Below are 72,089 nucleotides of genomic sequence, written 5' to 3' on the forward strand. Positions count from 1 at the left end.
ATTTGCATGTTTATACAGATTCTGTGTAAATATTTACATGTTTATACAGATTCTGTGTAAATATTTACATTTTTGTATAGATTCTGTGTAAATATTTACATGTTTATACAGATTCTGTGTAAATATTTACATGTTGATGCAGATTCTGTGTAAATATGTACCTGTTCATACAGATTCTGTGGAAATATGTACCTGTTCATACAGATTCTGCGTAAATATTTACATGTTCATACACATTCTGTGTAACTATTTACATGTTTATGCAGATTCTGTGTAAATATTTACATGTTTATGCAGATTCTGTGTAAATATTTTCATGTTTTTACAGATTCTGTGTAAATATTAACATGTTCATACAGATTCTGTGTAAATATTGACATGTTTATAGAGATTCTGTGTGAATATTTACATGTTTGTACAGATTCTGTGTAAATATTTACATGTTTATACAGATTCTCTGTAAATATTTACATGTTTATACAGATTCTGTGTAAATATTTACATGTTTATACAGATTCTGTGTAAATATTTACATGTTTATACAGATTCTGTGTAAATATTTACATGTTTATACAGATTCTGTGTAAATATTTACATTTTTGTACAGATTCTTTGTAAATATTTACATGTTTATACAGATTCTGTGTAAATATTTACATGTTGATGCAGATTCTGTGTAAATATGTACCTGTTCATACAGATTCTGTGTAAATATGTACCTGTTCATACAGATTCTGTGTAAATATTTACATGTTCATACACATTCTGTGTAACTATTTACATGTTTATGCAGGTTCTGTGTAAATATTTACATGTTTATACAGATTCTGTGTAAATATTTTCATGTTTTTACAGATTCTGTGTAAATATTAACATGTTCATACAGATTCTGTGTAAATATTTACATGTTTATACAGATTCTGTGTAAATATTGACATGCTCATACAGATTCTGTGTAAATATTTACATGTTTATACAGATTCTGTGTAAATATTGACATGTTTATACAGATTCTGTGTAAACATTTACATGTTTATACAGATTCTGTGTAAATATTGACATGTTTATACAGATTCTGTGTAAATATTGACATGTTTATACATATTCTGTGTGAATATTTACATGTTTATACAGATTCTGTGTAAATATTGACATGCTCATACAGATTCTGTGTAAATATTTACGTGTTTATACAGATTCTGTGTAAATATTGACATGTTTATACAGATTCTGTGTAAACATTTACATGTTTATACAGATTCTGTGTAAATATTGACATGTTTATACAGATGCTGTGTAAATATTTACATGTTTATACACATGCTGTGTAAATATTGACATGTTTATACAGATTCTTGGTAAATATTTAAATGATTATACAGATTCTGTGTAAATATTTACATGTTTATATAGATTATGTGTAAATATTTAAATGTTTTTACAGATTCTGTGTAAATATTTACATATTTATAACGATTCGGAGTTAACATTTACATGCTCGTACAGATTCTGTGTAAATTTTTACATGTTTATACAGATGCTGTGTAAATATTTACATGTTTATAGAGATTCTGTGTAAATATTGACATGTTTATAGAGATTCTGTGTGAATATTTACATGTTTGTACAGATTCTGTGTAAATATTTACATGTTTATACAGATTCTGTGTAAATATTTACATGTTTATACAGATTCTGTGTAAATATTTACATTTTTGTACAGATTCTGTGTAAATATTTACATGTTTATACAGATTCTGTGTAAATATTTACATGTTGATGCAGATTCTGTGTAAATATGTACCTGTTCATACAGATTCTGTGTAAATATGTACCTGTTCATACAGATTCTGCGTAAATATTTACATGTTCATACACATTCTGTGTAACTATTTACATGTTTATGCAGATTCTGTGTAAATATTTACATGTTTATGCAGATTCTGTGTAAATATTTTCATGTTTTTACAGATTCTGTGTAAATATTAACATGTTCATACAGATTCTGTGTAAATATTGACATGTTTATAGAGATTCTGTGTGAATATTTACATGTTTGTACAGATTCTGTGTAAATATTTACATGTTTATACAGATTCTCTGTAAATATTTACATGTTTATACAGATTCTGTGTAAATATTTACATGTTTATACAGATTCTGTGTAAATATTTACATGTTTATACAGATTCTGTGTAAATATTTACATTTTTGTACAGATTCTGTGTAAATATTTACATGTTTATACAGATTCTGTGTAAATATTTACAAGTTGATGCAGATTCTGTGTAAATATGTACCTGTTCATACAGATTCTGTGTAAATATGTACCTGTTCATACAGATTCTGTGTAAATATTTACATGTTTATACACATTCTGTGTAACTATTTACATGTTTATGCAGGTTCTGTGTAAATATTTACATGTTTATACAGATTCTGTGTAAATATTTTCATGTTTTTACAGGTTCTGTGTAAATATTAACATGTTCATACAGATTCTGTGTAAATATTTACATGTTTATACAGATTCTGTGTAAATATTGACATGCTCATACAGATTCTGTGTAAATATTTACATGTTTACACAGATTCTGTGTAAATATTGACATGTTTATACAGATTCTGTGTAAACATTTACATGTTTATACAGATTCTGTGTAAATATTGACATGTTTATACAGATTCTGTGTAAATATTGACATGTTTATACATATTCTGTGTGAATATTTACATGTTTATACAGATTCTGTGTAAATATTGACATGCTCATACAGATTCTGTGTAAATATTTACGTGTTTATACAGATTCTGTGTAAATATTGACATGTTTATACAGATTCTGTGTAAACATTTACATGCTTATACAGATTCTGTGTAAATATTGACATGTTTATACAGATTCTGTGTAAATATTGACATGTTCATACAGATTCTGTGTAAATATTTACGAGTTTGTACAGATTTTGTGTAAATATTGACATGTTTATACAGATTCTGTGTAAACATTTACATGTTTATACAGATTCTGTGTAAATATTGACATGTTTATACAGATTCTGTGTAAATATTGACATGTTTATACACATGCTGTGTAAATATTGACATGTTTATACAGATTCTTGGTAAATATTTAAATGATTATACAGATTCTGTGTAAATATTTACATGTTTATACAGATTATGTGTAAATATTTAAATGTTTATACAGATTCTGTGTAAATATTTACATATTTATAACGATTCGGAGTTAACATTTACATGCTCGTACAGATTCTGTCTAAATTTTTACATGTTTATACAGATGCTGTGTAAATATTTACATGTTTATACAGATTCTGTGTAAATATTGACATGTTTATAGAGATTCTGTGTGAATATTTACATGTTTGTACAGATTCTGTGTAAATATTTGCATGTTTATACAGATTCTGTGTAAATATTTACATGTTTATACAGATTCTGTGTAAATATTTACATTTTTGTATAGATTCTGTGTAAATATTTACATGTTTATACAGATTCTGTGTAAATATTTACATGTTGATGCAGATTCTGTGTAAATATGTACCTGTTCATACAGATTCTGTGTAAATATGTACCTGTTCATACAGATTCTGCGTAAATATTTACATGTTCATACACATTCTGTGTAACTATTTACATGTTTATGCAGATTCTGTGTAAATATTTACATGTTTATGCAGATTCTGTGTAAATATTTTCATGTTTTTACAGATTCTGTGTAAATATTAACATGTTCATACAGATTCTGTGTAAATATTGACATGTTTATAGAGATTCTGTGTGAATATTTACATGTTTGTACAGATTCTGTGTAAATATTTACATGTTTATACAGATTCTCTGTAAATATTTACATGTTTATACAGATTCTGTGTAAATATTTACATGTTTATACAGATTCTGTGTAAATATTTACATGTTTATACAGATTCTGTGTAAATATTTACATGTTTATACAGATTCTGTGTAAATATTTACATTTTTGTACAGATTCTTTGTAAATATTTACATGTTTATACAGATTCTGTGTAAATATTTACATGTTGATGCAGATTCTGTGTAAATATGTACCTGTTCATACAGATTCTGTGTAAATATGTACCTGTTCATACAGATTCTGTGTAAATATTTACATGTTCATACACATTCTGTGTAACTATTTACATGTTTATGCAGGTTCTGTGTAAATATTTACATGTTTATACAGATTCTGTGTAAATATTTTCATGTTTTTACAGATTCTGTGTAAATATTAACATGTTCATACAGATTCTGTGTAAATATTTACATGTTTATACAGATTCTGTGTAAATATTGACATGCTCATACAGATTCTGTGTAAATATTTACATGTTTATACAGATTCTGTGTAAATATTGACATGTTTATACAGATTCTGTGTAAACATTTACATGTTTATACAGATTCTGTGTAAATATTGACATGTTTATACAGATTCTGTGTAAATATTGACATGTTTATACATATTCTGTGTGAATATTTACATGTTTATACAGATTCTGTGTAAATATTGACATGCTCATACAGATTCTGTGTAAATATTTACGTGTTTATACAGATTCTGTGTAAATATTGACATGTTTATACAGATTCTGTGTAAACATTTACATGTTTATACAGATTCTGTGTAAATATTGACATGTTTATACAGATTCTGTGTAAATATTGACATGTTCATACAGATTCTGTGTAAATATTTTCGAGTTTGTACAGATTTTATGTAAATATTGACATGTTTATACAGATTCTGTGTAAACATTTACATGTTTATTCAGATTCTGTGTAAATATTGAGATGTTTATACAGATTCTGTGTAAATATTGACATGTTTACACAGATTATGTGTAAATATTTAAATGTTTATACAGATTCTGTGTAAATATTTATATATTTATGAGGATTCGGTGTTAACATTTACATGCTCGTACAGATTCTGTGTAAATATTTACATGTTTATACAGATGCTGTGTAAATATTGACATGTTTATACAGATTCTGTGTAAACATTTACAGGTTTTTAAAGATTCTGCGTAAATATTTACATGTTTATACAGATTCTGTGTAAATATGTACCAGTTCATAAAGATTCTGTGTAAATATGTACCTGTTCATACAGATTCTGTGTAAATATTTACATGTTCATACACATTCTGTGTAAATATATACATGTTCATACGTATTCTGTGTAATTATTTACATGTTTATATAGATTCTGTGTAAATATTGACAGGTTTATACAGATTCTTGGTAAATATTTAAATGATTATACAGATTCTGTGTAAATATTTACATGTTTATACAGATTGTGTGTAAATATCTAAATGTTTATACAATTTTGTGTAAATATTTACATATTTATAACGATTTGGAGTTAACATTTACATGCTCGTACAGATTCTGTGTAAATGTTTACATGTTTATACAGATTCTGTGTAAATATTTACATGTTTATACAGATTCTGTGTAAATATTTACATGTTTATACAGATTCTGTGTAAATATGTACCTGTTCATACAAATTCTGTGTAAATATTTACATGTTCATACAGATTCTGTGTAGATATTTACATGTTTATACAGATTCTGTGTAAATATTTACATGTTTATACAGATTCTGTGTAAATATTTACGTGTTTATACAGATTCTGTGTAAATATGTACCTGTTCATACAAATTCTGTGTAAATATGTACCTGTTCATACAGATTCTGTGTAAATATTTACATGTTCATACACATTCTGTGTAACTATTTACATGTTTATGCAGGTTCTGTGTAAATATTTACATGTTTATACAGATTCTGTGTAAATATTTTCATGTTTTTACAGATTCTTTGTAAATATTAACATGTTCATACAGATTCTGTGTAAATATTTACATGTTTATACAGATTCTGTGTAAATATTGACATGCTCATACAGATTCTGTGTAAATATTTACATGTTTATACAGATTCTGTGTAAATATTGACATGTTAATACTGATTCTGTGTAAACATTTACATGTTTATACAGATTCTGTGTAAATATTGATATGTTTATACAGATTCTGTGTAAATATTGACATGTTTATACATATTCTGTGTGAATATTTACATGTTTATACAGATTCTGTGTAAATATTGACATGCTCATACAGATTCTGTGTAAATATTTATGTGTTTATACAGATTCTGTGTAAATATTGACATGTTTATACAGATTCTGTGTAAACATTTACATGTTTATACAGATTCTGTGTAAATATTGACATGTTTATACAGATTCTGTGTAAATATTGACATGTTCATACAGATTCTGTGTAAATATTTACGTGTTTGTACAGATTTTGTGTAAATATTGACATGTTTATACAGATTCTGTGTAAACATTTACATGTTTATACAGATTCTGTGTAAATATTGACATGTTTATACAGATTCTGTGTAAATATTGACATGTTTACACAGATTATGTGTAAATATTTAAATGTTTATACAGATTCTGTGTAAATATTTATATATTTATGAGGATTCGGTGTTAACATTTACATGCTCGTACAGATTCTGTGTAAATATTTACATGTTTATACAGATGCTGTGTAAATATTTACATGTTTATACACATGCTGTGTAAATATTTGCATGTTTATACAGATTCTGTGTAAATATTTACATGTTGATGCAGATTCTGTGTAAATATGTACCTGTTCATACAGATTCTGTGTAAATATGTACCTGTTCATACAGATTCTGTGTAAATATTTACATGTTCATACACATTCTGTGTAACTATTTACATGTTTATGCAGGTTCTGTGTAAATATTTACATGTTTATACAGATTCTGTGTAAATATTTTCATATTTTTACAGATTCTGTGTAAATATTAACATGTTCATACAGATTCTGTCTAAATATTTACATGTTTATACAGATTCTGTGTAAATATTGACATGCTCATACAGATTCTGTGTAAATATTTACATGTTTATACAGATTCTGTGTAAATATTGACATGTTTATACAGATTCTGTGTAAACATTTACATGTTTATACAGATTCTGTGTAAATATTGACATGTTTATACAGATTCTGTGTAAATATTGACATGTTTATACATATTCTGTGTGAATATTGACATGTTTATACAGATTCTGTGTAAATATTGACATGCTCATACAGATTCTGTGTAAATATTTACGTGTTTATACACATTCTGTGTAAATATTGACATGTTTATACAGATTCTGTGTAAACATTGACATGTTTATACAGATTCTGTGTAAATATTGACATGTTTATACACATTCTGTGTAAATATTGACATGTTCATACAGATTCTGTGTAAATATTTACGAGTTTGTACAGATTTTGTGTAAATATTGACATGTTTATACAGATTCTGTGTAAACATTTACATGTTTATACAGATTCTGTGTAAATATTGACATGTTTATACAGATTATGTGTAAATATTGACATGTTTACACAGATTATGTGTAAATATTTAAATGTTTATACAGATTCTGTGTAAATATTTATATATTTATGAGGATTCGGTGTTAACATTTACATGCTCGTACAGATTCTGTGTAAATATTTACATGTTTATACAGATTCTGTGTAAATATGTACCAGTTCATAAAGATTCTGTGTAAATATGTACCTGTTCATACAGATTCTGTGTAAATATTTACATGTTCATACACATTCTGTGTAAATATATACATGTTCATATGTATTCTGTGTAATTATTTACATGTTTATATAGATTCTGTGTAAATATTGACATGTTTATACAGATTCTGTGTAAATATTGACATGTTTACACAGATTATGTGTAAATATTTAAATGTTTATACAGATTCTGTGTAAATATTTATATATTTATGAGGATTCGTTGTTAACATTTACATGCTCGTACAGATTCTGTGTAAATATTTACATGTTTATACAGATGCTGTGTAAATATTTACATGTTTATACACATGCTGTGTAAATATTGACATGTTTATACAGATTCTTGGTAAATATTTAAATGATTATACAGATTCTGTGTAAATATTTACATGTTTATATAGATTATGTGTAAATATTTAAATGTTTATACAGATTCTGTGTAAATATTTACATATTTATAACGATTCGGAGTTAACATTTACATGCTCGTACAGATTCTGTGTAAATTTTTACATGTTTATACAGATGCTGTGTAAATATTTACATGTTTATAGAGATTCTGTGTAAATATTGACATGTTTATAGAGATTCTGTGTGAATATTTACATGTTTGTACAGATTCTGTGTAAATATTTACATGTTTATACAGATTCTGTGTAAATATTTACATGTTTATACAGATTCTGTGTAAATATTTACATTTTTGTACAGATTCTGTGTAAATATTTACATGTTTATACAGATTCTGTGTAAATATTTACATGTTGATGCAGATTCTGTGTAAATATGTACCTGTTCATACAGATTCTGTGTAAATATGTACCTGTTCATACAGATTCTGCGTAAATATTTACATGTTCATACACATTCTGTGTAACTATTTACATGTTTATGCAGATTCTGTGTAAATATTTACATGTTTATGCAGATTCTGTGTAAATATTTTCATGTTTTTACAGATTCTGTGTAAATATTAACATGTTCATACAGATTCTGTGTAAATATTGACATGTTTATAGAGATTCTGTGTGAATATTTACATGTTTGTACAGATTCTGTGTAAATATTTACATGTTTATACAGATTCTCTGTAAATATTTACATGTTTATACAGATTCTATGTAAATATTTACATGTTTATACAGATTCTGTGTAAATATTTACATGTTTATAAAGATTCTGTGTAAATATTTACATTTTTGTACAGATTCTGTGTAAATATTTACATGTTTATACAGATTCTGTGTAAATATTTACAAGTTGATGCAGATTCTGTGTAAATATGTACCTGTTCATACAGATTCTGTGTAAATATGTACCTGTTCATACAGATTCTGTGTAAATATTTACATGTTTATACACATTCTGTGTAACTATTTACATGTTTATGCAGGTTCTGTGTAAATATTTACATGTTTATACAGATTCTGTGTAAATATTTTCATGTTTTTACAGGTTCTGTGTAAATATTAACATGTTCATACAGATTCTGTGTAAATATTTACATGTTTATACAGATTCTGTGTAAATATTGACATGCTCATACAGATTCTGTGTAAATATTTACATGTTTACACAGATTCTGTGTAAATATTGACATGTTTATACAGATTCTGTGTAAACATTTACATGTTTATACAGATTCTGTGTAAATATTGACATGTTTATACAGATTCTGTGTAAATATTGACATGTTTATACATATTCTGTGTGAATATTTACATGTTTATACAGATTCTGTGTAAATATTGACATGCTCATACAGATTCTGTGTAAATATTTACGTGTTTATACAGATTCTGTGTAAATATTGACATGTTTATACAGATTCTGTGTAAACATTTACATGTTTATACAGATTCTGTGTAAATATTGACATGTTTATACAGATTCTGTGTAAATATTGACATGTTCATACAGATTCTGTGTAAATATTTACGAGTTTGTACAGATTTTGTGTAAATATTGACATGTTTATACAGATTCTGTGTAAACATTTACATGTTTATACAGATTCTGTGTAAATATTGACATGTTTATACAGATTCTGTGTAAATATTGACATGTTTATACACATGCTGTGTAAATATTGACATGTTTATACAGATTCTTGGTAAATATTTAAATGATTATACAGATTCTGTGTAAATATTTACATGTTTATACAGATTATGTGTAAATATTTAAATGTTTATACAGATTCTGTGTAAATATTTACATATTTATAACGATTCGGAGTTAACATTTACATGCTCGTACAGATTCTGTCTAAATTTTTACATGTTTATACAGATGCTGTGTAAATATTTACATGTTTATACAGATTCTGTGTAAATATTGACATGTTTATAGAGATTCTGTGTGAATATTTACATGTTTGTACAGATTCTGTGTAAATATTTGCATGTTTATACAGATTCTGTGTAAATATTTACATGTTTATACAGATTCTGTGTAAATATTTACATTTTTGTACAGATTCTGTGTAAATATTTACATGTTTATACAGATTCTGTGTAAATATTTACATGTTGATGCAGATTCTGTGTAAATATGTACCTGTTCATACAGATTCTGTGTAAATATGTACCTGTTCATACAGATTCTGCGTAAATATTTACATGTTCATACACATTCTGTGTAACTATTTACATGTTTATGCAGATTCTGTGTAAATATTTACATGTTTATGCAGATTCTGTGTAAATATTTTCATGTTTTTACAGATTCTGTGTAAATATTAACATGTTCATACAGATTCTGTGTAAATATTGACATGTTTATAGAGATTCTGTGTGAATATTTACATGTTTGTACAGATTCTGTGTAAATATTTACATGTTTATACAGATTCTCTGTAAATATTTACATGTTTATACAGATTCTGTGTAAATATTTACATGTTTATACAGATTCTGTGTAAATATTTACATGTTTATACAGATTCTGTGTAAATATTTACATGTTTATACAGATTCTGTGTAAATATTTACATTTTTGTACAGATTCTTTGTAAATATTTACATGTTTATACAGATTCTGTGTAAATATTTACATGTTGATGCAGATTCTGTGTAAATATGTACCTGTTCATACAGATTCTGTGTAAATATGTACCTGTTCATACAGATTCTGTGTAAATATTTACATGTTCATACACATTCTGTGTAACTATTTACATGTTTATGCAGGTTCTGTGTAAATATTTACATGTTTATACAGATTCTGTGTAAATATTTTCATGTTTTTACAGATTCTGTGTAAATATTAACATGTTCATACAGATTCTGTGTAAATATTTACATGTTTATACAGATTCTGTGTAAATATTGACATGCTCATACAGATTCTGTGTAAATATTTACATGTTTATACAGATTCTGTGTAAATATTGACATGTTTATACAGATTCTGTGTAAACATTTACATGTTTATACAGATTCTGTGTAAATATTGACATGTTTATACAGATTCTGTGTAAATATTGACATGTTTATACATATTCTGTGTGAATATTTACATGTTTATACAGATTCTGTGTAAATATTGATATGTTTATACAGATTCTGTGTAAATATTGACATGTTTATACATATTCTGTGTGAATATTTACATGTTTATACAGATTCTGTGTAAATATTGACATGCTCATACAGATTCTGTGTAAATATTTATGTGTTTATACAGATTCTGTGTAAATATTGACATGTTTATACAGATTCTGTGTAAACATTTACATGTTTATACAGATTCTGTGTAAATATTGACATGTTTATACAGATTCTGTGTAAATATTGACATGTTCATACAGATTCTGTGTAAATATTTACGTGTTTGTACAGATTTTTTGTAAATATTGACATGTTTATACAGATTCTGTGTAAACATTTACATGTTTATACAGATTCTGTGTAAATATTGACATGTTTATACAGATTCTGTGTAAATATTGACATGTTTACACAGATTATGTGTAAATATTTAAATGTTTATACAGATTCTGTGTAAATATTTATATATTTATGAGGATTCGGTGTTAACATTTACATGCTCGTACAGATTCTGTGTAAATATTTACATGTTTATACAGATGCTGTGTAAATATTTACATGTTTATACACATGCTGTGTAAATATTTGCATGTTTATACAGATTCTGTGTAAATATTTACATGTTGATGCAGATTCTGTGTAAATATGTACCTGTTCATACAGATTCTGTGTAAATATGTACCTGTTCATACAGATTCTGTGTAAATATTTACATGTTCATACACATTCTGTGTAACTATTTACATGTTTATGCAGGTTCTGTGTAAATATTTACATGTTTATACAGATTCTGTGTAAATATTTTCATATTTTTACAGATTCTGTGTAAATATTAACATGTTCATACAGATTCTGTCTAAATATTTACATGTTTATACAGATTCTGTGTAAATATTGACATGCTCATACAGATTCTGTGTAAATATTTACATGTTTATACAGATTCTGTGTAAATATTGACATGTTTATACAGATTCTGTGTAAACATTTACATGTTTATACAGATTCTGTGTAAATATTGACATGTTTATACAGATTCTGTGTAAATATTGACATGTTTATACATATTCTGTGTGAATATTGACATGTTTATACAGATTCTGTGTAAATATTGACATGCTCATACAGATTCTGTGTAAATATTTACGTGTTTATACACATTCTGTGTAAATATTGACATGTTTATACAGATTCTGTGTAAACATTGACATGTTTATACAGATTCTGTGTAAATATTGACATGTTTATACACATTCTGTGTAAATATTGACATGTTCATACAGATTCTGTGTAAATATTTACGAGTTTGTACAGATTTTGTGTAAATATTGACATGTTTATACAGATTCTGTGTAAACATTTACATGTTTATACAGATTCTGTGTAAATATTGACATGTTTATACAGATTATGTGTAAATATTGACATGTTTACACAGATTATGTGTAAATATTTAAATGTTTATACAGATTCTGTGTAAATATTTATATATTTATGAGGTTTCGGTGTTAACATTTACATGCTCGTACAGATTCTGTGTAAATATTTACATGTTTATACAGATTCTGTGTAAATATGTACCAGTTCATAAAGATTCTGTGTAAATATGTACCTGTTCATACAGATTCTGTGTAAATATTTACATGTTCATACACATTCTGTGTAAATATATACATGTTCATATGTATTCTGTGTAATTATTTACATGTTTATATAGATTCTGTGTAAATATTGACATGTTTATACAGATTCTGTGTAAATATTGACATGTTTACACAGATTATGTGTAAATATTTAAATGTTTATACAGATTCTGTGTAAATATTTATATATTTATGAGGATTCGTTGTTAACATTTACATGCTCGTACAGATTCTGTGTAAATATTTACATGTTTATACAGATGCTGTGTAAATATTTACATGTTTATACACATGCTGTGTAAATATTGACATGTTTATACAGATTCTTGGTAAATATTTAAATGATTATACAGATTCTGTGTAAATATTTACATGTTTATATAGATTATGTGTAAATATTTAAATGTTTATACAGATTCTGTGTAAATATTTACATATTTATAACGATTCGGAGTTAACATTTACATGCTCGTACAGATTCTGTGTAAATTTTTACATGTTTATACAGATGCTGTGTAAATATTTACATGTTTATAGAGATTCTGTGTAAATATTGACATGTTTATAGAGATTCTGTGTGAATATTTACATGTTTGTACAGATTCTGTGTAAATATTTACATGTTTATACAGATTCTGTGTAAATATTTACATGTTTATACAGATTCTGTGTAAATATTTACATTTTTGTACAGATTCTGTGTAAATATTTACATGTTTATACAGATTCTGTGTAAATATTTACATGTTGATGCAGATTCTGTGTAAATATGTACCTGTTCATACAGATTCTGTGTAAATATGTACCTGTTCATACAGATTCTGCGTAAATATTTACATGTTCATACACATTCTGTGTAACTATTTACATGTTTATGCAGATTCTGTGTAAATATTTACATGTTTATGCAGATTCTGTGTAAATATTTTCATGTTTTTACAGATTCTGTGTAAATATTAACATGTTCATACAGATTCTGTGTAAATATTGACATGTTTATAGAGATTCTGTGTGAATATTTACATGTTTGTACAGATTCTGTGTAAATATTTACATGTTTATACAGATTCTCTGTAAATATTTACATGTTTATACAGATTCTATGTAAATATTTACATGTTTATACAGATTCTGTGTAAATATTTACATGTTTATACAGATTCTGTGTAAATATTTACATTTTTGTACAGATTCTGTGTAAATATTTACATGTTTATACAGATTCTGTGTAAATATTTACAAGTTGATGCAGATTCTGTGTAAATATGTACCTGTTCATACAGATTCTGTGTAAATATGTACCTGTTCATACAGATTCTGTGTAAATATTTACATGTTTATACACATTCTGTGTAACTATTTACATGTTTATGCAGGTTCTGTGTAAATATTTACATGTTTATACAGATTCTGTGTAAATATTTTCATGTTTTTACAGGTTCTGTGTAAATATTAACATGTTCATACAGATTCTGTGTAAATATTTACATGTTTATACAGATTCTGTGTAAATATTGACATGCTCATACAGATTCTGTGTAAATATTTACATGTTTACACAGATTCTGTGTAAATATTGACATGTTTATACAGATTCTGTGTAAACATTTACATGTTTATACAGATTCTGTGTAAATATTGACATGTTTATACAGATTCTGTGTAAATATTGACATGTTTATACATATTCTGTGTGAATATTTACATGTTTATACAGATTCTGTGTAAATATTGACATGCTCATACAGATTCTGTGTAAATATTTACGTGTTTATACAGATTCTGTGTAAATATTGACATGTTTATACAGATTCTGTGTAAACATTTACATGTTTATACAGATTCTGTGTAAATATTGACATGTTTATACAGATTCTGTGTAAATATTGACATGTTCATACAGATTCTGTGTAAATATTTACGAGTTTGTACAGATTTTGTGTAAATATTGACATGTTTATACAGATTCTGTGTAAACATTTACATGTTTATACAGATTCTGTGTAAATATTGACATGTTTATACAGATTCTGTGTAAATATTGACATGTTTATACACATGCTGTGTAAATATTGACATGTTTATACAGATTCTTGGTAAATATTTAAATGATTATACAGATTCTGTGTAAATATTTACATGTTTATACAGATTATGTGTAAATATTTAAATGTTTATACAGATTCTGTGTAAATATTTACATATTTATAACGATTCGGAGTTAACATTTACATGCTCGTACAGATTCTGTCTAAATTTTTACATGTTTATACAGATGCTGTGTAAATATTTACATGTTTATACAGATTCTGTGTAAATATTGACATGTTTATAGAGATTCTGTGTAAATATTTACATGTTTATACACATGCTGTGTAAATATTTGCATGTTTATACAGATTCTGTGTAAATATTTACATGTTGATGCAGATTCTGTGTAAATATGTACCTGTTCATACAGATTCTGTGTAAATATGTACCTGTTCATACAGATTCTGTGTAAATATTTACATGTTCACACACATTCTGTGTAACTATTTACATGTTTATGCAGGTTCTGTGTAAATATTTACATGTTTATACAGATTCTGTGTAAATATTTTCATATTTTTACAGATTCTGTGTAAATATTAACATGTTCATACAGATTCTGTCTAAATATTTACATGTTTATACAGATTCTGTGTAAATATTGACATGCTCATACAGATTCTGTGTAAATATTTACATGTTTATACAGATTCTGTGTAAATATTGACATGTTTATACAGATTCTGTGTAAACATTTACATGTTTATACAGATTCTGTGTAAATATTGACATGTTTATACAGATTCTGTGTAAATATTGACATGTTTATACATATTCTGTGTGAATATTGACATGTTTATACAGATTCTGTGTAAATATTGACATGCTCATACAGATTCTGTGTAAATATTTACGTGTTTATACACATTCTGTGTAAATATTGACATGTTTATACAGATTCTGTGTAAACATTGACATGTTTATACAGATTCTGTGTAAATATTGACATGTTTATACACATTCTGTGTAAATATTGACATGTTCATACAGATTCTGTGTAAATATTTACGAGTTTGTACAGATTTTGTGTAAATATTGACATGTTTATACAGATTCTGTGTAAACATTTACATGTTTATACAGATTCTGTGTAAATATTGACATGTTTATACAGATTATGTGTAAATATTGACATGTTTACACAGATTATGTGTAAATATTTAAATGTTTATACAGATTCTGTGTAAATATTTATATATTTATGAGGTTTCGGTGTTAACATTTACATGCTCGTACAGATTCTGTGTAAATATTTACATGTTTATACAGATTCTGTGTAAATATGTACCAGTTCATAAAGATTCTGTGTAAATATGTACCTGTTCATACAGATTCTGTGTAAATATTTACATGTTCATACACATTCTGTGTAAATATATACATGTTCATATGTATTCTGTGTAATTATTTACATGTTTATATAGATTCTGTGTAAATATTGACATGTTTATACAGATTCTGTGTAAATATTGACATGTTTACACAGATTATGTGTAAATATTTAAATGTTTATACAGATTCTGTGTAAATATTTATATATTTATGAGGATTCGTTGTTAACATTTACATGCTCGTACAGATTCTGTGTAAATATTTACATGTTTATACAGATGCTGTGTAAATATTTACATGTTTATACACATGCTGTGTAAATATTGACATGTTTATACAGATTCTTGGTAAATATTTAAATGATTATACAGATTCTGTGTAAATATTTACATGTTTATATAGATTATGTGTAAATATTTAAATGTTTATACAGATTCTGTGTAAATATTTACATATTTATAACGATTCGGAGTTAACATTTACATGCTCGTACAGATTCTGTGTAAATTTTTACATGTTTATACAGATGCTGTGTAAATATTTACATGTTTATAGAGATTCTGTGTAAATATTGACATGTTTATAGAGATTCTGTGTGAATATTTACATGTTTGTACAGATTCTGTGTAAATATTTACATGTTTATACAGATTCTGTGTAAATATTTACATGTTTATACAGATTCTGTGTAAATATTTACATTTTTGTACAGATTCTGTGTAAATATTTACATGTTTATACAGATTCTGTGTAAATATTTACATGTTGATGCAGATTCTGTGTAAATATGTACCTGTTCATACAGATTCTGTGTAAATATGTACCTGTTCATACAGATTCTGCGTAAATATTTACATGTTCATACACATTCTGTGTAACTATTTACATGTTTATGCAGATTCTGTGTAAATATTTACATGTTTATGCAGATTCTGTGTAAATATTTTCATGTTTTTACAGATTCTGTGTAAATATTAACATGTTCATACAGATTCTGTGTAAATATTGACATGTTTATAGAGATTCTGTGTGAATATTTACATGTTTGTACAGATTCTGTGTAAATATTTACATGTTTATACAGATTCTCTGTAAATATTTACATGTTTATACAGATTCTATGTAAATATTTACATGTTTATACAGATTCTGTGTAAATATTTACATGTTTATACAGATTCTGTGTAAATATTTACATTTTTGTACAGATTCTGTGTAAATATTTACATGTTTATACAGATTCTGTGTAAATATTTACAAGTTGATGCAGATTCTGTGTAAATATGTACCTGTTCATACAGATTCTGTGTAAATATGTACCTGTTCATACAGATTCTGTGTAAATATTTACATGTTTATACACATTCTGTGTAACTATTTACATGTTTATGCAGGTTCTGTGTAAATATTTACATGTTTATACAGATTCTGTGTAAATATTTTCATGTTTTTACAGGTTCTGTGTAAATATTAACATGTTCATACAGATTCTGTGTAAATATTTACATGTTTATACAGATTCTGTGTAAATATTGACATGCTCATACAGATTCTGTGTAAATATTTACATGTTTACACAGATTCTGTGTAAATATTGACATGTTTATACAGATTCTGTGTAAACATTTACATGTTTATACAGATTCTGTGTAAATATTGACATGTTTATACAGATTCTGTGTAAATATTGACATGTTTATACATATTCTGTGTGAATATTTACATGTTTATACAGATTCTGTGTAAATATTGACATGCTCATACAGATTCTGTGTAAATATTTACGTGTTTATACAGATTCTGTGTAAATATTGACATGTTTATACAGATTCTGTGTAAACATTTACATGTTTATACAGATTCTGTGTAAATATTGACATGTTTATACAGATTCTGTGTAAATATTGACATGTTCATACAGATTCTGTGTAAATATTTACGAGTTTGTACAGATTTTGTGTAAATATTGACATGTTTATACAGATTCTGTGTAAACATTTACATGTTTATACAGATTCTGTGTAAATATTGACATGTTTATACAGATTCTGTGTAAATATTGACATGTTTATACACATGCTGTGTAAATATTGACATGTTTATACAGATTCTTGGTAAATATTTAAATGATTATACAGATTCTGTGTAAATATTTACATGTTTATACAGATTATGTGTAAATATTTAAATGTTTATACAGATTCTGTGTAAATATTTACATATTTATAACGATTCGGAGTTAACATTTACATGCTCGTACAGATTCTGTCTAAATTTTTACATGTTTATACAGATGCTGTGTAAATATTTACATGTTTATACAGATTCTGTGTAAATATTGACATGTTTATAGAGATTCTGTGTGAATATTTACATGTTTGTACAGATTCTGTGTAAATATTTGCATGTTTATACAGATTCTGTGTAAATATTTACATGTTTATACAGATTCTGTGTAAATATTTACATTTTTGTACAGATTCTGTGTAAATATTTACATGTTTATACAGATTCTGTGTAAATATTTACATGTTGATGCAGATTCTGTGTAAATATGTACCTGTTCATACAGATTCTGTGTAAATATGTACCTGTTCATACAGATTCTGCGTAAATATTTACATGTTCATACACATTCTGTGTAACTATTTACATGTTTATGCAGATTCTGTGTAAATATTTACATGTTTATGCAGATTCTGTGTAAATATTTTCATGTTTTTACAGATTCTGTGTAAATATTAACATGTTCATACAGATTCTGTGTAAATATTGACATGTTTATAGAGATTCTGTGTGAATATTTACATGTTTGTACAGATTCTGTGTAAATATTTACATGTTTATACAGATTCTCTGTAAATATTTACATGTTTATACAGAGTCTGTGTAAATATTTACATGTTTATACAGATTCTGTGTAAATATTTACATGTTTATACAGATTCTGTGTAAATATTTACATGTTTATACAGATTCTGTGTAAATATTTACATTTTTGTACAGATTCTTTGTAAATATTTACATGTTTATACAGATTCTGTGTAAATATTTACATGTTGATGCAGATTCTGTGTAAATATGTACCTGTTCATACAGATTCTGTGTAAATATGTACCTGTTCATACAGATTCTGTGTAAATATTTACATGTTCATACACATTCTGTGTAACTATTTACATGTTTATGCAGGTTCTGTGTAAATATTTACATGTTTATACAGATTCTGTGTAAATATTTTCATGTTTTTACAGATTCTGTGTAAATATTAACATGTTCATACAGATTCTGTGTAAATATTTACATGTTTATACAGATTCTGTGTAAATATTGACATGCTCATACAGATTCTGTGTAAATATTTACATGTTTATACAGATTCTGTGTAAATATTGACATGTTTATACAGATTCTGTGTAAACATTTACATGTTTATACAGATTCTGTGTAAATATTGACATGTTTATACAGATTCTGTGTAAATATTGACATGTTTATACATATTCTGTGTGAATATTTACATGTTTATACAGATTCTGTGTAAATATTGACATGCTCATACAGATTCTGTGTAAATATTTACGTGTTTATACAGATTCTGTGTAAATATTGACATGTTTATACAGATTCTGTGTAACCATTTACATGTTTATACAGATTCTGTGTTAATATTGACATGTTTATACAGATTCTGTGTAAATATTGACATGTTCATACAGATTCTGTGTAAATATTTTCGAGTTTGTACAGATTTTGTGTAAATATTGACATGTTTATACAGATTCTTTGTAAACATTTACATGTTTATTCAGATTCTGTGTAAATATTGACATGTTTATACAGATTCTGTGTAAATATTGACATGTTTACACAGATTATGTGTAAATATTTAAATGTTTATACAGATTCTGTGTAAATATTTATATATTTATGAGGATTCGGTGTTAACATTTACATGCTCGTACAGATTCTGTGTAAATATTTACATGTTTATACAGATGCTGTGTAAATATTGACATGTTTATACAGATTCTGTGTAAACATTTACAGGTTTTTAAAGATTCTGCGTAAATATTTACATGTTTATACAGATTCTGTGTAAATATGTACCAGTTCATAAAGATTCTGTGTAAATATGTACCTGTTCATACAGATTCTGTGTAAATATTTACATGTTCATACACATTCTGTGTAAATATATACATGTTCATATGTATTCTGTGTAATTATTTACATGTTTATATAGATTCTGTGTAAATATTGACAGGTTTATACAGATTCTTGGTAAATATTTAAATGATTATACAGATTCTGTGTAAATATTTACATGTTTATACAGATTGTGTGTAAATATCTAAATGTTTATACAGATTCTGTGTAAATATTTACATATTTATAACGATTTGGAGTTAACATTTACATGCTCGTACAGATTCTGTGTAAATGTTTACATGTTTATACAGATTCTGTGTAAATATTTACATGCTTATACAGATTCTGTGTAAATATTTACATGTTTTTACAGATTCTGTGTAAATATTTTCATGTTTATGCAGATTCTGTGTAAATATTGACATGTTTATACAGATTCTGTGTAAATATTTACATGTTCATACAGATTCTGTGTAGATATTTACATGTTTATACAGATTCTGTGTAAATATTTACATGTTTATACAGATTCTGTGTAAATATTTACATGTTTATACAGATTCTGTGTAAATATGTACCTGTTCATACAAATTCTGTGTAAATATGTACCTGTTCATACAGATTCTGTGTAAATATTTACATGTTCATACACATTCTGTGTAACTATTTACATGTTTATGCAGGTTCTGTGTAAATATTTACATGTTTATACAGATTCTGTGTAAATATTTTCATGTTTTTACAGATTCTTTGTAAATATTAACATGTTCATACAGATTCTGTGTAAATATTTACATGTTTATACAGATTCTGTGTAAATATTGACATGCTCATACAGATTCTGTGTAAATATTTACATGTTTATACAGATTCTGTGTAAATATTGACATGTTAATACTGATTCTGTGTAAACATTTACATGTTCATACAGATTCTGTGTAAATATTGATATGTTTATACAGATTCTGTGTAAATATTGACATGTTTATACATATTCTGTGTGAATATTTACATGTTTATACAGATTCTGTGTAAATATTGACATGCTCATACAGATTCTGTGTAAATATTTATGTGTTTATACAGATTCTGTGTAAATATTGACATGTTTATACAGATTCTGTGTAAACATTTACATGTTTATACAGATTCTGTGTAAATATTGACATGTTTATACAGATTCTGTGTAAATATTGACATGTTCATACAGATTCTGTGTAAATATTTACGTGTTTGTACAGATTTTGTGTAAATATTGACATGTTTATACAGATTCTGTGTAAACATTTACATGTTTATACAGATTCTGTGTAAATATTGACATGTTTATACAGATTCTGTGTAAATATTTACATGTTTACACAGATTATGTGTAAATATTTACATGTTTATACAGATTCTGTGTAAATATTTATATATTTATGAGGATTCGGTGTTAACATTTACATGCTCGTACAGATTCTGTGTAAATATTTACATGTTTATACAGATGCTGTGTAAATATTTACATGTTTATACACATGCTGTGTAAATATTTGCATGTTTATACAGATTCTGTGTAAATATTTACATGTTGATGCAGATTCTGTGTAAATATGTACCTGTTCATACAGATTCTGTGTAAATATGTACCTGTTCATACAGATTCTGTGTAAATATTTACATGTTCATACACATTCTGTGTAACTATTTACATGTTTATGCAGGTTCTGTGTAAATATTTACATGTTTATACAGATTCTGTGTAAATATTTTCATATTTTTACAGATTCTGTGTAAATATTAACATGTTCATACAGATTCTGTGTAAATATTTACATGTTTATACAGATTCTGTGTAAATATTGACATGCTCATACAGATTATGTGTAAATATTGACATGTTTACACAGATTATGTGTAAATATTTAAATGTTTATACAGATTCTGTGTAAATATTTATATATTTATGAGGATTCGGTGTTAACATTTACATGCTCGTACAGATTCTGTGTAAATATTTACATGTTTATACAGATTCTGTGTAAATATGTACCAGTTCATAAAGATTCTGTGTAAATATGTACCTGTTCATACAGATTCTGTGTAAATATTTACATGTTCATACACATTCTGTGTAAATATATACATGTTCATATGTATTCTGTGTAATTATTTACATGTTTATATAGATTCTGTGTAAATATTGACATGTTTATACAGATTCTGTGTAAATATTGACATGTTTACACAGATTATGTGTAAATATTTAAATGTTTATACAGATTCTTTGTAAATATTTATATATTTATGAGGATTCGGTGTTAACATTTACATGCTCGTACAGATTCTGTGTAAATATTTACATGTTTATACAGATGCTGTGTAAATATTTACATGTTTATACACATGCTGTGTAAATATTGACATGTTTATACAGATTCTTGGTAAATATTTAAATGATTATACAGATTCTGTGTAAATATTTACATGTTTATATAGATTATGTGTAAATATTTAAATGTTTATACAGATTCTGTGTAAATATTTACATATTTATAACGATTCGGAGTTAACATTTACATGCTCGTACAGATTCTGTGTAAATTTTTACATGTTTATACAGATGCTGTGTAAATATTTACATGTTTATACAGATTCTGTGTAAATATTGACATGTTTATAGAGATTCTGTGTGAATATTTACATGTTTGTACAGATTGTGTGTAAATATTTACATGTTTATACAGATTCTGTGTAAATATTTACATGTTTATACAGATTCTGTGTAAATATTTACATTTTTGTACAGATTCTGTGTAAATATTTACATGTTTATACAGATTCTGTGTAAATATTTACATGTTGATGCAGATTCTGTGTAAATATGTACCTGTTCATACAGATTCTGTGTAAATATGTACCTGTTCATACAGATTCTGCGTAAATATTTACATGTTCATACACATTCTGTGTAACTATTTACATGTTTATGCAGATTCTGTGTAAATATTTACATGTTTATGCAGATTCTGTGTAAATATTTTCATGTTTTTACAGATTCTGTGTAAATATTAACATGTTCATACAGATTCTGTGTAAATATTGACATGTTTATAGAGATTCTGTGTGAATATTTACATGTTTGTACAGATTCTGTGTAAATATTTACATGTTTATACAGATTCTCTGTAAATATTTACATGTTTATACAGATTCTCTGTAAATATTTACATTTTTGTACAGATTCTGTGTAAATATTTACATGTTTATACAGATTCTGTGTAAATATTTACATGTTTATACAGATTCTGTGTAAATATTGACATGTTTATACAGATTCTGTGTAAATGTTTTCATGTTTATGCAGATTCTGTGTAAATATTAACATGTTCATACAGATTCTGTGTAAATATTTACATGTTCATACAGATTCTGTGTAAATATTTACATGTTTATACAGATTCTGTGTAAATATTGACATGCTCATACAGATTCTGTGTAAATATTTACATGTTTACACAGATTCTCTGTAAATATTGACATGTTTATACAGATTCTGTGTAAACATTTACATGTTTATACAGATTCTGTGTAAATATTGACATGTTTATACAGATTCTGTGTAAATATTGACATGTTTATACATATTCTGTGTGAATATTTACATGTTTATACAGATTCTGTGTAAATATTGACATGCTCATACAGATTCTGTGTAAATATTTACGTGTTTATACAGATTCTGTGTAAATATTGACATGTTTATACAGATTCTGTGTAAACATTTGCATGTTTATACAGATTCTGTGTAAATATTGACATGTTTATACAGATTCTGTGTAAATATTGACATGTTCATACAGATTCTGTGTAAATATTTCCGAGTTTGTACAGATTTTGTGTAAATATTGACATGTTTATACAGATTCTGTGTAAACATTTACATGTTTATACAGATTCTGTGTAAATATTGACATGTTTATACAGATTCTGTGTAAATATTGACATGTTTATACACATGCTGTGTAAATATTGACATGTTTATACAGATTCTTGGTAAATATTTAAATGATTATACAGATTCTGTGTAAATATTTACATGTTTATACAGATTATGTGTAAATATTTAAATGTTTATACAGATTCTGTGTAAATATTTACATATTTATAACGATTCGGAGTTAACATTTACATGCTCGTACAGATTCTGTGTAAATTTTTACATGTTTATACAGATGCTGTGTAAATATTTACATGTTTATACAGATTCTGTGTAAATATTGACATGTTTATAGAGATTCTGTGTGAATATTTACATGTTTGTACAGATTCTGTGTAAATATTTACATGTTTATACAGATTCTGTGTAAATATTTACATGTTTATACAGATTCTGTGTAAATATTTACATTTTTGTACAGATTCTGTGTAAATATTTACATGTTTATACAGATTCTGTGTAAATATTTACATGTTGATGCAGATTCTGTGTAAATATGTACCTGTTCATACAGATTCTGTGTAAATATGTACCTGTTCATACAGATTCTGCGTAAATATTTACATGTTCATACACATTCTGTGTAACTATTTACATGTTTATGCAGATTCTGTGTAAATATTTACATTTTTATGCAGATTCTGTGTAAATATTTTCATGTTTTTACAGATTCTGTGTAAATATTAACATGTTCATACAGATTCTGTGTAAATATTGACATGTTTATAGAGATTCTGTGTGAATATTTACATGTTTGTACAGATTCTGTGTAAATATTTACATGTTTATACAGATTCTCTGTAAATATTTACATGTTTATACAGATTCTGTGTAAATATTTACATGTTTATACAGATTCTGTGTAAATATTTACATGTTTATACAGATTCTGTGTAAATATTTACATTTTTGTACAGATTCTTTGTAAATATTTACATGTTTATACAGATTCTGTGTAAATATTTACATGTTGATGCAGATTCTGTGTAAATATGTACCTGTTCATACAGATTCTGTGTAAATATGTACCTGTTCATACAGATTCTGTGTAAATATTTACATGTTCATACACATTCTGTGTAACTATTTACATGTTTATGCAGGTTCTGTGTAAATATTTACATGTTTATACAGATTCTGTGTAAATATTGACATGTTTATACAGATTCTGTGTAAACATTTACATGTTTATACAGATTCTGTGTAAATATTGACATGTTTATACAGATTCTGTGTAAATATTGACATGTTTATACATATTCTGTGTGAATATTTACATGTTTATACAGATTCTGTGTAAATATTGACATGCTCATACAGATTCTGTGTAAATATTTACGTGTTTATACAGATTCTGTGTAAATATTGACATGTTTATACAGATTCTGTGTAACCATTTACATGTTTATACAGATTCTGTGTTAATATTGACATGTTTATACAGATTCTGTGTAAATATTGACATGTTCATACAGATTCTGTGTAAATATTTTCGAGTTTGTACAGATTTTGTGTAAATATTGACATGTTTATACAGATTCTTTGTAAACATTTACATGTTTATTCAGATTCTGTGTAAATATTGACATGTTTATACAGATTCTGTGTAAATATTGACATGTTTACACAGATTATGTGTAAATATTTAAATGTTTATACAGATTCTGTGTAAATATTTATATATTTATGAGGATTCGGTGTTAACATTTACATGCTCGTACAGATTCTGTGTAAATATTTACATGTTTATACAGATGCTGTGTAAATATTGACATGTTTATACAGATTCTGTGTAAACATTTACAGGTTTTTAAAGATTCTGCGTAAATATTTACATGTTTATACAGATTCTGTGTAAATATGTACCAGTTCATAAAGATTCTGTGTAAATATGTACCTGTTCATACAGATTCTGTGTAAATATTTACATGTTCATACACATTCTGTGTAAATATATACATGTTCATATGTATTCTGTGTAATTATTTACATGTTTATATAGATTCTGTGTAAATATTGACAGGTTTATACAGATTCTTGGTAAATATTTAAATGATTATACAGATTCTGTGTAAATATTTACATGTTTATACAGATTGTGTGTAAATATCTAAATGTTTATACAGATTCTGTGTAAATATTTACATATTTATAACGATTTGGAGTTAACATTTACATGCTCGTACAGATTCTGTGTAAATGTTTACATGTTTATACAGATTCTGTGTAAATATTTACATGCTTATACAGATTCTGTGTAAATATTTACATGTTTTTACAGATTCTGTGTAAATATTTTCATGTTTATGCAGATTCTGTGTAAATATTGACATGTTTATACAGATTCTGTGTAAATATTTACATGTTCATACAGATTCTGTGTAGATATTTACATGTTTATACAGATTCTGTGTAAATATTTACATGTTTATACAGATTCTGTGTAAATATTTACATGTTTATACAGATTCTGTGTAAATATGTACCTGTTCATACAAATTCTGTGTAAATATGTACCTGTTCATACAGATTCTGTGTAAATATTTACATGTTCATACACATTCTGTGTAACTATTTACATGTTTATGCAGGTTCTGTGTAAATATTTACATGTTTATACAGATTCTGTGTAAATATTTTCATGTTTTTACAGATTCTTTGTAAATATTAACATGTTCATACAGATTCTGTGTAAATATTTACATGTTTATACAGATTCTGTGTAAATATTGACATGCTCATACAGATTCTGTGTAAATATTTACATGTTTATACAGATTCTGTGTAAATATTGACATGTTAATACTGATTCTGTGTAAACATTTACATGTTCATACAGATTCTGTGTAAATATTGATATGTTTATACAGATTCTGTGTAAATATTGACATGTTTATACATATTCTGTGTGAATATTTACATGTTTATACAGATTCTGTGTAAATATTGACATGCTCATACAGATTCTGTGTAAATATTTATGTGTTTATACAGATTCTGTGTAAATATTGACATGTTTATACAGATTCTGTGTAAACATTTACATGTTTATACAGATTCTGTGTAAATATTGACATGTTTATACAGATTCTGTGTAAATATTGACATGTTCATACAGATTCTGTGTAAATATTTACGTGTTTGTACAGATTTTGTGTAAATATTGACATGTTTATACAGATTCTGTGTAAACATTTACATGTTTATACAGATTCTGTGTAAATATTGACATGTTTATACAGATTCTGTGTAAATATTTACATGTTTACACAGATTATGTGTAAATATTTACATGTTTATACAGATTCTGTGTAAATATTTATATATTTATGAGGATTCGGTGTTAACATTTACATGCTCGTACAGATTCTGTGTAAATATTTACATGTTTATACAGATGCTGTGTAAATATTTACATGTTTATACACATGCTGTGTAAATATTTGCATGTTTATACAGATTCTGTGTAAATATTTACATGTTGATGCAGATTCTGTGTAAATATGTACCTGTTCATACAGATTCTGTGTAAATATGTACCTGTTCATACAGATTCTGTGTAAATATTTACATGTTCATACACATTCTGTGTAACTATTTACATGTTTATGCAGGTTCTGTGTAAATATTTACATGTTTATACAGATTCTGTGTAAATATTTTCATATTTTTACAGATTCTGTGTAAATATTAACATGTTCATACAGATTCTGTGTAAATATTTACATGTTTATACAGATTCTGTGTAAATATTGACATGCTCATACAGATTATGTGTAAATATTGACATGTTTACACAGATTATGTGTAAATATTTAAATGTTTATACAGATTCTGTGTAAATATTTATATATTTATGAGGATTCGGTGTTAACATTTACATGCTCGTACAGATTCTGTGTAAATATTTACATGTTTATACAGATTCTGTGTAAATATGTACCAGTTCATAAAGATTCTGTGTAAATATGTACCTGTTCATACAGATTCTGTGTAAATATTTACATGTTCATACACATTCTGTGTAAATATATACATGTTCATATGTATTCTGTGTAATTATTTACATGTTTATATAGATTCTGTGTAAATATTGACATGTTTATACAGATTCTGTGTAAATATTGACATGTTTACACAGATTATGTGTAAATATTTAAATGTTTATACAGATTCTTTGTAAATATTTATATATTTATGAGGATTCGGTGTTAACATTTACATGCTCGTACAGATTCTGTGTAAATATTTACATGTTTATACAGATGCTGTGTAAATATTTACATGTTTATACACATGCTGTGTAAATATTGACATGTTTATACAGATTCTTGGTAAATATTTAAATGATTATACAGATTCTGTGTAAATATTTACATGTTTATATAGATTATGTGTAAATATTTAAATGTTTATACAGATTCTGTGTAAATATTTACATATTTATAACGATTCGGAGTTAACATTTACATGCTCGTACAGATTCTGTGTAAATTTTTACATGTTTATACAGATGCTGTGTAAATATTTACATGTTTATACAGATTCTGTGTAAATATTGACATGTTTATAGAGATTCTGTGTGAATATTTACATGTTTGTACAGATTGTGTGTAAATATTTACATGTTTATACAGATTCTGTGTAAATATTTACATGTTTATACAGATTCTGTGTAAATATTTACATTTTTGTACAGATTCTGTGTAAATATTTACATGTTTATACAGATTCTGTGTAAATATTTACATGTTGATGCAGATTCTGTGTAAATATGTACCTGTTCATACAGATTCTGTGTAAATATGTACCTGTTCATACAGATTCTGCGTAAATATTTACATGTTCATACACATTCTGTGTAACTATTTACATGTTTATGCAGATTCTGTGTAAATATTTACATGTTTATGCAGATTCTGTGTAAATATTTTCATGTTTTTACAGATTCTGTGTAAATATTAACATGTTCATACAGATTCTGTGTAAATATTGACATGTTTATAGAGATTCTGTGTGAATATTTACATGTTTGTACAGATTCTGTGTAAATATTTACATGTTTATACAGATTCTCTGTAAATATTTACATGTTTATACAGATTCTCTGTAAATATTTACATTTTTGTACAGATTCTGTGTAAATATTTACATGTTTATACAGATTCTGTGTAAATATTTACATGTTTATACAGATTCTGTGTAAATATTGACATGTTTATACAGATTCTGTGTAAATGTTTTCATGTTTATGCAGATTCTGTGTAAATATTAACATGTTCATACAGATTCTGTGTAAATATTTACATGTTCATACAGATTCTGTGTAAATATTTACATGTTTATACAGATTCTGTGTAAATATTGACATGCTCATACAGATTCTGTGTAAATATTTACATGTTTACACAGATTCTCTGTAAATATTGACATGTTTATACAGATTCTGTGTAAACATTTACATGTTTATACAGATTCTGTGTAAATATTGACATGTTTATACAGATTCTGTGTAAATATTGACATGTTTATACATATTCTGTGTGAATATTTACATGTTTATACAGATTCTGTGTAAATATTGACATGCTCATACAGATTCTGTGTAAATATTTACGTGTTTATACAGATTCTGTGTAAATATTGACATGTTTATACAGATTCTGTGTAAACATTTGCATGTTTATACAGATTCTGTGTAAATATTGACATGTTTATACAGATTCTGTGTAAATATTGACATGTTCATACAGATTCTGTGTAAATATTTCCGAGTTTGTACAGATTTTGTGTAAATATTGACATGTTTATACAGATTCTGTGTAAACATTTACATGTTTATACAGATTCTGTGTAAATATTGACATGTTTATACAGATTCTGTGTAAATATTGACATGTTTATACACATGCTGTGTAAATATTGACATGTTTATACAGATTCTTGGTAAATATTTAAATGATTATACAGATTCTGTGTAAATATTTACATGTTTATACAGATTATGTGTAAATATTTAAATGTTTATACAGATTCTGTGTAAATATTTACATATTTATAACGATTCGGAGTTAACATTTACATGCTCGTACAGATTCTGTGTAAATTTTTACATGTTTATACAGATGCTGTGTAAATATTTACATGTTTATACAGATTCTGTGTAAATATTGACATGTTTATAGAGATTCTGTGTGAATATTTACATGTTTGTACAGATTCTGTGTAAATATTTACATGTTTATACAGATTCTGTGTAAATATTTACATGTTTATACAGATTCTGTGTAAATATTTACATTTTTGTACAGATTCTGTGTAAATATTTACATGTTTATACAGATTCTGTGTAAATATTTACATGTTGATGCAGATTCTGTGTAAATATGTACCTGTTCATACAGATTCTGTGTAAATATGTACCTGTTCATACAGATTCTGCGTAAATATTTACATGTTCATACACATTCTGTGTAACTATTTACATGTTTATGCAGATTCTGTGTAAATATTTACATTTTTATGCAGATTCTGTGTAAATATTTTCATGTTTTTACAGATTCTGTGTAAATATTAACATGTTCATACAGATTCTGTGTAAATATTGACATGTTTATAGAGATTCTGTGTGAATATTTACATGTTTGTACAGATTCTGTGTAAATATTTACATGTTTATACAGATTCTCTGTAAATATTTACATGTTTATACAGATTCTGTGTAAATATTTACATGTTTATACAGATTCTGTGTAAATATTTACATGTTTATACAGATTCTGTGTAAATATTTACATTTTTGTACAGATTCTTTGTAAATATTTACATGTTTATACAGATTCTGTGTAAATATTTACATGTTGATGCAGATTCTGTGTAAATATGTACCTGTTCATACAGATTCTGTGTAAATATGTACCTGTTCATACAGATTCTGTGTAAATATTTACATGTTCATACACATTCTGTGTAACTATTTACATGTTTATGCAGGTTCTGTGTAAATATTTACATGTTTATACAGATTCTGTGTAAATATTGACATGTTTATACAGATTCTGTGTAAACATTTACATGTTTATACAGATTCTGTGTAAATATTGACATGTTTATACAGATTCTGTGTAAATATTGACATGTTTATACATATTCTGTGTGAATATTTACATGTTTATACAGATTCTGTGTAAATATTGACATGCTCATACAGATTCTGTGTAAATATTTACGTGTTTATACAGATTCTGTGTAAATATTGACATGTTTATACAGATTCTGTGTAAACATTTACATGTTTATACAGATTCTGTGTAAATATTGACATGTTTATACAGATTCTGTGTAAATATTGACATGTTCATACAGATTCTGTGTAAATATTTTCGAGTTTGTACAGATTTTGTGTAAATATTGACATGTTTATACAGATTCTGTGTAAACATTTACATGTTTATTCAGATTCTGTGTAAATATTGACATGTTTATACAGATTCTGTGTAAATATTGACATGTTTACACAGATTATGTGTAAATATTTAAATGTTTATACAGATTCTGTGTAAATATTTATATATTTATGAGGATTCGGTGTTAACATTTACATGCTCGTACAGATTCTGTGTAAATATTTACATGTTTATACAGATGCTGTGTAAATATTGACATGTTTATACAGATTCTGTGTAAACATTTACAGGTTTTTAAAGATTCTGCGTAAATATTTACATGTTTATACAGATTCTGTGTAAATATGTACCAGTTCATAAAGATTCTGTGTAAATATGTACCTGTTCATACAGATTCTGTGTAAATATTTACATGTTCATACACATTCTGTGTAAATATATACATGTTCATATGTATTCTGTGTAATTATTTACATGTTTATATAGATTCTGTGTAAATATTGACAGGTTTATACAGATTCTTGGTAAATATTTAAATGATTATACAGATTCTGTGTAAATATTTACATGTTTATACAGATTGTGTGTAAATATCTAAATGTTTATACAGATTCTGTGTAAATATTTACATATTTATAACGATTTGGAGTTAACATTTACATGCTCGTACAGATTCTGTGTAAATGTTTACATGTTTATACAGATTCTGTGTAAATATTTACATGTTTATACAGATTCTGTGTAAATATTTACATGTTTATACAGATTCTGTGTAAATATGTACCTGTTCATACAAATTCTGTGTAAATATGTACCTGTTCATACAGATTCTGTGTAAATATTTACATGTTCATACACATTCTGTGTAACTATTTACATGTTTATGCAGGTTCTGTGTAAATATTTACATGTTTATACAGATTCTGTGTAAATATTTTCATGTTTTTACAGATTCTTTGTAAATATTAACATGTTCATACAGATTCTGTGTAAATATTTACATGTTTATACAGATTCTGTGTAAATATTGACATGCTCATACAGATTCTGTGTAAATATTTACATGTTTATACAGATTCTGTGTAAATATTGACATGTTAATACTGATTCTGTGTAAACATTTACATGTTTATACAGATTCTGTGTAAATATTGACATGTTTATACAGATTCTGTGTAAATATTGACATGTTTATACATATTCTGTGTGAACATTTACATGTTTATACAGATTCTGTGTAAATATTGACATGCTCATACAGATTCTGTGTAAATATTTATGTGTTTATACAGATTCTGTGTAAATATTGACATGTTTATACAGATTCTGTGTAAACATTTACATGTTTATACAGATTCTGTGTAAATATTGACATGTTTATACAGATTCTGTGTAAATATTGACATGTTCATACAGATTCTGTGTAAATATTTACGTGTTTGTACAGATTTTGTGTAAATATTGACATGTTTATACAGATTCTGTGTAAACATTTACATGTTTATACAGATTCTGTGTAAATATTGACATGTTTATACAGATTCTGTGTAAATATTGACATGTTTACACAGATTATGTGTAAATATTTAAATGTTTATACAGATTCTGTGTAAATATTTATATATTTATGAGGATTCGGTGTTAACATTTACATGCTCGTACAGATTCTGTGTAAATATTTACATGTTTATACAGATGCTGTGTAAATATTTACATGTTTATACACATGCTGTGTAAATATTTGCATGTTTATACAGATTCTGTGTAAATATTTACATGTTTATACAGATTCTGTGTAAATATTTTCATGTTTTTACAGATTCTGTGTAAATATTAACATGTTCATACAGATTCTGTGTAAATATTTACATGTTCATACCGATTCTGTGTAGATATACACATATTCATACAGATTCTGTGTAAATATTTACATGTTCATACCGATTCTGTGTAAATATTTACATGTTCATACAGAATCTGTGAAAATATCTACATGTTCATACAGATTCTGAGTAAATATTTTCATGTTCATACAGATTCTGTGTAAATACATACATGTTCCTACAGATTCTGTGTAAATATATACATACTCCTACGGATTCTGTGTAAATATTTACATGTTTATACACATTCTGTGTAAATATTTACATGTTCATATACATTCTATGTAAATATTTAAATTTTCATACAGATTCTGTGTAAATATTTACATGTTTATACTGATTCTGTGTATATATTTACATGTTTACACAGATTCTGGTAAATATTTACAAGTTTATTCAGTTTCTGTGTAAATATTTACATGTTCATACAGATTCTGTGTAAATATTTAAATGTTCATGCAGATTCTGTGTAAATATTTACAGGTATATACATATTGTGTGTAAATATTTACTAGTTTTTACAGATTCTGTGTAAATATTTACATGTTTAAACACATTCTGTGTAAATATTTACATGTTCATATATATTCTGTGTAAATATTTACATGTTCATATATATTCTGTGTAAATATTTACATGTTTATACAGATTCTCTGTAAATATATTCATGTTTTTATATATTCTGTGTAAATATTAACATGTTCATAGAGATTCTGTGTAAATATTTACAAGTTTGTACAGAATCTGTGTAAATATTTACATGTTCATACAGATTCTGTGTAAATATTTACATGTTTATTCAGATTCTGTGTAAATATTGACATGTTTACACAGATTCTGGTAAATATTTACATTTTTATACAGTTTCTGTGTAAATATTTACATGTTCATGCAGATTCTGTGTAAATATTTAAAAGTTCATACATATTCTGTGTAAATATTTACAGGTATATACAGATTCTGTGTAAATATTTACTGGTTTTTACAGATTCTGTGTAAATATTTACATGTTTATACAAATTCTGTGTAAATATTTACATGTTTATTCATATTCTGTGTAAATATTTTCATGTTTATACAGATTCTGTGTAAATATTAACATGTTCATACAGATACTGTGTAAATATTTATATGTTTATACAGATTCTCTGTAAATATTTTCATTTTTATACTGATTCTGTGTAAATATTGACATGTTTATACAGATTCTGTGTAAATATTGACATGTGTATACAGATTCTGTGTAAATATTTACAGGTTTTTAAAGATTCTGCGTAAATATTTACATGTTTATACAGATTCTGTGTAAATATTTACATGTTTATACAGATTCTGTGTAAATATTTACATGTTTACACAGATTCTGTGTAAATATTTACATGTTGATGCAGATTCTGTGTAAATATGTACCTGTTCATACAGATTCTTTGTAAATATGTACCTGTTCATACAGATTCTGTGTAAATATTTACATGTTCATACACATTCTGTGTAAATATATACATGTTCATACGGATTCTGTGTAATTATTTACATGTCTATACAGATTCTGTGTAAATATTGACATGTTTATACAGATTCTTGGTAAATATTTAAATGATTAGACAGATTCTGTGTAAATATTTACAGGTTTATACAGATTATGTGTAAATATTTAAATGTTTATACAGATTCTTTGTAAATATTTACATATTTATAAGGATTCGGTGTTAACATATACATGCTTGTACAGATTCTGTGTAAATATTTACATGTTTATACAGATGCTGTGTAAATATTTACATGTTTATACAGTTTCTTTGTAAATATTTACATGTTCATGCAGATTCTGTGTAAATATTTAAATGTTCATACATATTCTGCGTAAATATTTACAGGTATATACAGATTCTGTGTAAGTATTTACTGGTTTTTACAGATTCTGTGTAAATATTTACATGTTTATACAAATTCTGTGTAAATATTTACATGTTCATGTATATTCTGTGTAAATATTTACATGTTTATTCATATTCTGTGTAAATATTTTCATGTTTATACAGATTCTGTGTAAATATTAACATGTTCATACAGATCCTGTGTAAATATTTATATGTTTATACAGATTCTGTGTAAATATTGACATGTTCATACAGATTCTGTGTAAATATTTACGTGTTTGTACAGATTTTGTGTAAATATTGACATGTTTATACAGATTCTGTGTAAACATTTACATGTTTATACAGATTCTGTGTAAATATTGACATGTTTATACAGATTCTGTGTAAATATTGACATGTTTACACAGATTATGTGTAAATATTTAAATGTTTATACAGATTCTGTGTAAATATTTATATATTTATGAGGATTCGGTGTTAACATTTACACGCTCGTACAGATTCTGTGTAAATATTTACATGTTTATACAGATGCTGTGTAAATATTTACATGTTTATACAGATGCTGTGTAAATATTGACATGTTTATAGAGATTCTGTGTGAATATTTACATGTTTGTGCAGATTCTGTGTAAATATTTACATGTTTATACAGATTCTGTGTAAATATTTACATGTTTATACAGATTCTGTATAAACATTTACATGTTTATACAGATTCTGTGTAAATATTTACATGTTTATACAGATTCTGTGTAAATATTTACATGTTAATGCAGATTCTGTGTAAATATGTACCTGTTCATACAGATTCTGTGTAAATATTTACATGTTCATACACATTCTGTGTAACTATATACATGTTTATGCAGATTCTGTGTAAATATTTACATGTTTATACAGATTCTGTGTAAATATTTTCATGTTTTCACAGATTCTGTGTAAATATTTAAATGTTCATACAGATTCTGTGTAAATATTTACAGGTATATACATATTCTGTGTAAATATTTACTGGTTTTTACAGATTCTCTGTAAATATTTACATGTTTATACACATTCTGTGTAAATATTTACATGTTCATATATATTCTGTGAAAATATTTACATGTTCATATATATTCTGTGTAAATATTTACATGTTTATAGAGATTCTGTGTAAATATATTCATGTTTATATATATTCTGTGTAAATATTAACATGTTCATACAGATTCTGTGTAAATATTTACAACTTTGTACAGAATCTGTGTAAATATTTACATGTTCATACAGATTCTGTGTAAAAATTTACATGTTTATACAGATTCTGTGTAAATATTGACATGTTTACACAGATTCTGGTAAATATTTACATTTTTATACAGTTTCTGTGTAAATATTTACATGTTCATACAGATTCTGTGTAAATATTTACGTGTTTGTACAGATTTTGTGTAAATATTGACATGTTTATACAGATTCTGGGTAAACATTTACATGTTTACACAGATTCTGTGTAAATATTGACATGTTTATACAGATTCTGTGTAAATATTGACATGTTTACACAGATTATGTGTAAATATTTAAATGTTTATACAGATTCTGTGTAAATATTTATATATTTATGAGGATTCGGTGTTAACATTTACATGCTCCTACAGATTCAGTGTAAATATTTACATGTTTATACAGATGCTGTGTAAATATTTACATGTTTATACAGATTCTGTGTAAATATTGACATGTTTATACAGATTCTGTGTAAATATTTACATGTTGATGCAGATTCTGTGTAAATATTTACCTGTTCATACAGATTCTGTGTAAATATGTACCTGTTCATACAGATTCTGTGTAAATATTTACATGTTCATACACATTCTGTGTAACTATATACATGTTTATGCAGATTCTGTGTAAATATTTACATGTTTATACAGATTCTGTGTAAATATTTTCATGTTTTTACAGATTCTGTGTAAATATTAACATGTTAATACAGATTCTGTGTAAATATTTACATGTTCATACCGATTCTGTGTAGATATATACATATTCATACAGATTCTGTGTAAATATTTACATGTTCATACAGATTCTGTGTAAATATTTACATGTTCATACAGAATCTGTGAAAATATCTACATGTTCATACAGATTCTGAGTAAATATTTTCATGTTCATACAGATTCTTTGTAAATACATACATGTTCCTACAAATTCTGTGTAAATATATACATGTTCCTACGGATTCTGTGTAAATATTTACATGTTTATACACATTCTGTGTAAATATTTACATGTTCATACACATTCTATGTAAATATTTACATGTTCATACAGATTCTGTGTAAATATTTACATGTTTATACAGATTCTGCGTAATTATTTACATGTTGATGCAGATTCTGTGTAAATATGTACCTGTTCATACAGATTCTGTGTAAATATGTACCTGTTCATACAGATTCTGTGTAAATATTTACATGTTCATACACATTCTGTGTAACTATATACATGTTTATGCAGATTCTGTGTAAATATTTACATGTTTATACAGATTCTGTGTAAATATTTTCATGTTTTTACAGATTCTGTGTAAATATTAACATGTTCATACAGATTCTGTGTAAATATTTACATGTTTATACAGATTCTGTGTAAATATATTCATGTTTATATATATTCTGTGTAAATATTAACATGTTCATAGAGATTCTGTGTAAACATTTACAACTTCGTACAGAATCTGTGTAAATATTTACATGTTCATACAGATTCTGTGTAAATATTTACATGTTTATACAGATTCTGTTTAAATATTGACATGTTTACACAGATTCTGGTAAATATTTACATTTTTATACAGTTTCTGTGTAAATATTTACATGTTCATGCAGATTCTGTGTAAATATTTAAATGTTCATACATATTCTGTGTAAATATTTACAGGTATATACAGATTCTGTGTAAATATTTACTGGTTTTTACAGATTCTGTGTAAATATTTACATGTTTATACAAATTCTGTGTAAATATTTACATGTTTATTCATATTCTGGGTAAATATTTTCATGTTTATACAGATTCTGTGTAAATATTAACATGTTCATACAGATCCTGTGTAAATATTTATATGTTTATACAGATTCTGTGTAAATATTTTCATTTTTATACTGATTCTGTGTAAATATTGACATGTTTATACAGATTCTGTGTAAATATTGACATGTTTATACAGATTCTGTGTAAATATTTTCATGTTTATGCAGATTCTGTGTAAATAGTGACATGTTTATACAGATTCTGTGTAAATATTTACATGTTCATACAGATTCTGTGTAAATATTAACATGTTTATACAGATTCTGTGTAAATACTTACATGTTTATACAGATTCTTTTTAAATATTTACATGTTTTTACAGATTCTGTGTAAATATTTAAATGTTTACACAGATTCTGTGTAAATATTTACATGTTTATAAAGATTCTGTGTAAATATTTACATGTTTATACAGATTCTGTGTAAATATTTACATGTTTATACAGATTCTGTGTAAATATTGACATGTTCATACAGATTCTGTGTAAATATTTACGTGTTTGTACAGATTTTGTGTAAATATTGACATGTTTATACAGATTCTGTGTAAACATTTACAGGTTTTTAAAGATTCTGCGTAAATATTTACATGTTTATACAGATTCTGTGTAAATATGTACCAGTTCATAAAGATTCTGTGTAAATATGTACCTGTTCATACAGATTCTGTGTAAATATTTACATGTTCATACACATTCTGTGTAAATATATACATGTTCATATGTATTCTGTGTAATTATTTACATGTTTATATAGATTCTGTGTAAATATTGACAGGTTTATACAGATTCTTGGTAAATATTTAAATGATTATACAGATTCTGTGTAAATATTTACATGTTTATACAGATTGTGTGTAAATATCTAAATGTTTATACAGATTCTGTGTAAATATTTACATATTTATAACGATCTGGAGTTAACATTTACATGCTCGTACAGATTCTGTGTAAATGTTTACATGTTTATACAGATTCTGTGTAAATATTTACATGTTTATACAGATTCTGTGTAAATATTTACATGTTTATACAGATTCTGTGTAAATATTTTAATGTTTATGCAGATTCTGTGTAAATATTGACATGTTTATACAGATTCTGTGTAAATATTTACATGTTCATACAGATTCTGTGTAGATATTTACATGTTTATACAGATTCTGTGTAAATATTTACATGTTTATACAGATTCTGTGTAAATATTTACATGTTGATGCAGATTCTGTGTAAATATGTACCTGTTAATACAGATTCTGTGTAAATATGTACCTGTTCATACAGATTCTGTGTAAATATTTACATGTTCATACACATTCTGTGTAACTATTTACATGTTTATGCAGGTTCTGTGTAAATATTTACATGTTTATACAGATTCTGTGTAAATATTTTCATGTTTTTGCATATTCTTTGTAAATATTAACATGTTCATACAGATTCTGTGTAAATATTTACATGTTTATACAGATTCTGTGTAAATATTGACATGCTCATACAGATTCTGTGTAAATATTTACATGTTTATACAGATTCTGTGTAAATATTGACATGTTAATACAGATTCTGTGTAAACATTTACATGTTTATACAGATTCTGTGTAAATATTGACATGTTTATACAGATTCTGTGTAAATATTGACATGTTTATACATATTCTGTGTGAATATTTACATGTTTATACAGATTCTGTGTAAATATTGACATGCTCATACAGATTCTGTGTAAATATTTACGTGTTTATACAGATTCTGTGTAAATATTGACATGTTTATACAGATTCTGTGTAAACATTTACATGTTTATACAGATTCTGTGTAAATATTGACATGTTTATACAGATTCTGTGTAAATATTGACATGTTCATACAGATTCTGTGTAAATATTTACGTGTTTGTACAGATTTTGTGTAAATATTGACATGTTTATACAGATTCTGTGTAAACATTTACATGTTTATACAGATTCTGTGTAAATATTGACATGTTTATACAGATTCTGTGTAAATATTGACATGTTTATACATATTCTGTGTGAATATTTACATGTTTATACAGATTCTGTGTAAATATTGACATGCTCATACAGATTCTGTGTAAATATTTACGTGTTTATACAGATTCTGTGTAAATATTGACATGTTTATACAGATTCTGTGTAAACATTTACATGTTTATACAGATTCTGTGTAAATATTGACATGTTTATACAGATTCTGTGTAAATATTGACATGTTCATACAGATTCTGTGTAAATATTTACGTGTTTGTACAGATTTTGTGTAAATATTGACATGTTTATACAGATACTGTGTAAACATTTACATGTTTATACAGATTCTGTGTAAATATTGACATGTTTATACAGATTCTATGTAAATATTGACATGTTTACACAGATTATGTGTAAATATTTAAATGTTTATACAGATTCTGTGTAAATATTTATATATTTATGAGGATTCGGTGTTAACATTTACATGCTCGTACAGATTCTGTGTAAATATTTACATGTTTATACAGATGCTGTGTAAATATTTACATGTTTATACACATGCTGTGTAAATATTGACATGTTTATACAGATTCTTGGTAAATATTTAAATGATTATACAGATTCTGTGTAAATATTTACATGTTTATACAGATTATGTGTAAATATTTAAATGTTTATACAGATTCTGTGTAAATATTTACATATTTATGACGATTCGGAGTTAACATTTACATGCTCGTACAGATTCTGTGTAAATTTTTACATGTTTATACAGATGCTGTGTAAATATTTACATGTTTATACAGATTCTGTGTAAATATTGACATGTTTATAGAGATTCTGTGTGAATATTTACATGTTTGTACAGATTCTGTGTAAATATTTACATGTTTATACAGATTCTGTGTAAATATTTACATGTTTATACAGATTCTGTGTAAATATTTACATTTTTGTACAGATTCTGTGTAAATATTTACATGTTTATACAGATTCTGTGTAAATATTTACATGTTGATGCAGATTCTGTGTAAATATGTACCTGTTCATACAGATTCTGTGTAAATATGTACCTGTTCATACAGATTCTGCGTAAATATTTACATGTTCATACACATTCTGTGTAACTATTTACATGTTTATGCAGATTCTGTGTAAATATTTACATGTTTATGCAGATTCTGTGTAAATATTTTCATGTTTTTACAGATTCTGTGTAAATATTAACATGTTCATACAGATTCTGTGTAAATATTGACATGTTTATAGAGATTCTGTGTGAATATTTACATGTTTGTACAGATTCTGTGTAAATATTTACATGTTTATACAGATTCTGTGTAAATATTTACATGTTTATACAGATTCTGTGTAAATATTTACATTTTTGTACAGATTCTGTGTAAATATTTACATGTTTATACAGATTCTGTGTAAATATTTACATGTTGATGCAGATTCTGTGTAAATATGTACCTGTTCATACAGATTCTGTGTAAATATGTACCTGTTCATACAGATTCTGTGTAAATATGTACCTGTTCATACAGATTCTGTGTAAATATTTACATGTTCATACACATTCTGTGTAACTATTTACATGTTTATGCAGGTTCTGTGTAAATATTTACATGTTTATACAGATTCTGTGTAAATATTTTCATGTTTTTACAGATTCTGTGTAAATATTAACATGTTCATACAGATTATGTGTAAATATTTACATGTTTATACAGATTCTGTGTAAATATTTTCATGTTTTTACAGATTCTGTGTAAATATTAACATGTTCATACAGATTCTGTGTAAATATTTACATGTTTATACAGATTCTGTGTAAATATATTCATGTTTATATATATTCTGTGTAAATATTAACATGTTCATAGAGATTCTGTGTAAACATTTACAACTTCGTACAGAATCTGTGTAAATATTTACATGTTCATACAGATTCTGTGTAAATATTTACATGTTTATACAGATTCTGTTTAAATATTGACATGTTTACACAGATTCTGGTAAATATTTACATTTTTATACAGTTTCTGTGTAAATATTTACATGTTCATGCAGATTCTGTGTAAATATTTAAATGTTCATACATATTCTGTGTAAATATTTACAGGTATATACAGATTCTGTGTAAATATTTACTGGTTTTTACAGATTCTGTGTAAATATTTACATGTTTATACAAATTCTGTGTAAATATTTACATGTTTATTCATATTCTGGGTAAATATTTTCATGTTTATACAGATTCTGTGTAAATATTAACATGTTCATACAGATCCTGTGTAAATATTTATATGTTTATACAGATTCTGTGTAAATATTTTCATTTTTATACTGATTCTGTGTAAATATTGACATGTTTATACAGATTCTGTGTAAATATTGACATGTTTATACAGATTCTGTGTAAATATTTTCATGTTTATGCAGATTCTGTGTAAATAGTGACATGTTTATACAGATTCTGTGTAAATATTTACATGTTCATACAGATTCTGTGTAAATATTAACATGTTTATACAGATTCTGTGTAAATACTTACATGTTTATACAGATTCTTTTTAAATATTTACATGTTTTTACAGATTCTGTGTAAATATTTAAATGTTTACACAGATTCTGTGTAAATATTTACATGTTTATAAAGATTCTGTGTAAATATTTACATGTTTATACAGATTCTGTGTAAATATTTACATGTTTATACAGATTCTGTGTAAATATTGACATGTTCATACAGATTCTGTGTAAATATTTACGTGTTTGTACAGATTTTGTGTAAATATTGACATGTTTATACAGATTCTGTGTAAACATTTACAGGTTTTTAAAGATTCTGCGTAAATATTTACATGTTTATACAGATTCTGTGTAAATATGTACCAGTTCATAAAGATTCTGTGTAAATATGTACCTGTTCATACAGATTCTGTGTAAATATTTACATGTTCATACACATTCTGTGTAAATATATACATGTTCATATGTATTCTGTGTAATTATTTACATGTTTATATAGATTCTGTGTAAATATTGACAGGTTTATACAGATTCTTGGTAAATATTTAAATGATTATACAGATTCTGTGTAAATATTTACATGTTTATACAGATTGTGTGTAAATATCTAAATGTTTATACAGATTCTGTGTAAATATTTACATATTTATAACGATCTGGAGTTAACATTTACATGCTCGTACAGATTCTGTGTAAATGTTTACATGTTTATACAGATTCTGTGTAAATATTTACATGTTTATACAGATTCTGTGTAAATATTTACATGTTTATACAGATTCTGTGTAAATATTTTAATGTTTATGCAGATTCTGTGTAAATATTGACATGTTTATACAGATTCTGTGTAAATATTTACATGTTCATACAGATTCTGTGTAGATATTTACATGTTTATACAGATTCTGTGTAAATATTTACATGTTTATACAGATTCTGTGTAAATATTTACATGTTGATGCAGATTCTGTGTAAATATGTACCTGTTAATACAGATTCTGTGTAAATATGTACCTGTTCATACAGATTCTGTGTAAATATTTACATGTTCATACACATTCTGTGTAACTATTTACATGTTTATGCAGGTTCTGTGTAAATATTTACATGTTTATACAGATTCTGTGTAAATATTTTCATGTTTTTGCATATTCTTTGTAAATATTAACATGTTCATACAGATTCTGTGTAAATATTTACATGTTTATACAGATTCTGTGTAAATATTGACATGCTCATACAGATTCTGTGTAAATATTTACATGTTTATACAGATTCTGTGTAAATATTGACATGTTAATACAGATTCTGTGTAAACATTTACATGTTTATACAGATTCTGTGTAAATATTGACATGTTTATACAGATTCTGTGTAAATATTGACATGTTTATACATATTCTGTGTGAATATTTACATGTTTATACAGATTCTGTGTAAATATTGACATGCTCATACAGATTCTGTGTAAATATTTACGTGTTTATACAGATTCTGTGTAAATATTGACATGTTTATACAGATTCTGTGTAAACATTTACATGTTTATACAGATTCTGTGTAAATATTGACATGTTTATACAGATTCTGTGTAAATATTGACATGTTCATACAGATTCTGTGTAAATATTTACGTGTTTGTACAGATTTTGTGTAAATATTGACATGTTTATACAGATTCTGTGTAAACATTTACATGTTTATACAGATTCTGTGTAAATATTGACATGTTTATACAGATTCTGTGTAAATATTGACATGTTTATACATATTCTGTGTGAATATTTACATGTTTATACAGATTCTGTGTAAATATTGACATGCTCATACAGATTCTGTGTAAATATTTACGTGTTTATACAGATTCTGTGTAAATATTGACATGTTTATACAGATTCTGTGTAAACATTTACATGTTTATACAGATTCTGTGTAAATATTGACATGTTTATACAGATTCTGTGTAAATATTGACATGTTCATACAGATTCTGTGTAAATATTTACGTGTTTGTACAGATTTTGTGTAAATATTGACATGTTTATACAGATACTGTGTAAACATTTACATGTTTATACAGATTCTGTGTAAATATTGACATGTTTATACAGATTCTATGTAAATATTGACATGTTTACACAGATTATGTGTAAATATTTAAATGTTTATACAGATTCTGTGTAAATATTTATATATTTATGAGGATTCGGTGTTAACATTTACATGCTCGTACAGATTCTGTGTAAATATTTACATGTTTATACAGATGCTGTGTAAATATTTACATGTTTATACACATGCTGTGTAAATATTGACATGTTTATACAGATTCTTGGTAAATATTTAAATGATTATACAGATTCTGTGTAAATATTTACATGTTTATACAGATTATGTGTAAATATTTAAATGTTTATACAGATTCTGTGTAAATATTTACATATTTATGACGATTCGGAGTTAACATTTACATGCTCGTACAGATTCTGTGTAAATTTTTACATGTTTATACAGATGCTGTGTAAATATTTACATGTTTATACAGATTCTGTGTAAATATTGACATGTTTATAGAGATTCTGTGTGAATATTTACATGTTTGTACAGATTCTGTGTAAATATTTACATGTTTATACAGATTCTGTGTAAATATTTACATGTTTATACAGATTCTGTGTAAATATTTACATTTTTGTACAGATTCTGTGTAAATATTTACATGTTTATACAGATTCTGTGTAAATATTTACATGTTGATGCAGATTCTGTGTAAATATGTACCTGTTCATACAGATTCTGTGTAAATATGTACCTGTTCATACAGATTCTGCGTAAATATTTACATGTTCATACACATTCTGTGTAACTATTTACATGTTTATGCAGATTCTGTGTAAATATTTACATGTTTATGCAGATTCTGTGTAAATATTTTCATGTTTTTACAGATTCTGTGTAAATATTAACATGTTCATACAGATTCTGTGTAAATATTGACATGTTTATAGAGATTCTGTGTGAATATTTACATGTTTGTACAGATTCTGTGTAAATATTTACATGTTTATACAGATTCTGTGTAAATATTTACATGTTTATACAGATTCTGTGTAAATATTTACATTTTTGTACAGATTCTGTGTAAATATTTACATGTTTATACAGATTCTGTGTAAATATTTACATGTTGATGCAGATTCTGTGTAAATATGTACCTGTTCATACAGATTCTGTGTAAATATGTACCTGTTCATACAGATTCTGTGTAAATATGTACCTGTTCATACAGATTCTGTGTAAATATTTACATGTTCATACACATTCTGTGTAACTATTTACATGTTTATGCAGGTTCTGTGTAAATATTTACATGTTTATACAGATTCTGTGTAAATATTTTCATGTTTTTACAGATTCTGTGTAAATATTAACATGTTCATACAGATTATGTGTAAATATTTACATGTTTATACAGATTCTGTGTAAATATTGACATGCTCATACAGATTCTGTGTAAATATTTACATGTTTATACAGATTCTGTGTAAATATTGACATGTTTATACAGATTCTGTGTAAACATTTACATGTTTATACAGATTCTGTGTAAATATTGACATGTTTATACAGATTCTGTGTAAATATTGACATGTTTATACATATTCTGTGTGAATATTTACATGTTTATACAGATTCTGTGTAAATATTGACATGCTCATACAGATTCTGTGTAAATATTTACGTGTTTATACAGATTCTGTGTAAATATTGACATGTTTATACAGATTCTGTGTAAACATTTACATGTTTATACAGATTCTGTGTAAATATTAACATGTTCATACAGATTCTGTGTAAATATTGACATGTTCATACAGATTCTGTGTAAATATTTACGAGTTTGTACAGATTTTGTGTAAATATTGACATGTTTATACAGATTCTGTGTAAACATTTACATGTTTATACAGATTCTGTGTAAATATTGACATGTTTATACAGATTCTGTGTAAATATTGACATGTTTATACAGATTCTGTGTAAATATTGACATGTTTATACATATTCTGTGTGAATATTTACATGTTTATAAACATTCTGTGTAAATATTGACATGCTCATACAGATTCTGTGTAAATATTTACGTGTTTATACAGATACTGTGTAAATATTGACATGTTTATACAGATTCTGTGTAAACATTTACATATTTATACAGATTCTGTGTAAATATTGACATGTTTATACAGGTTCTGTGTAAATATTGATATGTTGATACAGATTCTGTGTAAATATTTACGTGTTTGTACAGATTTTGTGTAAATATTGACATGTTTATACAGATTCTGCGTAAACATTTACATGTTTATACAGATTCTGTGTAAATATTGACATGTTTATACAGATTCTGTGTAAATATTTACATGTTTATACAGATGCTGTGTAAATATTTACATGTTTATACAGATGCTGTGTAAATATTGACATGTTTATAGAGATTCTGTGTGAATATTTACATGTTTGTGCAGATTCTGTGTAAATATTTACATGTTTATACAGATTCTGTGTAAATATTTACATGTTTATACAGATTCTGTGTAAACATTTACATTTTTATACAGATTCTGTGTAAAGATTTACATGTTTATACAGATTCTGCGTAAATATTTACATGTTGATGCAGACTCTGTGTAAATATGTACCTGTTCATTCAGATTCTGTGTAAATATGTACCTGTTCATACAGATTCTGTGTAAATATTTACATGTTCATACACATTCTGTGTAACTATATACATGTTTATGCAGATTCTGTGTAAATATTTACATGTTTATACAGATTCTGTGTAAATATTTTCATGTTTTTACAGATTCTGTGTAAATATTAACATGTTCATACAGATTCTGTGTAAATATTTACATGTTCATAACGATTCTGTGTAGATATATACATATTCATACAGATTCTGTGTAAATATTTACATGTTCATACAGTTTCTGTGTAAATATTTACATGTTCATACAGAATCTGTGAAAATATCTACATGTTCATACAGATTCTGAGTAAATATTTTCATGTTCATACAGATTCTGTGTAAATACATACATGTTCCTACAGATTCTGTGTAAATATGTACATGTTCCTACGGATTCTGTGTAAATATTTACATGTTTATACACATTCTTTGTTAATATTTACATGTTCATACACATTCTATGTAAATATTTACATGTTCATACAGTTTCTGTGTAAATATTTACATGTTTATACGGATTCTGTGTATATATTTACATGTTTACACAGATTCTGGTAAATATTTACAAGTTTATACAGTTTCTGTGTAAATATTTACATGTTCATACAGATTCTGTGTAAATATTTAAATGTTCATACAGATTCTGTGTAAATATTTACAGGTATATACATATTCTGTGTAAATATTTACTGGTTTTTACAGATTCTGTGTAAATATTTACATGTTTATACACATTCTGTGTAAATATTTACATGTTCATATATATTCTGTGTAAATATGTACATGTTCATATATATTCTGTGTAAATATTTACATGTTTATACAGATTCTGTGTAAATATATTCATGTTTATATATATTCTGTGTAAATATTAGCATGTTCATAGAGATTCTGTGTAAATATTTACAAGTTTGTACAGAATCTGTGTAAATATTTACATGTTCATACAGATTCTGTGTAAATATTTACATGTTTATACAGATTCTGTGTAAATATTGACATGTTTACACAGATTCTGGTAAATATTTACATTTTTATACAGTTTCTGTGTAAATATTTACATGTTCATGCAGATTCTGTGTAAATATTTAAATGTTCATACATATTCTGTGTAAATATTTATAGGTATACACAGATTCTGTGTAAATATTTACTGGTTTTTACAGATTCTGTGTAAATATTTACATGTTTATACAAATTCTGTGTAAATATTTACATGTTTATTCATATTCTGTGTAAATATTTTCATGTTTATACAGATTCTCTGTAAATATTAACATGTTCATACAGATCCTGTGTAAATATTTATATGTTTATACAGATTCTGTGTAAATATTTTCATTTTTATACTGATTCTGTGTAAATATTGACATGTTTATACAGATTCTGTGTAAATATTGACATGTTTATACAGATTCTGTGTAAATATTTACAGGTTTTTAAAGATTCTGCATAAATATTTACATCTTTATACAGATTCTGTGTAAATATTTACATGTTTATACAGATTCTGTGTAAATATGTACCTGTTCATAAAGATTCTGTGTAAATATGTACCTGTTCATACAGATTCTGTGTAAATATTTACATGTTCATACACATTCTGTGTAAATATATACATGTTCATACGGATTCTGTGTAATTATTTACAAGTTTATATAGATTCTGTGTAACTATTCACATGTTTATACAGATTCTTGGTAAATATTTAAATGATTATGCAGATTCTGTGTAAATATTTACATGTTTATACAGATTATGTGTAAATATTTAAATGTTTATACAGATTCTGTGTAAATATTTACATATTTATAACGATTCAGAGTTTACATTTACATGCTCGTAGAGATTCTGTGTAAATTTTTACATGTTTATACAGATGCTGTGTAAATATTTACATGTTTATACAGATTCTGTGTAAATATTGACATGTTTATAGAGATTCTGTGTTAATATTTACATGTTTGTACAGATTCTGTGTAAATATTTACATGTTTATACAGATTCTCTGTAAATATTTACATGTTTATACAGATTCTGTGTAAATATTTACATGTTTATACAGATTCTGTGTAAATATTTACATGTTTATACAGATTCTGTGTAAATATTTACATTTTTGTACAGATTCTGTGCAAATATTTACATGTTTATACAGATTCTGTGTAAATATTTACATGTTGATGCAGATTCTGTGTAAATATGTACCTGTTCATACAGATTCTGTGTAAATATGTACCTGTTCATACAGATTCTGTGTAAATATTTACATGTTCATACACATTCTGTGTAACTATTTACATGTTTATGCAGGTTCTGTGTAAATATTTACATGTTTATACAGATTCTGTGTAAATATTTTCATGTTTTTACAGATTCTTTGTAAATATTAACATGTTCATACAGATTCTGTGTAAATATTTACATGTTTATACAGATTCTGTGTAAATATTGACATGCTCATACAGATTCTGTGTAAATATTTACATGTTTATACAGATTCTGTGTAAATATTGACATGTTAATACAGATTCTGTGTAAACATTTACATGTTTATACAGATTCTGTGTAAATATTGACATGTTTATACAGATTCTGTGTAAATATTGACATGTTTATACATATTCTGTGTGAATATTTACATGTTTATACAGATTCTGTGTAAATATTGACATGCTCATACAGATTCTGTGTAAATATTTACGTGTTTATACAGATTCTGTGTAAATATTGACATGTTTATACAGATTCTGTGTAAACATTTACATGTTTATACAGATTCTGTGTAAATATTGACATGTTTATACAGATTCTGTGTAAATATTGACATGTTCATACAGATTCTGTGTAAATATTTACGTGTTTGTACAGATTTTGTCTAAATATTGACATGTTTATACAGATTCTGTGTAAACATTTACATGTTTATACAGATTCTGTGTAAATATTGACATGTTTATACAGATTCTGTGTAAATATTGACATGTTTACACAGATTATGTGTAAATATTTAAATGTTTATACAGATTCTGTGTAAATATTTATATATTTATGAGGATTCGGTGTTAATATTTACATGCTCGTACAGATTCTGTGTAAATATTTACATGTTTATACAGATGCTGTGTAAATATTTACATGTTTATACACATGCTGTGTAAATATTGACATGTTTATACAGATTCTTGGTAAATATTTAAATGATTATACAGATTCTGTGTAAATATTTACATGTTTATACAGATTATGTGTAAATATTTAAATGTTTATACAGATTCTGTGTAAATATTTACATATTTATAACGATTCGGAGTTAACATTTACATGCTCGTACAGATTCTGTGTAAATTTTTACATGTTTATACAGATGCTGTGTAAATATTTACATGTTTATACAGATTCTGTGTAAATATTGACATGTTTATAGAGATTCTGTGTGAATATTTACATGTTTGTACAGATTCTGTGTAAATATTTACATGTTTATACAGATTCTGTGTAAATATTTACATGTTTATACAGATTCTGTGTAAATATTTACATTTTTGTACAGATTCTGTGTAAATATTTACATGTTTATACAGATTCTGTGTAAATATTTACATGTTGATGCAGATTCTGTGTAAATATGTACCTGTTCATACAGATTCTGTGTAAATATGTACCTGTTCATACAGATTCTGCGTAAATATTTACATGTTCATACACATTCTGTGTAACTATTTACATGTTTATGCAGATTCTGTGTAAATATTTACATTTTTATGCAGATTCTGTGTAAATATTTTCATGTTTTTACAGATTCTGTGTAAATATTAACATGTTCATACAGATTCTGTGTAAATATTGACATGTTTATAGAGATTCTGTGTGAATATTTACATGTTTGTACAGATTCTGTGTAAATATTTACATGTTTATTCAGATTCTCTGTAAATATTTACATGTTTATACAGATTCTGTGTAAATATTTACATGTTTATACAGATTCTGTGTAAATATTTACATGTTTATACAGATTCTGTGTAAATATTTACATTTTTGTACAGATTCTTTGTAAATATTTACATGTTTATACAGATTCTGTGTAAATATTTACATGTTGATGCAGATTCTGTGTAAATATGTACCTGTTCATACAGATTCTGTGTAAATATGTACCTGTTCATACAGATTCTGTGTAAATATTTACATGTTCATACACATTCTGTGTAACTATTTACATGTTTATGCAGGTTCTGTGTAAATATTTACATGTTTATACAGATTCTGTGTAAATATTTTCATGTTTTTACAGATTCTGTGTAAATATTAACATGTTCATACAGATTCTGTGTAAATATTTACATGTTTATACAGATTCTGTGTAAATATTGACATGCTCATACAGATTCTGTGTAAATATTTACATGTTTATACAGATTCTGTGTAAATATTGACATGTTTATACAGATTCTGTGTAAACATTTACATGTTTATACAGATTCTGTGTAAATATTGACATGTTTATACAGATTCTGTGTAAATATTGACATGTTTATACATATTCTGTGTGAATATTTACATGTTTATACAGATTCTGTGTAAATATTGACATGCTCATACAGATTCTGTGTAAATATTTACGTGTTTATACAGATTCTGTGTAAATATTGACATGTTTATACAGATTCTGTGTAAACATTTACATGTTTATACAGATTCTGTGTAAATATTGACATGTTTATACAGATTCTGTGTAAATATTGACATGTTCATACAGATTCTGTGTAAATATTTTCGAGTTTGTACAGATTTTGTGTAAATATTGACATGTTTATACAGATTCTGTGTAAACATTTACATGTTTATTCAGATTCTGTGTAAATATTGACATGTTTATACAGATTCTGTGTAAATATTGACATGTTTACACAGATTATGTGTAAATATTTAAATGTTTATACAGATTCTGTGTAAATATTTATATATTTATGAGGATTCGGTGTTAACATTTACATGCTCGTACAGATTCTGTGTAAATATTTACATGTTTATACAGATGCTGTGTAAATATTGACATGTTTATACAGATTCTGTGTAAACATTTACAGGTTTTTAAAGATTCTGCGTAAATATTTACATGTTTATATAGATTCTGTGTAAATATGTACCAGTTCATAAAGATTCTGTGTAAATATGTACCTGTTCATACAGATTCTGTGTAAATATTTACATGTTCATACACATTCTGTGTAAATATATACATGTTCATATGTATTCTGTGTAATTATTTACATGTTTATATAGATTCTGTGTAAATATTGACAGGTTTATACAGATTCTTGGTAAATATTTAAATGATTATACAGATTCTGTGTAAATATTTACATGTTTATACAGATTGTGTGTAAATATCTAAATGTTTATACAGATTCTGTGTAAATATTTACATATTTATAACGATTTGGAGTTAACATTTACATGCTCGTACAGATTCTGTGTAAATGTTTACATGTTTATACAGATTCTGTGTAAATATTTACATGTTTATACAGATTCTGTGTAAATATTTACATGTTTATACAGATTCTGTGTAAATATGTACCTGTTCATACAAATTCTGTGTAAATATGTACCTGTTCATACAGATTCTGTGTAAATATTTACATGTTCATACACATTCTGTGTAACTATTTACATGTTTATGCAGGTTCTGTGTAAATATTTACATGTTTATACAGATTCTGTGTAAATATTTTCATGTTTTTACAGATTCTTTGTAAATATTAACATGTTCATACAGATTCTGTGTAAATATTTACATGTTTATACAGATTCTGTGTAAATATTGACATGCTCATACAGATTCTGTGTAAATATTTACATGTTTATACAGATTCTGTGTAAATATTGACATGTTAATACTGATTCTGTGTAAACATTTACATGTTTATACAGATTCTGTGTAAATATTGACATGTTTATACAGATTCTGTGTAAATATTGACATGTTTATACATATTCTGTGTGAATATTTACATGTTTATACAGATTCTGTGTAAATATTGACATGCTCATACAGATTCTGTGTAAATATTTATGTGTTTATACAGATTCTGTGTAAATATTGACATGTTTATACAGATTCTGTGTAAACATTTACATGTTTATACAGATTCTGTGTAAATATTGACATGTTTATACAGATTCTGTGTAAATATTGACATGTTCATACAGATTCTGTGTAAATATTTACGTGTTTGTACAGATTTTGTGTAAATATTGACATGTTTATACAGATTCTGTGTAAACATTTACATGTTTATACAGATTCTGTGTAAATATTGACATGTTTATACAGATTCTGTGTAAATATTGACATGTTTACACAGATTATGTGTAAATATTTAAATGTTTATACAGATTCTGTGTAAATATTTATATATTTATGAGGATTCGGTGTTAACATTTACATGCTCGTACAGATTCTGTGTAAATATTTACATGTTTATACAGATGCTGTGTAAATATTTACATGTTTATACACATGCTGTGTAAATATTTGCATGTTTATACAGATTCTGTGTAAATATTTACATGTTGATGCAGATTCTGTGTAAATATGTACCTGTTCATACAGATTCTGTGTAAATATGTACCTGTTCATACAGATTCTGTGTAAATATTTACATGTTCATACACATTCTGTGTAACTATTTACATGTTTATGCAGGTTCTGTGTAAATATTTACATGTTTATACAGATTCTGTGTAAATATTTTCATATTTTTACAGATTCTGTGTAAATATTAACATGTTCATACAGATTCTGTGTAAATATTTACATGTTTATACAGATTCTGTGTAAATATTGACATGCTCATACAGATTCTGTGTAAATATTTACATGTTTATACAGATTCTGTGTAAATATTGACATGTTTATACAGATTCTGTGTAAACATTTACATGTTTATACAGATTCTGTGTAAATATTGACATGTTTATACAGATTCTGTGTAAATATTGACATGTTTATACATATTCTGTGTGAATATTTACATGTTTATACAGATTCTGTGTAAATATTGACATGCTCATACAGATTCTGTGTAAATATTTACGTGTTTATACACATTCTGTGTAAATATTGACATGTTTATACAGATTCTGTGTAAACATTGACATGTTTATACAGATTCTGTGTAAATATTGACATGTTTATACACATTCTGTGTAAATATTGACATGTTCATACATATTCTGTGTAAATATTTACGAGTTTGTACAGATTTTGTGTAAATATTGACATGTTTATACAGATTCTGTGTAAACATTTACATGTTTATACAGATTCTGTGTAAATATTGACATGTTTATACAGATTATGTGTAAATATTGACATGTTTACACAGATTATGTGTAAATATTTAAATGTTTATACAGATTCTGTGTAAATATTTATATATTTATGAGGATTCGGTGTTAACATTTACATGCTCGTACAGATTCTGTGTAAATATTTACATGTTTATACAGATTCTGTGTAAATATGTACCAGTTCATAAAGATTCTGTGTAAATATGTACCTGTTCATACAGATTCTGTGTAAATATTTACATGTTCATACACATTCTGTGTAAATATATACATGTTCATATGTATTCTGTGTAATTATTTACATGTTTATATAGATTCTGTGTAAATATTGACATGTTTATACAGATTCTGTGTAAATATTGACATGTTTACACAGATTATGTGTAAATATTTAAATGTTTATACAGATTCTGTGTAAATATTTATATATTTATGAGGATTCGGTGTTAACATTTACATGCTCGTACAGATTCTGTGTAAATATTTACATGTTTATACAGATGCTGTGTAAATATTTACATGTTTATACACATGCTGTGTAAATATTGACATGTTTATACAGATTCTTGGTAAATATTTAAATGATTATACAGATTCTGTGTAAATATTTACATGTTTATACAGATTATGTGTAAATATTTAAATGTTTATACAGATTCTGTGTAAATATTTACATATTTATAACGATTCGGAGTTAACATTTACATGCTCGTACAGATTCTGTGTAAATTTTTACATGTTTATACAGATGCTGTGTAAATATTTACATGTTTATACAGATTCTGTGTAAATATTGACATGTTTATAGAGATTCTGTGTGAATATTTACATGTTTGTACAGATTCTGTGTAAATATTTACATGTTTATACAGATTCTGTGTAAATATTTACATGTTTATACAGATTCTGTGTAAATATTTACATTTTTGTACAGATTCTGTGTAATTATTTACATGTTTATACAGATTCTGTGTAAATATTTACATGTTGATGCAGATTCTGTGTAAATATGTACCTGTTCATACAGATTCTGTGTAAATATGTACCTGTTCATACAGATTCTGCGTAAATATTTACATGTTCATACACATTCTGTGTAACTATTTACATGTTTATGCAGATTCTGTGTAAATATTTACATGTTTATGCAGATTCTGTGTAAATATTTTCATGTTTTTACAGATTCTGTGTAAATATTAACATGTTCATACAGATTCTGTGTAAATATTGACATGTTTATAGAGATTCTGTGTGAATATTTACATGTTTGTACAGATTCTGTGTAAATATTTACATGTTTATACAGATTCTCTGTAAATATTTACATGTTTATACAGATTCTGTGTAAATATTTACATGTTTATACAGATTCTGTGTAAATATTTACATGTTTATACAGATTCTGTGTAAATATTTACATGTTTATACATATTCTGTGTGAATATTTACATGTTTATACAGATTCTGTGTAAATATTGACATGCTCATACAGATTCTGTGTAAATATTTACGTGTTTATACAGATTCTGTGTAAATATTGACATGTTCATACAGATTCTGTGTAAATATTTACATGTTCATACACATTCTGTGTAACTATTTACATGTTTATGCAGGTTCTGTGTAAATATTTACATGTTTATACAGATTCTGTGTAAATATTTTCATGTTTTTACAGGTTCTGTGTAAATATTAACATGTTCATACAGATTCTGTGTAAATATTTACATGTTTATACAGATTCTGTGTAAATATTGACATGCTCATACAGATTCTGTGTAAATATTTACATGTTTATACAGATTCTGTGTAAATATTGACATGTTTATACAGATTCTGTGTAAACATTTACATGTTTATACAGATTCTGTGTAAATATTGACATGTTTATACAGATTCTGTGTAAATATTGACATGTTTATACATATTCTGTGTGAATATTTACATGTTTATACAGATTCTGTGTAAATATTGACATGCTCATACAGATTCTGTGTAAATATTTACATGTTTATACAGATTCTGTGTAAATATTGACATGTTTATACAGATTCTGTGTAAACATTTACATGTTTATACAGATTCTGTGTAAATATTGACATGTTTATACAGATTCTGTGTAAATATTGACATGTTCATACAGATTCTGTGTAAATATTTACGAGTTTGTACAGATTTTGTGTAAATATTGACATGTTTATACAGATTCTGTGTAAACATTTACATGTTTATACAGATTCTGTGTAAATATTGACATGTTTATACAGATTCTGTGTAAATATTGACATGTTTACACAGATTATGTGTAAATATTTAAATGTTTATACAGATTCTGTGTAAATATTTATATATTTATGAGGATTCGGTGTTAACATTTACATGCTCGTACAGATTCTGTGTAAATATTTACATGTTTATACAGATGCTGTGTAAATATTGACATGTTTATACAGATTCTGTGTAAACATTTACAGGTTTTTAAAGATTCTGCGTAAATATTTACATGTTTATACAGATTCTGTGTAAATATTTACATGTTTATACAGATTCTGTGTAAATATGTACCAGTTCATAAAGATTCTGTGTAAATATGTACCTGTTCATACAGATTCTGTGTAAATATTTACATGTTCATACACATTCTGTGTAAATATATACATGTTCATATGTATTCTGTGTAATTATTTACATGTTTATATAGATTCTGTGTAAATATTGACAGGTTTATACAGATTCTTGGTAAATATTTAAATGATTATACAGATTCTGTGTAAATATTTACATGTTTATACAGATTATGTGTAAATATCTAAATGTTTATACAGATTCTGTGTAAATATTTACATATTTATAACGATTTGGAGTTAACATTTACATGCTCGTACAGATTCTGTGTAAATATTTACATGTTTATACAGATTCTGCGTAAATATTTACATGTTTATACAGATTCTGTGTAAATATTTACATGTTTATACAGATTCTGTGTAAATATTTTCATGTTTATGCAGATTCTGTGTAAATATTGACATGTTTATACAGATTCTGTGTAAATATTTACATGTTCATACAGATTCTGTGTAGATATTTACATGTTTATACAGATTCTGTGTAAATACTTACATGTTTATACAGATTCTTTGTAAATATTTACATGTTTTTACAGATTCTGTGTAAATATTTACATGTTTACACAGATTCTGTGTAAATATTTACATGTTTACACAGATTCTGTGTAAATATTTACATGTTTATACAGATTCTGTGTAAACATTTACATGTTTATACAGATTCTGTGTAAATATTTACATGTTTATACAGATTCTGCGTAAATATTTACATGTTGATGCAGACTCTGTGTAAATATGTACCTGTTCATACAGATTCTGTGTAAATATGTACCTGTTCATACAGATTCTGTGTAAATATTTACATGTTCATACACATTCTGTGTAACTATATACATGTTTATGCAGATTCTGTGTAAATATTTACATGTTTATACAGATTCTGTGTAAATATTTTCATGTTTTTACAGATTCTGTGTAAATATTAACATGTTCATACAGATTCTGTGTAAATATTTACATGTTCATACCGATTCTGTGTAGATATACACATATTCATACAGATTCTGTGTAAATATTTACATGTTCATACCGATTCTGTGTAAATATTTACATGTTCATACAGAATCTGTGAAAATATCTACATGTTCATACAGATTCTGAGTAAATATTTTCATGTTCATACAGATTCTGTGTAAATACATACATGTTCCTACAGATTCTGTGTAAATATATACATACTCCTACGGATTCTGTGTAAATATTTACATGTTTATACACATTCTGTGTAAATATTTACATGTTCATATACATTCTATGTAAATATTTAAATTTTCATACAGATTCTGTGTAAATATTTACATGTTTATACTGATTCTGTGTATATATTTACATGTTTACACAGATTCTGGTAAATATTTACAAGTTTATTCAGTTTCTGTGTAAATATTTACATGTTCATACAGATTCTGTGTAAATATTTAAATGTTCATGCAGATTCTGTGTAAATATTTACAGGTATATACATATTGTGTGTAAATATTTACTGGTTTTTACAGATTCTGTGTAAATATTTACATGTTTAAACACATTCTGTGTAAATATTTACATGTTCATATATATTCTGTGTAAATATTTACATGTTCATATATATTCTGTGTAAATATTTACATGTTTATACAGATTCTCTGTAAATATATTCATGTTTTTATATATTCTGTGTAAATATTAACATGTTCATAGAGATTCTGTGTAAATATTTACAAGTTTGTACAGAATCTGTGTAAATATTTACATGTTCATACAGATTCTGTGTAAATATTTACATGTTTATTCAGATTCTGTGTAAATATTGACATGTTTACACAGATTCTGGTAAATATTTACATTTTTATACAGTTTCTGTGTAAATATTTACATGTTCATGCAGATTCTGTGTAAATATTTAAAAGTTCATACATATTCTGTGTAAATATTTACAGGTATATACAGATTCTGTGTAAATATTTACTGGTTTTTACAGATTCTGTGTAAATATTTACATGTTTATACAAATTCTGTGTAAATATTTACATGTTTATTCATATTCTGTGTAAATATTTTCATGTTTATACAGATTCTGTGTAAATATTAACATGTTCATACAGATACTGTGTAAATATTTATATGTTTATACAGATTCTCTGTAAATATTTTCATTTTTATACTGATTCTGTGTAAATATTGACATGTTTATACAGATTCTGTGTAAATATTGACATGTTTATACAGATTCTGTGTAAATATTTACAGGTTTTTAAAGATTCTGCGTAAATATTTACATGTTTATACAGATTCTGTGTAAATATTTACATGTTTATACAGATTCTGTGTAAATATTTACATGTTTACACAGATTCTGTGTAAATATTTACATGTTTACACAGATTCTGTGTAAATATTTACATGTTGATGCAGATTCTGTGTAAATATGTACCTGTTCATACAGATTCTTTGTAAATATGTACCTGTTCATACAGATTCTGTGTAAATATTTACATGTTCATACACATTCTGTGTAAATATATACATGTTCATACGGATTCTGTGTAATTATTTACATGTCTATACAGATTCTGTGTAAATATTGACATGTTTATACAGATTCTTGGTAAATATTTAAATGATTAGACAGATTCTGTGTAAATATTTACAGGTTTATACAGATTATGTGTAAATATTTAAATGTTTATACAGATTCTTTGTAAATATTTACATATTTATAAGGATTCGGTGTTAACATTTACATGCTTGTACAGATTCTGTGTAAATATTTACATGTTTATACAGATGCTGTGTAAATATTTACATGTTTATACAGTTTCTTTGTAAATATTTACATGTTCATGCAGATTCTGTGTAAATATTTAAATGTTCATACATATTCTGCGTAAATATTTACAGGTATATACAGATTCTGTGTAAGTATTTACTGGTTTTTACAGATTCTGTGTAAATATTAACATGTTTATACAAATTCTGTGTAAATATTTACATGTTCATGTATATTCTGTGTAAATATTTACATGTTTATTCATATTCTGTGTAAATATTTTCATGTTTATACAGAGTCTGTGTAAATATTAACATGTTCATACAGATCCTGTGTAAATATTTATATGTTTATACAGATTCTGTGTAAATATTGACATGTTCATACAGATTCTGTGTAAATATTTACGTGTTTGTACAGATTTTGTGTAAATATTGACATGTTTATACAGATTCTGTGTAAACATTTACATGTTTATACAGATTCTGTGTAAATATTGACATGTTTATACAGATTCTGTGTAAATATTGACATGTTTACACAGATTATGTGTAAATATTTAAATCTTTATACAGATTCTGTGTAAATATTTATATATTTATGAGGATTCGGTGTTAACATTTACACGCTCGTACAGATTCTGTGTAAATATTTACATGTTTATACAGATGCTGTGTAAATATTTACATGTTTATACAGATGCTGTGTAAATATTGACATGTTTATAGAGATTCTGTGTGAATATTTACATGTTTGTGCAGATTCTGTGTAAATATTTACATGTTTATACAGATTCTGTGTAAATATTTACATGTTTATACAGATTCTGTATAAACATTTACATGTTTATACAGATTCTGTGTAAATATTTACATGTTTATACAGATTCTGCGTAAATATTTACATGTTAATGCAGATTCTGTGTAAATATGTACCTGTTCATACAGATTCTGTGTAAATATTTACATGTTCATACACATTCTGTGTAACTATATACATGTTTATGCAAATTCTGTGTAAATATTTACATGTTTATACAGATTCTGTGTAAATATTTTCATGTTTTCACAGATTCTGTGTAAATATTTAAATGTTCATACAGATTCTGTGTAAATATTTACAGGTATATACATATTCTGTGTAAATAATTACTGGTTTTTACAGATTCTGTGTAAATATTTACATGTTTATACACATTCTGTGTAAATATTTACATGTTCATATATATTCTGTGAAAATATTTACATGTTCATATATATTCTGTGTAAATATTTACATGTTTATAGAGATTCTGTGTAAATATATTCATGTTTATATATATTCTGTGTAAATATTAACATGTTCATAGAGATTCTGTGTAAATATTTACAACTTTGTACAGAATCTGTGTAAATATTTACATGTTCATACAGATTCTGTGTAAAAATTTACATGTTTATACAGATTCTGTGTAAATATTGACATGTTTACACAGATTCTGGTAAATATTTACATTTTTATACAGTTTCTGTGTAAATATTTACATGTTCATACAGATTCTGTGTAAATATTTACGTGTTTGTACAGATTTTGTGTAAATATTGACATGTTTATACAGATTCTGGGTAAACATTTACATGTTTACACAGATTCTGTGTAAATATTGACATGTTTATACAGATTCTGTGTAAATATTGACATGTTTACACAGATTATGTGTAAATATTTAAATGTTTATACAGATTCTGTGTAAATATTTATATATTTATGAGGATTCGGTGTTAACATTTACATGCTCCTACAGATTCAGTGTAAATATTTACATGTTTATACAGATGCTGTGTAAATATTTACATGTTTATACAGATTCTGTGTAAATATTGACATGTTTATACAGATTCTGTGTAAATATTTACATGTTGATGCAGATTCTGTGTAAATATTTACCTGTTCATACAGATTCTGTGTAAATATGTACCTGTTCATACAGATTCTGTGTAAATATTTACATGTTCATACACATTCTGTGTAACTATATACATGTTTATGCAGATTCTGTGTAAATATTTACATGTTTATACAGATTCTGTGTAAATATTTTCATGTTTTTACAGATTCTGTGTAAATATTAACATGTTAATACAGATTCTGTGTAAATATTTACATGTTCATACCGATTCTGTGTAGATATATACATATTCATACAGATTCTGTGTAAATATTTACATGTTCATACAGATTCTGCGTAAATATTTACATGTTCATACACATTCTGTGTAACTATTTACATGTTTATGCAGATTCTGTGTAAATATTTACATGTTTATGCAGATTCTGTGTAAATATTTTCATGTTTTTACAGATTCTGTGTAAATATTAACATGTTCATACAGATTCTGTGTAAATATTGACATGTTTATAGAGATTCTGTGTGAATATTTACATGTTTGTACAGATTCTGTGTAAATATTTACATATTTATACAGATTCTCTGTAAATATTTACATGTTTATACAGATTCTGTGTAAATATTTACATGTTTATACAGATTCTGTGTAAATATTTACATGTTTATACAGATTCTGTGTAAATATTTACATTTTTGTACAGATTCTGTGTAAATATTTACATGTTTATACAGATTCTGTGTAAATATTTACATGTTGATGCAGATTCTGTGTAAATATGTACCTGTTCATACAGATTCTGTGTAAATATGTACCTGTTCATACAGATTCTGTGTAAATATTTACATGTTCATACACATTCTGTGTAACTATTTACATGTTTATGCAGGTTCTGTGTAAATATTTACATGTTTATACAGATTCTGTGTAAATATTTTCATGTTTTTACAGGTTCTGTGTAAATATTAACATGTTCATACAGATTCTGTGTAAATATTTACATGTTTATACAGATTCTGTGTAAATATTGACATGCTCATACAGATTCTGTGTAAATATTTACATGTTTATACAGATTCTGTGTAAATATTGACATGTTTATACAGATTCTGTGTAAACATTTACATGTTTACACAGATTCTGTGTAAATATTGACATGTTTATACAGATTCTGTGTAAATATTGACATGTTTATACATATTCTGTGTGAATATTTACATGTTTATACAGATTCTGTGTAAATATTGACATGCTCATACAGATTCTGTGTAAATATTTACGTGTTTATACAGATTCTGTGTAAATATTGACATGTTTATACAGATTCTGTGTAAACATTTACATGTTTATACAGATTCTGTGTAAATATTGACATGTTTATACAGATTCTGTGTAAATATTGACATGTTCATACAGATTCTGTGTAAATATTTACGAGTTTGTACAGATTTTGTGTAAATATTGACATGTTTATACAGATTCTGTGTAAACATTTACATGTTTATACAGATTCTGTGTAAATATTGACATGTTTATACAGATTCTGTGTAAATATTGACATGTTTACACAGATTATGTGTAAATATTTAAATGTTTATACAGATTCTGTGTAAATATTTATATATTTATGAGGATTCGGTGTTAACATTTACATGCTCGTACAGATTCTGTGTAAATATTTACATGTTTATACAGATGCTGTGTAAATATTGACATGTTTATACAGATTCTGTGTAAACATTTACAGGTTTTTAAAGATTCTGCGTAAATATTTACATGTTTATACAGATTCTGTGTAAATATTTACATGTTTATACAGATTCTGTGTAAATATGTACCAGTTCATAAAGATTCTGTGTAAATATGTACCTGTTCATACAGATTCTGTGTAAATATTTACATGTTCATACACATTCTGTGTAAATATATACATGTTCATATGTATTCTGTGTAATTATTTACATGTTTATATAGATTCTGTGTAAATATTGACAGGTTTATACAGATTCTTGGTAAATATTTAAATGATTATACAGATTCTGTGTAAATATTCACATGTTTATACAGATTATGTGTAAATATCTAAATGTTTATACAGATTCTGTGTAAATATTTACATATTTATAACGATTTGGAGTTAACATTTACATGCTCGTACAGATTCTGTGTAAATATTTACATGTTTATACAGATTCTGCGTAAATATTTACGTGTTTATACAGATTCTGTGTAAATATTGACATGTTTATACAGATTCTGTGTAAACATTTACATGTTTATACAGATTCTGTGTAAATATTGACATGTTTATACAGATTCTGTGTAAATATTGACATGTTCATACAGATTCTGTGTAAATATTTACGAGTTTGTACAGATTTTGTGAAAATATTGACATGTTTATACAGATTCTGTGTAAACATTTACATGTTTATACAGATTCTGTGTAAATATTGACATGTTTATACAGATTCTGTGTAAATATTGACATGTTTACACAGATTATGTGTAAATATTTAAATGTTTATACAGATTCTGTGTAAATATTTATATATTTATGAGGATTCGGTGTTAACATTTACATGCTCGTACAGATTCTGTGTAAATATTTACATGTTTATACAGATGCTGTGTAAATATTGACATGTTTATACAGATTCTGTGTAAACATTTACAGGTTTTTAAAGATTCTGCGTAAATATTTACGTGTTTATACAGATTTTGTGTAAATATTTTCATGTTCATACAGATTCTGTGTAGATATTTACATGTTTATACAGATTCTGTGTAAATATTTACATGTTTATACAGATTCTGTGTAAATATTTACATGTTGATGCAGATTCTGTGTAAATATGTACCTGTTCATACAGATTCTGTGTAAATATGTACCTGTTCATACAGATTCTGTGTAAATATTTACATGTTCATACACATTCTGTGTAACTATTTACATGTTTATGCAGGTTCTGTGTAAATATTTACATGTTTATACAGATTCTGTGTAAATATTTTCATGTTTTTACAGATTCTTTGTAAATATTAACATGTTTGTACAGATTCTGTGTAAATATTGACATGCTCATACAGATTCTGTGTAAATATTTACATGTTTATACAGATTCTGTGTAAATATTGACATGTTAATACAGATTCTGTGTAAACATTTACATGTTTATACAGATTCTGTGTAAATATTGACATGTTTATACAGATTCTGTGTAAATATTGGCATGTTCATACAGATTCTGTGTAAATATTTACGTGTTTGTAAAGATTTTGTGTAAATATTGACATGTTTATACAGATTCTGTGTAAACATTTACATGTTTATACAGATTCTGTGTAAATATTTACATGTTTATACAGATTCTGTGTAAATATTTACATGTTTATACAGATTCTGTATAAACATTTACATGTTTATACAGATTCTGTGTAAATATTTACATGTTTATACAGATTCTGCGTAAATATTTACATGTTAATGCAGATTCTGTGTAAATATGTACCTGTTCATACAGATTCTGTGTAAATATTTACATGTTCATACACATTCTGTGTAACTATATACATGTTTATGCAAATTCTGTGTAAATATTTACATGTTTATACAGATTCTGTGTAAATATTTTCATGTTTTCACAGATTCTGTGTAAATATTTAAATGTTCATACAGATTCTGTGTAAATATTTACAGGTATATACATATTCTGTGTAAATAATTACTGGTTTTTACAGATTCTGTGTAAATATTTACATGTTTATACACATTCTGTGTAAATATTTACATGTTCATATATATTCTGTGAAAATATTTACATGTTCATATATATTCTGTGTAAATATTTACATGTTTATAGAGATTCTGTGTAAATATATTCATGTTTATATATATTCTGTGTAAATATTAACATGTTCATAGAGATTCTGTGTAAATATTTACAACTTTGTACAGAATCTGTGTAAATATTTACATGTTCATACAGATTCTGTGTAAAAATTTACATGTTTATACAGATTCTGTGTAAATATTGACATGTTTACACAGATTCTGGTAAATATTTACATTTTTATACAGTTTCTGTGTAAATATTTACATGTTCATACAGATTCTGTGTAAATATTTACGTGTTTGTACAGATTTTGTGTAAATATTGACATGTTTATACAGATTCTGGGTAAACATTTACATGTTTACACAGATTCTGTGTAAATATTGACATGTTTATACAGATTCTGTGTAAATATTGACATGTTTACACACATTATGTGTAAATATTTAAATGTTTATACAGATTCTGTGTAAATATTTATATATTTATGAGGATTCGGTGTTAACATTTACATGCTCCTACAGATTCAGTGTAAATATTTACATGTTTATACAGATGCTGTGTAAATATTTACATGTTTATACAGATTCTGTGTAAATATTGACATGTTTATACAGATTCTGTGTAAATATTTACATGTTGATGCAGATTCTGTGTAAATATTTACCTGTTCATACAGATTCTGTGTAAATATGTACCTGTTCATACAGATTCTGTGTAAATATTTACATGTTCATACACATTCTGTGTAACTATATACATGTTTATGCAGATTCTGTGTAAATATTTACATGTTTATACAGATTCTGTGTAAATATTTTCATGTTTTTACAGATTCTGTGTAAATATTAACATGTTAATACAGATTCTGTGTAAATATTTACATGTTCATACCGATTCTGTGTAGATATATACATATTCATACAGATTCTGTGTAAATATTTACATGTTCATACAGATTCTGCGTAAATATTTACATGTTCATACACATTCTGTGTAAATATTTACATGTTTATGCAGATTCTGTGTAAATATTTACATGTTTATGCAGATTCTGTGTAAATATTTTCATGTTTTTACAGATTCTGTGTAAATATTAACATGTTCATACAGATTCTGTGTAAATATTGACATGTTTATAGAGATTCTGTGTGAATATTTACATGTTTGTACAGATTCTGTGTAAATATTTACATATTTATACAGATTCTCTGTAAATATTTACATGTTTATACAGATTCTGTGTAAATATTTACATGTTTATACAGATTCTGTGTAAATATTTACATGTTTATACAGATTCTGTGTAAATATTTACATTTTTGTACAGATTCTGTGTAAATATTTACATGTTTATACAGATTCTGTGTAAATATTTACATGTTGATGCAGATTCTGTGTAAATATGTACCTGTTCATACAGATTCTGTGTAAATATGTACCTGTTCATACAGATTCTGTGTAAATATTTACATGTTCATACACATTCTGTGTAACTATTTACATGTTTATGCAGGTTCTGTGTAAATATTTACATGTTTATACAGATTCTGTGTAAATATTTTCATGTTTTTACAGGTTCTGTGTAAATATTAACATGTTCATACAGATTCTGTGTAAATATTTACATGTTTATACAGATTCTGTGTAAATATTGACATGCTCATACAGATTCTGTGTAAATATTTACATGTTTATACAGATTCTGTGTAAATATTGACATGTTTATACAGATTCTGTGTAAACATTTACATGTTTACACAGATTCTGTGTAAATATTGACATGTTTATACAGATTCTGTGTAAATATTGACATGTTTATACATATTCTGTGTGAATATTTACATGTTTATACAGATTCTGTGTAAATATTGACATGCTCATACAGATTCTGTGTAAATATTTACGTGTTTATACAGATTCTGTGTAAATATTGACATGTTTATACAGATTCTGTGTAAACATTTACATGTTTATACAGATTCTGTGTAAATATTGACATGTTTATACAGATTCTGTGTAAATATTGACATGTTCATACAGATTCTGTGTAAATATTTACGAGTTTGTACAGATTTTGTGTAAATATTGACATGTTTATACAGATTCTGTGTAAACATTTACATGTTTATACAGATTCTGTGTAAATATTGACATGTTTATACAGATTCTGTGTAAATATTGACATGTTTACACAGATTATGTGTAAATATTTAAATGTTTATACAGATTCTGTGTAAATATTTATATATTTATGAGGATTCGGTGTTAACATTTACATGCTCGTACAGATTCTGTGTAAATATTTACATGTTTATACAGATGCTGTGTAAATATTGACATGTTTATACAGATTCTGTGTAAACATTTACAGGTTTTTAAAGATTCTGCGTAAATATTTACATGTTTATACAGATTCTGTGTAAATATTTACATGTTTATACAGATTCTGTGTAAATATGTACCAGTTCATAAAGATTCTGTGTAAATATGTACCTGTTCATACAGATTCTGTGTAAATATTTACATGTTCATACACATTCTGTGTAAATATATACATGTTCATATGTATTCTGTGTAATTATTTACATGTTTATATAGATTCTGTGTAAATATTGACAGGTTTATACAGATTCTTGGTAAATATTTAAATGATTATACAGATTCTGTGTAAATATTTACATGTTTATACAGATTATGTGTAAATATCTAAATGTTTATACAGATTCTGTGTAAATATTTACATATTTATAACGATTTGGAGTTAACATTTACATGCTCGTACAGATTCTGTGTAAATATTTACATGTTTATACAGATTCTGCGTAAATATTTACGTGTTTATACAGATTCTGTGTAAATATTGACATGTTTATACAGATTCTGTGTAAACATTTACATGTTTATACAGATTCTGTGTAAATATTGACATGTTTATACAGATTCTGTGTAAATATTGACATGTTCATACAGATTCTGTGTAAATATTTACGAGTTTGTACAGATTTTGTGAAAATATTGACATGTTTATACAGATTCTGTGTAAACATTTACATGTTTATACAGATTCTGTGTAAATATTGACATGTTTATACAGATTCTGTGTAAATATTGACATGTTTACACAGATTATGTGTAAATATTTAAATGTTTATACAGATTCTGTGTAAATATTTATATATTTATGAGGATTCGGTGTTAACATTTACATGCTCGTACAGATTCTGTGTAAATATTTACATGTTTATACAGATGCTGTGTAAATATTGACATGTTTATACAGATTCTGTGTAAACATTTACAGGTTTTTAAAGATTCTGCGTAAATATTTACGTGTTTATACAGATTTTGTGTAAATATTTTCATGTTCATACAGATTCTGTGTAGATATTTACATGTTTATACAGATTCTGTGTAAATATTTACATGTTTATACAGATTCTGTGTAAATATTTACATGTTGATGCAGATTCTGTGTAAATATGTACCTGTTCATACAGATTCTGTGTAAATATGTACCTGTTCATACAGATTCTGTGTAAATATTTACATGTTCATACACATTCTGTGTAACTATTTACATGTTTATGCAGGTTCTGTGTAAATATTTACATGTTTATACAGATTCTGTGTAAATATTTTCATGTTTTTACAGATTCTTTGTAAATATTAACATGTTTGTACAGATTCTGTGTAAATATTGACATGCTCATACAGATTCTGTGTAAATATTTACATGTTTATACAGATTCTGTGTAAATATTGACATGTTAATACAGATTCTGTGTAAACATTTACATGTTTATACAGATTCTGTGTAAATATTGACATGTTTATACAGATTCTGTGTAAATATTGGCATGTTCATACAGATTCTGTGTAAATATTTACGTGTTTGTAAAGATTTTGTGTAAATATTGACATGTTTATACAGATTCTGTGTAAACATTTACATGTTTATACAGATTCTGTGTAAATATTGACATGTTTATACAGATTCTGTGTAAATATTGACATGTTTACACAGATTATGTGTAAATATTTAAATGTTTATACAGATTCTGTGTAAATATTTATATATTTATGAGGATTCGGTGTTAACATTTACATGCTCGTACAGATTCTGTGTAAATATTTACATGTTTATACAGATGCTGTGTAAATATTTACATGTTTATACACATGCTGTGTAAATATTGACATGTTTATACAGATTCTTGGTAAATATTTAAATGATTATACAGATTCTGTGTAAATATTTACATGTTTATATAGATTATGTGTAAATATTTAAATGTTTATACAGATTCTGTGTAAATATTTACATATTTATAATGATTCGGAGTTAACATTTACATGCTCGTACAGATTCTGTGTAAATTTTTACATGTTTATACAGATGCTGTGTAAATATTTACATGTTTATACAGATTCTGTGTAAATATTGACATGTTTATAGAGATTCTGTGTGAATATTTACATGTTTGTACAGATTCTGTGTAAATATTTACATGTTTATACAGATTCTGTGTAAATATTTACATGTTTATACAGATTCTGTGTAAATATTTACATTTTTGTACAGATTCTGTGTAAATATTTACATGTTTATACAGATTCTGTGTAAATATTTACATGTTGATGCAGATTCTGTGTAAATATGTACCTGTTCATACAGATTCTGTGTAAATATGTACCTGTTCATACAGATTCTGCGTAAATATTTACATGTTCATACACATTCTGTGTAACTATTTACATGTTTATGCAGATTCTGTGTAAATATTTACATGTTTATGCAGATTCTGTGTAAATATTTTCATGTTTTTACAGATTCTGTGTAAATATTAACATGTTCATACAGATTCTGTGTAAATATTGACATGTTTATAGAGATTCTGTGTGAATTTTTACATGTTTGTACAGATTCTCTGTAAATATTTACATGTTTATACAGATTCTCTGTAAATATTTACATGTTTATACAGATTCTGTGTAAATATTTACATGTTTATACAGATTCTGTGTAAATATTTACATGTTTATACAGATTCTGTGTAAATATTTACATTTTTGTACAGATTCTGTGTAAATATTTACATGTTTATACAGATTCTGTGTAAATATTTACATGTTGATGCAGATTCTGTGTAAATATGCACCTGTTCATACAGATTCTGTGTAAATATGTACCTGTTCATACAGATTCTGTGTAAATATTTACATGTTCATACACATTCTGTGTAACTATTTACATGTTTATGCAGGTTCTGTGTAAATATTTACATGTTTATACAGATTCTGTGTAAATATTTTCATGTTTTTACAGATTCTGTGTAAATATTAACATGTTCATACAGATTCTGTGTAAATATTTACATGTTTATACAGATTCTGTGTAAATATTGACATGCTCATACAGATTCTGTGTAAATATTTATATGTTTATACAGATTCTGTGTAAATATTGACATGTTTATACAGATTCTGTGTAAACATTTACATGTTTATACAGATTCTGTGTAAATATTGACATGTTTATACAGATTCTGTGTAAATATTGACATGTTTATACATATTCTGTGTGAATATTTACATGTTTATACAGATTCTGTG

Source organism: Pan troglodytes, chromosome 23 (genome assembly GCF_028858775.2).
Source record: "Pan troglodytes isolate AG18354 chromosome 23, NHGRI_mPanTro3-v2.0_pri, whole genome shotgun sequence".
Classification (NCBI taxonomy): Eukaryota; Metazoa; Chordata; class Mammalia; order Primates; family Hominidae; genus Pan; species Pan troglodytes.